The sequence below is a fragment of the Euleptes europaea genome, chromosome 1 (genome assembly GCF_029931775.1).
Source record: "Euleptes europaea isolate rEulEur1 chromosome 1, rEulEur1.hap1, whole genome shotgun sequence".
Lineage (NCBI taxonomy): Eukaryota > Metazoa > Chordata > Lepidosauria > Squamata > Sphaerodactylidae > Euleptes > Euleptes europaea.
Genome location: NC_079312.1, coordinates 8,488,020 through 8,559,062, shown reverse-complemented (window position 1 = coordinate 8,559,062; position 71,043 = coordinate 8,488,020). Strand labels below are relative to the sequence as shown.

The 71,043-nt window shown below is 44.6% G+C and overlaps 3 protein-coding genes and 1 pseudogene across 3 annotated transcripts; all 4 read right to left on the bottom strand.

The window, feature by feature from the left end:
* Window positions 1–15,031: 15,031 nt before the first annotated feature.
* LOC130482793 (zinc finger protein 665-like) lies at window positions 15,032–29,502 on the bottom strand. Its single transcript, XM_056855688.1, has 7 exons — window positions 29,440–29,502; window positions 27,699–27,825; window positions 27,028–27,120; window positions 26,129–26,214; window positions 24,093–24,219; window positions 23,582–23,674; window positions 15,032–17,130 (listed from the first exon to the last, which is right to left on the bottom strand). Exons 1-7 carry the CDS (start codon window positions 29,500–29,502, stop codon window positions 15,032–15,034), a joined length of 2,688 nt encoding a protein of 895 aa, XP_056711666.1.
* LOC130493611 (U1 spliceosomal RNA) lies at window positions 18,766–18,896 on the bottom strand (annotated as a pseudogene).
* Window positions 29,503–31,432: 1,930 nt separating the features above from the next.
* On the bottom strand, window positions 31,433–41,153 carry LOC130482704 (zinc finger protein 501-like). The gene is made up of 4 exons (XM_056855568.1): window positions 41,069–41,153; window positions 36,867–37,023; window positions 35,223–36,110; window positions 31,433–31,517 (listed from the first exon to the last, which is right to left on the bottom strand). The coding sequence occupies exons 1-4, from the start codon at window positions 41,151–41,153 to the stop codon at window positions 31,433–31,435; spliced, it is 1,215 nt and encodes a 404-aa protein (XP_056711546.1).
* A 393-nt stretch (window positions 41,154–41,546) lies between these two features.
* Window positions 41,547–67,436, bottom strand: LOC130482617 (zinc finger protein 883-like). Its single transcript, XM_056855447.1, has 8 exons — window positions 67,370–67,436; window positions 66,162–66,231; window positions 62,296–62,558; window positions 60,858–61,962; window positions 60,723–60,809; window positions 44,478–44,562; window positions 43,257–43,486; window positions 41,547–41,553 (listed from the first exon to the last, which is right to left on the bottom strand). Exons 1-8 carry the CDS (start codon window positions 67,434–67,436, stop codon window positions 41,547–41,549), a joined length of 1,914 nt encoding a protein of 637 aa, XP_056711425.1.
* Window positions 67,437–71,043: the final 3,607 nt, after the last annotated feature.

The following is a 71,043-nucleotide window of genomic DNA, read 5'->3' as shown; positions in this document are numbered from 1 at the left end:
AAGAAAAGGCAAGACAGAAGAGCCCCACGGGGATGTCACATGTTCATGATTTTAATAATATGTATCCATGTTAATCTCTGTATTCTTATGTAGTTTATCAGAACCATAACAAAAGCAGCAATATGGGGAAAAACAGTTATGCTGGAGTTCCTGGGAGGGGCCAGGAAAGAGGCAAGTCTAACACCCACTTTTGATTTCTCCTCACTTGGGGTCTGAGCAGAATGAGAAAAGGCTGAGACAGCTCTGTGAGTGAGTTATCACCGTTAAGCAGGGGTGGGGAAAGTCAGGCCCGGGGGCTGTTTAAGGCCTGTGAAATCATTTGGTCCGGCCCTTTGTGGGTCCTGGCAGATCTCTAGCTCAGAAGGATCTATGACTGGCGATCTGTCCCCTCCCGCGGACAGGAACAGCCTCTATTCAAGGTGGATGTGAGTTTGTTTTGCTGAGAAAGGGAACCTTTTCCCCCCTTGCAGAAGATTCGTTAGCTATGGAGCTGCTAGGACCGCCGAAGAAACTGTGTTAACCCTTTCCCACCCAGGCCGTGGAGAAACGTATTCCCTCTGTACTACAATAGGGCTGGTGGCGGAAGTGGTGATAATGGAAGGGTTAAAGGAACAAGGCCAGAATGCGCGTGGGGGGAAAGACGAGTTCTTAGCCAATGTGTCCTCATTTCATCCCTGCATGCGGAGGTAGCAGGAGCCGGCTGTAGAATCTGGCCCCAACCATGCGGAACAGGAGCAACCCTGGCGTGCGGCTGGACGGCTACGCCCAGATGGTGCAACAGACTATCCTGTACCACCAGGTGGGCGATTGCGCCACCGGTTGGATTCTGCCTGCTTGCCTGTGCAGGGAGGTCATCCCCTGCTGCCTGCTTGGGGATTGGTCGGCTAATTTTTAAGTTGATAATTTTGTATGGTCTGTGAATGATGTTATAAATATCCAAATGGCCCTTGGTGGAAAAATTGTTCCCCACCCCTGCTGTAAAGTCTGAAAGTGTGCTCGGAGACTGAGAGCATTTTAATGTAAAGACAGAAATAACACACTTTAAAACAATACAGGTATACTTGTCTCAGGTGCACAAAGCTGTGTGTGCTGTGTGTGTGTCAAGTGCCATCTCAAGTCGCTTCCAACTCATGGCGACCCTATGAATTAATGACCTCCCAAAAGTCCTGTCGTTAACAGCCACATTCCCAAAATTCTCCGGCATAACATCCTTGATAATTTGTTAAAGCACACAGCTGAAGGGCACAAAATGTAAAATACGCACCTACTATCTTCCCAAGGCATCAGGCCATGAGGAAAGGGTGCATTTCTATACATTCAAGCTGAGCCAACCAAGCAGGGGTGGCTGCTCAGTTAGGACAAAAGGAGTCAGCAGGACAATGAAATAAATCTCTTTCAGAGAGTTTGCCCTGAGGTGGTTGTGTGGCTCAGTTCACTTCTTCGAGAGCTGAGTTCGTTGCAGCTTCCTAGAGTGACTACGAATCAGATAATTTTTCATAGGGACATTTGCCCCTCCCTCACAGCCCACCTTGGGGGTATTTTGGGGCCAGAAGGGCTGTCCTCAGGCACCAGGGGCCAAGCAGCCTTGGCGGGAAGAGGCCAGAAATATCCATATGGTAAAGGACAACATAGTTTTCTGTGAGATATTCATGCTCCATGATTCTTTCAGGGGCTCTGCTTGATCATCTCAGCACATGCCATCCTAGGCGGGGGGGGGGGACATTTTCTTACCTCCCCAGGGGAAGCCCCAAATCTTCCAGTGCCAGAACCAAGGAAAAGGAACTCGATCCTCTGAGCCTTGCAACACAGAAGGAAGCCTCACTGCCATCCTCCACACACCTCCCCAGTGGACCCCGCCTTTCCCATGTACCTGAGCTAGCTTCATGGCGCCACTTTTCCCTTCACCACAAGGAGGAGATGGCAGAAAAGGCATCAGGGATGTCTTTCCACTGTTGCCTGTGAGGGAGAGAAAGGGTGGGAAAATCTTTTCTAGTATGCACATTTTCTGTTGATCAGAGGTTGTCAACATCCCAATAGTGCCTGGAGATCTCCTATACTTACAACTATTCTCTAGGTTTTGAAGGTCGGTTCCCTTGGGCTGGCAGAGGCTTCTTTGGAGGGTGAACGCTGTGGCATTATGCCCCGCTAAGCTCCACTGGAGGTCTGCAGTCGAAGCCCGCACCCCCCGCCAAATCCCCTCCCAAACGTTTGTTGGAGTACTTAATCAGAGTCCCGACTGGCTGCTCCAGACAACAGGTAATCAACTGTTAATTGGAACATACAAATCCTGGCTAGGGTGGAAAATATGCTGAGAAAGTCTGGATTCCCTCTGCAAGGTGCTAGATTTCATATGGGCATATTGTATGCACCCGACCCTCCAGAATGGCTTACAACACTGCTGTGTGCTGAGGCGGCAAATGACTTCAGGTGAGAGCTGACTGGGGTTCTTTTGGGTCACTTCTCTACAGAAAAGAAAGAGCTTTGCTTTCCATCGACAGCATCCCAAGATCGAGGCCTGGTATCTCTAGTCAAAGGGAAATTGGGAGAAACAGTGTTGGCAAACAGCCCTCCCTCTGAAAGCCTCTGCCTCTCAGAGTGGACCATACTTGGAAGACACAATCTGACTTGGAAGAAGGAAGTCCCCAATTTTCACAAAGATCCAAAAGCACTATTTCAGCTTTCACAACGCATTTATCCTCTTGGGAGGAGAAGCAACTGTGAGAATAAACAAGGCCACGGAAATCTGCCCACTCTTGGAAGAAAGGGCAGACAACATGCAGTCCCACGACAGGTCTGAACAACTACCTGACAATCCCTTTTCTTCTTCAGAGATCAGGAGAAAAGGCTCTTCCTCCTCTTCCAGCCAGGTTATGAGGTCAGGTTTAGCCATCTCAGGTCCTTTTTTATAAAAAACAAAAACAAAACAAAATTATAACTCTTCTGTGAGCACATATATGTTCAACAATTCCCAGTGAGATCGACTGTCCTTTCCAAAACACACTACTAATAAGGTTGTTGACTGGCCAGATAACTACAGTCGAGTACATTACAGGGTCAACAACAACCCATCTGGCACTGGCAGTTGTGTGCCTACTGTATGGCCAGCTGATCTTGAAATGCCAGCTTGGAACTGAGTAAAGTGGCAGAGGAGCCAGCAGAGTTCACTCCACAACCACCTCTCAGCCCAGGAAAGGCAAGGCCCAGATAGGAGGGAAGCCCGTCCTTACACTGCCCCACCGTCTCCAGAAAAAGCATCACTTGGCACTTCTTCTGACACCCTCTCATGTGGTCCAGACACAGGACTGCCAGGTAGGGGCCCCCTCTCTGCAAGCCCAGAACCCCTCCCACATCAGAGGAAGGATCATGGAGGGTGGCACAGATCAGCCATTAGGCCCAGGCCAGGACTGCCTGACCACGTCCTTCCTCTTAAGGGACTTCCTCCCAGCAAGAGGGAGACAGCCCAGGAGAAAAGGATCCTCACCCAGAGAGGCCACGTTCCCAAAATTCTCCAGCATGACTTCCTTGTACAGGGCTCTTTGGGCTGGGTGCAGGAGAGTCCACTCCCTCTTCGTAAAATACACAGCCACCTCTTTAAAGGACACCCCACCCTGGAGGAAGAAGGACGAGGAAGCATTTCTTTACATCACTGGAAAAATGGTCCATGAGAAGAAAAGCCAAGAAGCAAGAGACAGGAAATTAATACTGAAAGAGGAGCACAAAGTAGGGTTGCCAACTCCCACTTGGGAAATACCTGGAGATTTTTGAGGTGGATCCGGGGGAGGGTGGGTTTAGGAGGGGAGAGAGAGCTCAAGAAGCTATAAAGCCATAGAGTCCTCTCTCCAAAGCAGCCATTTTCTCCAGGGAAACTAATCTTGGTTGTCTGGAGATCAACCGTAATAGTGGGAGTTCTCCAGGTACCACCTGGAGGTTGGCAACCCTACCACAAAGAGAAGGGGAGAAGAGTCCTGGGGGGACATTTGCCCCCCCACACACACACACACTCCCAGCCCTCCTTATGGCCATATTGGAGCCAGAGGAGCTGTTTTCATAGGCAGGGGGGCTAGCAGCCTTGCGGGGAAGAGGCCAGAGATGTCCATATTCATGGGCCAATACTGTTCCATAGGCTCTGCCTGGGCTTCTCTACACACACCATCCTAGTTGGGGGGGACCACTTTCCTGCCTCCCCAGTGAGCAGACTTGACATTGTGCTGTGCCAGAACACAGGGCCAAGAGCCTGATCCTCTGAGTCTTGCAACCGAGAAGGAGGCATCCCTGCCTTCCACTGTATGTCTCCCCAGTGATTCTTCCCCACTCCACGCCCCCTATACCTGAGCTTGCTGCATAGTGCTTCTTTTCCTTTCATCACAAACAGGAGAAAGAGGAGGAGGCATCAAGGGTATCTTTTCTCTGCTGCCTAGGAGGAAGAGAAAGAATGAGAGGGGGAAACCAGGAGTCAGCAGCTGCGGGGAGGAGAAAAATATAGAGAAACAGCATCGTTTCCAATTGGCAAAGGTATTAGACAAGGATGCATTTTGCCTCTTTGTCTCTTCAGTCCATATGCAGAACATATTATAAGGACAGATGGATTAGATTTAGATAAATGGGGATTGAAAATTGGTGGAAGGAACATTAAGAATTTGAGATATGTAGATGATACCACTTTACTGGCAGAAAAGAGTGAAGACTTGAAACAACTACTGATGACGATTAAAACACAAAGTGCCAAAGCAGGATTACACTGGAACATTGAGAAGACAAAAGTAATGACAGACGGGGAATTATCCAACTTTAAGATTGACCATGAAGAAATGGAAATTGTTCCAAGATTTTCTATTCGTTGGCTTCATCATTAACCAAAAAGGAGACTACAGCCAAGAAATCTGAAGGAGCCTGAGCCTGGGAAGGGCTGCCATGAAGGAGCTAGAAAATATCCATGAATGTAAGATTCTGTTGCTGGCAACCAAGATCAGGTTAGCATTCCTTATTACTATGTATGGGTGTGAAAGAAAGCTGACCATGAAGAAAGCTGATGGGAAGAAGTAGATTTCTTTGAAAAGTGGTGATGGAGGAGAGTTTATGGATATTACAGAGAAATGAGTAGCTAGTTGTGATCATTTAAAGAATATTAGATTGTCCACTTCTATATTAATCTACTCAACCTGGAGTTGAGCTGAAAATTTTTTTTTTCATCTGGGCATCTTTGATATTATGTTTTAACTATCATGTTTTTCTCTTCCTTCCTCTGCCTCCCCGAGTCCCCCCCCCCTATATTTATTTACTTTCTAGCCTTCAAACAAATATTACCATGACTTCTCCCCTCCCTTTAATTTCTTTTAATCTGTCATTATGGGAATTGGTCCATATACACCTATATAATTAAGTGGATGGGAATGGGTGGTGCTGTAGAGAACTCTGGCATCTTACCCTGAAGCAAAAAAAAAAATTGGTCCTTGTTTAATTTGCTTTTTAAAGTTTGTTTTCTCCCCCCCCTTCTCTACATGATACTTTTCTGTGATTAGAGAATTGGGCATTGTAGATCTGATATATTATTTTAAAGTGCTATGTATATATATATTAGTTGAATGAAATGTTTAATACGGTCCCAGACCAAGCGTCTCTCTCTAATGCGGACTCTCTCTCTCTCTCGCCCACTCCTCCCTTCTTTCTGCTTTGGGAATTGTATTGCAGCCCCCCCCCCATATCTCCCCCCTACAAAGCCCCTTTGCGCTTCCCAGATCCCTCCTAGCCATTCAAGCAGCAGACTCTGAAATTCAAAGGTGACTTCTACAAAGGAAGGAGGGCAGGAAATGGCTCCCCCCCCCCCAAATCATAGAGGTCTCTTTACAAATAGCATGGGGGTGGTGCTCTGGCCACAACCTGGGCCAAGATGATCCCAGTTCCCTTCATTTTTGGCACTGCACTTCCCATCCTGAACCAGCTGGACAATTCTGAGACTCTGCGCTTCGTTTTCAGAGGAGAGATGCCTGCCTCAGAGGGACAGACATAGGGATGGAAGGACACATCCACAGGGGCTTGGGTCGGTCTCTTCGCCTCCATTTCATCCTCACAACAACCCTGTGAACTGGGTTAGACCGGGAGGGTGTGGCTGGCCCAAGGCCACCCTGTAAGCTTCTATAGCAGAGGTGGGGTTTGAACCTGGGTCTCCCTGCCCCTAGTCTGGCATTCTTACCACTACATCACACTGGGTAGGATAGCTCAGAGATGCTGTTAACTCCCCCCCCCTTTGCCCAATACTCTGCATCTCTGCTGTCTTCCTGGAGGTGGACTGCCTGCCGCCCAGGGCATTCGATCTCCACCAGAGAGAATCTAACAGGTGGTGGGGTGGTGGTGGGGGGTGGCGTGGCTCAGGGGTAGAGCATCTGCTTCATAGGCAGAAGGTCCCAGGTCCCTGGACAGCCACTGCCAGTCAGAGCAGACAATACTGGCTTTGGTGGACCGATGGTCTGATGCAGTAGAAAGCAGCTTCATCTCGGTCTGCACCCACGCCACTCTGTATAGTCGGAGGTCTGACCTTCCTTATACATCCATCCCCCACTCCTCCTTGAAATGCTTCTCCCCATCCTCTGCTGGTCCATGGGGGAGGGGGGTGATTTCCCCCCTGACCCCAGGGCAGGAAAAGGGGAAATGGCTGCCATTTGAGCAGGTCCAGGGGGGTTTGAAGGGGGCAGAGCCACCCAAGCGTGGTGGAGAGCTTGAGGTTCACCGCAAAGCAGGTCTAGGGGGGTTACCGCACTTGTATTCCCAGCGATGCATTAAGAGTTTGAAAATGTTATAAAAAATACTGTTCGCACTTTCTGTTTATTCCCACTGATGTATTAAGAGTTTGAAAACGGTATAAAAAATACTGTTCGCACTGTGTTTGGCCCCTTGAGCTGTGAAGACGTCTTCCAACCATTTATAAGCCGTTGTATCCAAAAATCCTTTTAAAGTGATGTTTTTTTATAACATTTTCAAACTCTTAATACCTCGCTGGGAATGCAAAGTGTGGTAAACAAACAAACAAACCCAGAGATCAGATTACAGATGGAGACACCTCCCAAATGCTCCGTGATGGTGCAGGAAAGAGGGGGGGGGAGAGACCCTGTCCTTCAGTGTGACTCCTCTGAAGATGCCTGCCACAGCTGCTGGCGAAACGTCAGGAAGGAAAATACCAAGACCACGGTCACACAGCCCGGATAACCTACAAGAACCAAGGGGGGGGGGAACTGCTTCCCCAAAGCCTCACACCTGCAGCACCCAATCCCCTGCATGGAAAAGGCCTGACACACCTGTCTCCCCTGCTCAGGGACAAAACAGCACCGCGCTGATATGGAGGAGGTGGAAAGTTTCCTCCAAGACGCTCCCTTGCTGCGCCTTGGGTGACTCATCCCAGACCCAAGAAGAGACACAGTCCGGGTTCCCCACCCAAAGCCCCTCTTCTTCCCAGCCCCCTTAGATCTCCCTGCAGCACCCCCGGCTCTGCCCCCCTCCCTCCGCCTCTCCTTCGTCGACCTGCCTCTGCAACCTGCAGCCCCGACCAGCCTCCAAAGGCGCAGCTGGGTCCGGACGCGGCGCTGCACAAAGGGGCCACCAGGCTCCTCCTGGGGCGGGATGGGGCGGGGAAAAGGTGTGTGGGGGGGAGGTCTTTTCCACCCCCACCCCTGCTCCGCCTCCTCCCCTTTCTCTCCGCCTGGGGTCTTGCATTGCAGCCCCCGGCCCCTATTTCCCCTCCTCCGCCCCATATTCCCCTTTTGCTCACCAGGTTCCCTCCCAGCCATTCAAGCAGAAGTCCGGGAAAATGCGAGGCGTCTGCAGCCAGGCGAGAGTATTAAACCCACCTCCCACCCCCCATTTGCCTCTCTAGGACTGACTCCCCCTGGCTCTCTCAATGTAACCCTAGAGAGCCTTTCAGCCTTTCAAGGGACTCAGCGCAGAAAATGCAAACCCAGCATCTCAGGAAAGGGCGTTATCCAGCAGCAAATAAACATCTCCCACAGCCAAGGGTCGGGCTATACTGTGCCTATTTTAATGGGATGACCTAAAGTTAGAAATGTAAAAATCTCCCTGATAATCATGGGTGGTGGTTGTTGTTTGCCTCAATGTAAATAGACTGCTGAAAGTTAAAAGAGAAAGTGCCAAAGCAGGACTACAGCTGAACATCAAGAAAAAACAGTAATGACTACAGGAGAATTACACAACGTTAAGGTTGACAATGAGGAAATTGAAATTGTTCAAGACTTTCTATTCCTTGGCTCCACCATCAACCAAAAGGGAGACTGCAGCCAAGAAATCAGAGGGAGATTGAGACTGGGAAGGGCAGTCATGAAGGAGCTAGAAAATATTTTGAAGTGTAAGGATGTGTCACTGGCCACCAAGACTAGATTAATTCATGCCATTGTATTCCCTGTTACCTGTATGGGTGTGAAAGCTGGATAGTGAAGAAAGCTGATAGGAAGAAAATAGAGTCCTTTGAAATGTGGTGTTGGAGGAGAGAGTTACAAATACTGTGGACTGCCAAACAAACAAATCAGTGGGTTATAGATCAAATCAGGCCTGAACTGACCCTAGAAGCTAAAATGACTAAACTGAAGCTGTCGTATTTTAGTCACGTCATGAGACGACAAGAGTCACTGGAAAAGACCGTCATGATAGGAAAAGTTGAGGGCAGCAGGAAAAGAGGAAGACCCAACAAGAGATGGATTGACTCAATAAAGGAAACCACAGCCTTCGATTTGCAAGATCTGAGCAAGGCTGTCAAAGATAGGACATTTTGGAGGACTTTCATTCATAGGGTCGCCATGAGTCGGAAGTGACTTGACGGCACTTAACACACACACACACAAATAGACTTTAAGCTTTGAGTTTTGGAGCGTGTGACCTGCCTTGGTGATCGCTTTAGCAAAGAAGACAGGACTTCGCTTTCTCTTTTTCTGCATTTTGAACGTTGGCTTTGCTTTTCCATTCGTAGGCTGTTACCGTATTCCCAGAGATGTATTAAGAGTTTGAAACTGTTATAAAAAATACTGTTTGCACTTTGTTTGGCCCTGTTAGCTGTGAAGACATCTTCCAACCATTTTTTAGCCGTGGCATCCAAAAACCCTTTTAAAGCGATGTTTTTTATAACATTTTCAAACTCTTAATACATCGCTGGGAATACCTACTGCGGTAAATACATGCTCTTGCTAATTCATTCAGATATGTGGGTGAGGTCTTACATGGCTACAGATGACCCAAGGAAAAGAAAGACAAGCAGCAGCAGCACAAAATCTGGGGAGCAGAGGTTCTGCTAACTCCAAGTGGAAGACTCATCCCCAGAGGGTGGGCAGGGAGGAGATTCGGGGTACAGAATACAGGGCAAGACTGTTAGTTGGACCCTTCATGGCCTGGGCTCCACAGATTTGAGAGGCCTTCTATTACCTGCAGGCAGGAACATAAAAACAACAAGATGGATCCACCAAATTATCAACCAGTCTCTTGGCAGTCATTGGTAAGTTATATGCAACTTTTTTGGAAAAGGAACTGCTCCAATGGATGGAGGAGGAAAAATAGGTGACGGATGAGCAGGCAGGCTTTAGAAGAAGCCACTCAAGCACAGAGCATTGCTATACGCAGGCTTCGTTGATTTGGAAATACTCGCTAGACACCCCTGGACATTGGTAAGCAGCAGTTATTGATTTAAGAGCTGCCTTTGAATCTGTCTCTGGCATGTTTATGGAACAGATATTAATCATGAGATTAATTCCGAACTTGGGCTCCTTATCTAGTCAAATCCCTGTCCAGACAGGAGTAGGGCAGGGCTGTGTTCTTGCACCCCATCTCTTTAATTTATACCTCCATGATTTTGTACTGGGGCTGCAGGGTACCTCTATCCATGTGCTGTCATCCAGTTCCTGTATTATTATATGCTGATGGCCTGGTCTTGCTCTCTAGAATACAGATTGGCTAAAGTGAGCTATAAAGCCCTTTACAACTTATCACAGCAATAGACATGTGCTTGGTACAGCCAGAGTCCCCAAGTGGCTGTTGCTAAGAAACCACAGATTCTAGGCTTGGTTCTGCCAGTAAAAGTCGCTAGGTTTGGGGAACTCCTGGAGATTTGGCTGTGGAGTCTGAGGAGGGCAGGCTTTGGGGAGAGAAAAGGCTTCAGCAGGGTATAATGCCACAGAGTCCACCCTCCAAAGGGTGAGTTTATCATTTCACCACCTGTGCTCACACTAATGAAGACCTTCGCTTCTGGGTTGTGGAACAAGTATCAGCTGCGACCTCTCAACAACAGAGACTTTTAAAGAGGAGGGAAACATTTTGAATCTACACTCTGGGAACTCTTGCACCAAAGGGTTTGAATGGGGAAATTGATCGGCTTTGTCTGCAACGATTTTTGGTTTTCGGTATTAACTCAGCATATCATGGGTGCATTGCTGTTGTTTAAAAAAAATTTTTTTTCCAGGTAAAGAGCATAGTAGCTTTTCCCTCACTCTGCCCCACATTTTCTCTCTCTCTCTCTAACCTCTCTTCTAATTAGGAAGTGTCATAGCAGATTACATCATACAGGCTCTATTTAAGGAAGGCTGTGATCACCTTTTAGTACTATCTCTTTTATACTATCTCTTTTGGGTTGACAATGAGGAGCACACTCTGTAATGCCAGCCCGGTTTGGTATGTATATTATCAGGAAATATAGAAGTTTGGGTAATATGCAATTGCTTAGATTCATTTAATAGCTACATTTGATTTTTTTTTTAACAGAAAGAATTATTGTACCTACACACCCTGGATGTATGTGTGACAGGCCCTGACATAATCATGTGAACATGTGCAGAATTACTTCCATATAGAGCTTAAACACATCATGCAAACTGAGCCACTGCAGAGGTTTGTGTAATGAAAAGCCTGTCAGATTACAAAAGGCTGACAGAATGCTCTCAAGGTCAGCTCTATCAAAAGCTAACTAAAGTTACTCTGGCTTTGTCCTTGAAGGGGCAGCACAGAGTACCTTCCAGGGTTGATAAAAATCACCTTTCTGACTCAGCTACCAGATGTCAGAATCTCAAAGGAAGAACACTTGTCCTTTTCAAGGTCTCAAGATCTCTTAATGTACTAAGAGTGCATTAATACTGAAACTGTGCTTATTATAGCTTAAAGGCATTAAAGTTCTCTCAAAGATATGAGTAATGCTTTCTTGCTCTTCTGTAATCTCGCTCAAGGCTATACAGCTGACCAAATGTAAACAATGTCACTTTGCAAATGACAATGTAAACCATAATTGTGTTTTATGAGTTATATAGTTAAATGTTGTGCTACAGATTTCTAAGTAGTCTCATTTAATGCATATTGTCCTAACGAAGAGGATGGTGTACAAATAATGTATATACCATAATCATATAACTCAGAAATGAGTGTTTATATTTTAAGTAAAGTGGACTGAAAGGGAAGGAAGTCCATATAAGGACACAAGACGGGAGCAGCTGCTCACCAAACCATTGCTGCACTGCTCCTGACATCTGATAAGAGGGAATAAAGGCATCCCTCTCGATGGATAAGAAAGAGGGGATAAAGGAGCCTTTTTCACTCTTAATGAGTCTGGAAACAGTATAAATATAGCTATAAGTACAGCCAGTACTTCAGAGTGTTATAGCTGGCAGACTGCAGCTGTCTGAAGTAACATGTCTCCATCTCAAAAAGGCTTGAGATGTAAAACATTGAAACTCTGATCCTTGCGTGGACGGCAGTTCTCTGAGGTATCTTGAAGTATCAAGATCTGGACATTTCAACATATCTTACTTACAGTCTTCTTGTGGGACTGCTCTATTCCTAGAAGGGAATGGAGACCCTTAGAATTCCTATTCTTTGAATGGGAATCTAAGTGCAGTGATCTTTCCATATATTGGAACACTGAGAGTCCATTGGATTTATGGATTCTTACCAACTAAACCTATTTGGCTTACCAATGCTAAAGAGCATCCTGAGCACAGAGCTAATAGCTAGACCTCTGAGATTGTGTCAGAATGTCCTCTACTTAACACAGGGACTTCTGAACCTCCTCAGAGCAAGAGACCAGAGATGTTCCTGAAGGGAAAGGAGACTCTCTGTACTCTGTGAGATATGCACAATGTTGATACATTGTACAGTGCATACACAGATTGGCACAGTCAAAAAGACTGTAAACAGCTTTAAGCTAACACATAGTATTTATATATTCATATATTATATATTCAGCATTGCTGTCTAAAACTAGAAAGAGCGTGCATAGCATGTACATACACAATGCCTGATCTTAAAGATGATCAGTTAAGAACATTAATATTAGTCTTTAAAGGATTCAAGACTTAGCAAATACAGATACTCTGGGATAACTTCATATGTTCTCATAGAGCTTAGATTCTTAGAGGACTCCAGATGACACAGATGACACAGCAAGGTATATCACAGTGGGTAGCCGTGTTAGTCTGTCTTCAGTAGTCAAAAAGGGCAAGAGTCCAGTAGCATCTTAAAGACTAACAAAAATATTTTCTGGTAGGGTATGAGCTGTGGCTCACGAAAGCTCATACCCTACCAGAAAATATTTTTGTTAGTCTTTAAGGTGCTACTGGACTCTTGCCCTTTTTGACTACAGCAAGGTATAGGGTGTCTTCTGTACAGAAATGTTATGATGTTTTGAATGATTTAAGTTAGGATGTTTCTAACCAAATCTTTCTCCAAAGAATTAACCATATTTTGACAGGATTTCTGTAACCTTATATTCTGAATGAAAGTGCATTGCACTAAGGATACTTTATGAGTATATTCTGACTAAGATACTCCTTTATGGAGGCATAGAGAATGTGAATGATTACTTGCTACATGAACATGTTTAAGACTAATGATGTCTATCCTTATATGATATTTTATGGCTTTGCAACTAAAAAGCATATATTATATAACGTAAATAAATGTGTTTCTTATATACTTCTACTCTTGTCCATTATTATAAATTTATTGGCGTGTTCAAGAGACGTTCTAGGAGCAATAACAAGTTTCTAGGAACCGTTGATTCCGGTCTAGTAGTGTCTCGCTGAATAAGATAACATATCCCTTCTCAGGAAGGGGTCCTTTCTAAGAGTGTAGGCACTTAACGGCCCGAACCGTGACATTCCTTATACATTCCTAAATATATTTTTTCATGAAATGTGTTTATTTTCCATTTACTTACAACTCAAAACAAAACCATACAAACATGTCAAACATGACAATACAGGAAAAAGTAAAAAAAAAAAAAAAGGTAAAGGTCCCCTGTACAAGCGCTGGGTCATTCCTGACCCATGGGGTGACGTCACATCCCGACATTTAGTAGGCAGAATTTTTTTATGGGGTGGTTTGCCAGTGCCTTCCCAAGTCATCTTCCCTTTACCCCCAGCAAGCCGGGTACTCATTTTACTGACCTCGGAAGGATGGAAGGCTGTGTCAACCTTGAGCCGGCTAACAGAAACTGACTTCCGTCAGGATAGAACTCAGGTCGTGAGCAGAGCTTGGACTGCAGTACTGCAGCTTACCATTCTGCGCTACGGGGCTCCTATGTACAATACAGTACACAACAATAAACTTCCCTATTCTAACATATAACAAAACAACACTATTCCGGGTGAACAAATACCATTTTACTACATTCTATCTTCCTCTTACTTTCAATTAATAAAAAATTAACTTCATTTTATTATTTTTACTAGTGAATTGCTTATTAGTCTATTCAAACATTCTTTTTGTATTCTAGATAATGCATACTATTATAACCAACTTTAACTATTGTTTATTCATCTTGAATACTATATATTCCAGTTAATAAAAGACAAAGAACTTAATTGAATTCCCTAGATTCTAGTCTTCATCTACCAGATACATTGATAAGATTAATTATATTACTCAGCAACTTATCTTACAGATTTAAAAAGCAGTTTAAGACACATATTCATTATACAATTTCCAGCTTTTCTTAAATACGTCCATGGGTCTTTTGTTCACATCATTATGTACATTCCTAAATATAGCGTGGCAACACCAAACTGGATTGTAAGTAAAAAACCGGCATTTTTGACAGGAAAATGAAAGATTTTAGAGTATCTCGTTTACTTTTACCATGGATTTTTGAATAGTCTAAGGGGGGGAAAGCATAATGATCTTCGGCAGGAAATTTGTTTCGCTTTACTGAAGAAAATTGTGTGTATAATTTTAGTACCGTTAGGCAGCACAGATCTGTGAATTGTGAATTTCAAAGGTGGATTATTAGAACAGGTGTGCTATTTCTTTGAGCTACCATCCCTGGCCTCCCGAGCAGTTCAGCTTTATGTGCCCTTTTGACACATGGGCACCCTTCCCTAAAGGAGTATGGGGGGAGGTGTGTTTAGGACTCAGTTGAGGGTGTTGTCATCTGTTCCCCCCAGTATATGCCACACCACTGCCTGATGGGCCCATGACTGAAACACTTATCCAGGCTTGCCGGTTCTGACTCCGGAAATTTTGAGAAATCTTGGAATTGAGCTTGGAGTGGGCCATGTGTGGGAAGGAAACGGAGATCAGTGGAGATGTGAAACCCTAGGGTCTTCTCTCTGAAGCTGCTATTTGTTCCAGGGGGACGGGACTGTGTGATCAGGTGTAATTCTCCGTGAATCCAAAACTCCATGTAGACAGTGACAATCCTCTGTGACTCATCTGTGGGGTACCCTGGAGTGTTGCTCACATCACAGTCCTATTATGGTTACACAGTTGCTCGGTTTTTCCTCCCAATGGGAGAGGGGGTCAAGGGGTGTGGCGGCATCGGTGGGTGGGGACTGGGTGTACCCTTTCTGTCCCTCAGTGGACTGACATCAGAAACCACTCTGTGACTGGTGGGTGTCACCAGGGTACTAGCTGTAAGTATGATCATTCATATGCTTTACCCACTGTGTGTGAAAATAAGCTTTCCTCACACTACTGACATATATATGGTTTTCCCCCTATGCCAATCGTATGATGGTAAGTAAGCTGATTATGGAGACGGAAGTTTTCCGACACTCGGCATTTATATGGTTCCTCCTGTGTGAATTCTTTGATGGGTACTAAGTTTTCCACTGTCACGGAAGCTTTTCCCACACTCCGGGCAGGAATATGGTTTCTCCCCTGTGTGAACTCTTTGATGGTAAGTAAGACCAGTATTCGAACTGAACCTTTTTCCACACTCCAGGCATTTATATGGTTTCTCCTCCATGTGAATTCTTTGATGGGAAGTAAGACTATCTCTCCGCCTGAAGTTTTTCCCACACTCCAGACATTTATATGGTTTCTCCCCTGTATGGATCATTTGATGGGAATAAAGTTTTGCATCATTACAGAAGCTTTTCCCACACTCCACACATTTACATAGGTCCTGCCCTGTGTGAATTCTTTGATGTCTAGTAAGATGGCCATTACAAATGAAACGTTTCCCACACTCCAGGCACTTATAAGGTTTCTCCCCTGTGTGAATTCTTTGATGGGAAGTAAGAATGTAATTCCGACTGAAGCTTTCCCCACACTCCAGGCATTCATATGGTTTCTCCCCGGTGTGAATCCTTTGATGGGAAGAAAGTTTTGCATTATTACTGAAGCTTTTCCCACACTCCAGACATTTATGTGGTTTCTCTGTGTGAATTCTTTGATGGTTAGTAAGAGTGCTATTACGACTGAAACTTTTCCCACACTGCAGGCACTTATAAGGTTTCTCCCCTGTGTGAACTCTTTGATGGTAAGTAAGACTCCCATTATCTCTGAAGCTTTTCCCACACTCCAGGCATGGATATGGTTTCTCCCCTGTGTGAATCCTTTGATGGAAAGTAAGACTCTTATTATGACTGAAGCTTTTCCCACACTCCAGGCATTGATATGGTTTCTCCCCTGTGTGAATCCTTTGATGGGAAGAAAGACTGTCATTCCAACTGAAGCTTTTCCCACACTCCAGGCATTGATATGGTTTCTCCCCTGTGTGAATCCTTTGATGGGAAGAAAGTTTTGCATTATTACTGAAGCTTTTCCCACACTCCAGACATTGATATGGTTTCTCCCCTGTGTGAATTTTATGATGGACAGTAAGTCTGCAATTATTTCTGAAGCTTTTCCCACATTCCAGGCATTGATATGGTTTCTCCCCCGTGTGAATCCTTTGATGGGAAGAAAGTTTTGCATTATTACTGAAGCTTTTCCCACACTCCAGACATTGATATGGTTTCTCCCCTGTGTGAATTTTATGATGGACAGTAAGTCTGCGATTATTTCTGAAGCTTTTCCCACACTCCGGGCATTGATATGGTTTCTCCCCTGTGTGAATCCTTTGATGGGAAGAAAGTTTTGCATTATTACAGAAGCTTTTCCCACACTCCAGACATTTATGTGGTTTCTCTGTGTGAATTCTTTGATGTCTACTAAGAGTGCCATTACGACTGAAACTTTTCCCACACTCCAGGCATGAATATGGTTTCTCCCCTGTGTGAATTCTTTGATGGACATTTAGGTATCCACTCTCCCTGTAGCTTTTCCCACACTCCATGCATTTATATGGTTTCTCCCCTGAGTGAATCCTTTGATGCACATTTAGGTATCCACTCTCCCTGTAGCTTTTCCCGCACTCCATGCATTTATATGGTTTCTCCCCTGAGTGAATCCTTTGATGGACAGTTAGGTATCCACTCTTCCTAAAGCTTTTCCCACACTCCAGGCATGTATATGGTTTCCCTCCACTGTGAATTATTTGATGGGAAGTAAGGTCTCCACTCCTACTGAAGCTTTTCCCACACTCTAGGCATTTATATGGTTCTTCCCTTGTGTGAATTCTTTGATGGGAAATTAGGTGTCCACTCCTTCCGAAGCTCTTCCCGCACTCCATGCATTTATATGGTTTCTCCCCTGTGTGAATTCTTTGATGGGAAATTAGGTGTCCACTCCTTCCGAAGCTCTTCTCGCACTCCATGCATTTATATGGTTTCTCCCCTGTATGAATTCTTTGATGGCGAATTAGGTTTCCACTCCTCCTGAAGCTCTTCCCACACTCCAGGCATGTGTATGGTTTCTCCCCAGTATGAATTAGTTGATGGATGGCAAGTTTTCCACTCAGTCGGAAGCTTTTCCCACACTCCAGGCATTTATATACTTTTTTTCTGGTACAGGTGTTTTGTTGAATTTTAATAACTGATTTTTCAGTAAAATTTCCTGTCCTTGCAATGCAATCACTCCTCTTGCCTCCTTGGTGTATTTTTTCCTGTAGAGAGTGGTCGCCCTGTAAAAGACTGGAATTATTCCTCCCTTTATGTGAATGTTTTCCCTCCTTCTTCCTCAGAGCATCATAATGTTCAACCTTCTCTTTCATGTCTGAATACATATCAGCTTTCTCCCTCAAGGGGTGATCTTTTCCTTTGCTCGCTGACTCCCAAACATCTCCTGCTGAAAGAAATGGGAACCTGGTGTCATGATATGACAGTTTCCACAAATATCTAATTCCAAATCCAGTAGCACCTTAGAAACCAACAAGAGTTTCTGGCTAGAAGCTTTCAAGAGTGAAGGCTCCTTTCATAGAATCATAGAGTTGGAAGGGACGACCAGGGTCATCTATTCCAACCCCCTGCACAATGCAGGAAATTCACAACTACCGCCCCCCACACATACACCCAATGACCCCTGCTCCATGCACAGAGGATGGCCAAGATGCCCTCCTTCTTATGAACTGTCTAAGGTCATAGAATCAGCATTGCTGACAGATGGCCATCCAGTCTCTGCTTAAAAACCTCTAGGGAAGGAGAGCTTATGTCAGTGAGGGCATCCAGTCGGGCCCCGGTTCTAACAAGATGGCTCCTCACTACAAAAAAATGGAGTCCAGACCAGTTCCGTTCCCCCCCCACACACTTCTAAGCCATCACACGCCCGGCATCTGCGTTTCTATGGGGAATCGCCCTGAGATTCACTGCTTTGATATCAGGGACCGAGGAACAATGCCTGAGAGCCTGGGAGATCGCCCAGCCATTTACGCATCAATTTCACATGTAGGTTTCTTAATGGGAGATCACCGGAGATCACTGTTCTTACTGTTACATTGTATCTGATCCGTTCAAGACAGCTCTGCTACACCATGTCCTTTTGTGTTCTGTTCCTAATGTAATCAATTCTATTGTATGTCCCTATAAATATGTCCGGTGTTCCCCCACATCTGTATCCAGGCCTTATGTTTGTATGGACCTTCTGAACCTATTGCTTTCTTAATAAAACTTTCAACTCGCTGCTACGTCTGGAGTGAAGTTCCCTATTAAAGAATCATAGAGGTACTGAAGTCTGACAGTTTACCACCTCAAGAGGAAACCTGTTCCACTGAGGAACCGCTCTGTTAGAAATTTCTTCCTAATGTCTAGATGGAAACTCTTTTATTTTCAACCCATTCATTCTGGTCCGACCATCTGGGGCAACAGAAAACAACTTGACACCCTCCTCTATATGACAGCCCTTCAAGTACTTGAAGATGGTTATTATGTCCTCTCTCAGTCTTCTCCTCTTCAGGTTAAACATACCCAGCTCCTTCAACCTTTCCTCACAGGACTTGGTCTCTAGACCCCTCACCATCTTTGCGGCTCTCCTCTGGACACGTTCCAGCGTGTCTACATCTTTCTGAAATTGTGGTGCCCAAAACTGAACACAATACTCTAGGTGAGGTCTAACCAGAGCAGAGTAAAGCGATACCATTGCTTCACGTGATCTGAAGTGATTTCATCATATACGAGTCAGAATGGAGATCTCTGAGTCCTTATATCAGTCGAGTTTCCCGCATTTGGGAAAATTGCAGGGGTCAGCCCACCCGCAGTGCAAGGGATGAGCCTCACCCTGGGAAAACCTCCTTCGTGATCAAGGTGTCTCCCCTGCCAGGTAAGTATGTGTCCTTATATCCTAGTCAGAAAGTGGGAAGGGTGCTGCAAAGAAAAAACTCAGGATGAAGAGGTACAGTGCACCTTGTAAGAAGATAGATTACAGCATAATAGAAATGCTTAGAAAATTAGCATTTAGCAGGAAATTAGCATTTGTAGTGCGACAAGAATATTAAAGTCATCAATGTTACATTGTAATATTTCCTTGAAGCTGCTTTGGATTAGGACTGCGACTCTCAGGTCAGCAAATGAATGATCTGGAAGATTAATATAATCTGCCACTGGCTTTCAAGTGGTAGTTATTGGATAAGGACTGCAACTCTCAGGTAAGCAAATGAATGATCTGGAAGATTAATATAATCTGCCACTGGCTTTCAAGTGGTCGTTTTTAATGTCAGATATATGTCCTTTTATTCTTTTGCATAGGAACTGACCTGTTTGTCTGTTTGCACAGAGCGGAAGGGCATTGCGGACTTTTGTTGACATATATATAACACTGAAAGAGGAACAAGTGAATGAACCTGAGATGATATGGCTGGTATTGTTAGATCCAGTGATTTTTTAAATTTTATTTCATTAGATTTATACCCCACTTTACAACAAAGACTGTTACCATATATGGAACGAGAAATGCCTGATGTTCAAGCTGGATTCAGAAGAGGAAGAGGCACTAGAGATCAGTGGAGCATACGAGAGAATTTCAGAAGAAAATCAGCTTGTGTTTCATAAATTACAGCAAAGCTTTTGACTGTGTGGATCATGAAAAGCTGTGGCTGGTTTTAAAGGAAATGGGAGTGCCACCACATCTGATCGTTTTGATGCGCAACCTGTATTCTGGACAAGAGGCCACGGTTAGGACAGAATATGGAGAAACAGAATGGTTTCTAATTGGCAAAGGTGTTAGACAAGGATGTATTTTATCCCCCTACCTCTTCTATCTGTAAGCAGAACATATCATTAGGAAAGCTGGATTAGATTTAGAGGAAGGTGGAGTGAAAATTGTGGAGAGGAACATTAACAATTTGAGGTATGCTGATGATACTACATTACTGGCAGAAAATAGCGAAGACTTGAAACGACTACTGCTGGAAGTTAAAAGAGAAAGTGCCAAAGCAGGACTGCAGCTGAACATCAAGAAGACAAAAGTAATGAATACAGAAGAATTACACAACTTTAAGGTTGACGATGAGGAAACTGAAATTGTTGAAGACTTTCTATTCCTTGGTTCCATCATCAACCAAAAGGGAGAGTGCAGCCAAGAAATCAGAAGGAGATTGAGACTGGGAAGGAGCTAGAAAAGATTCTGAAGTGTAAGGATGTGTCAATGGTAACCAAGTTCAGATTAATTCATGCCATCGTATTCCTTGTTACTATATATGGGTGTGAGAGCTGGACAATGAAGAAAGTTGATAGCAAGAAAGTACATTACTTTGAAATGTGGTGTTGGAGGAGAGTGTTACGGATATCCTGGACAGTGGGTTTTAGATCAAATCAAGCCTGAACTGACCCTGGAAGCCAAAATGACTAAACTGAGGCTGTCGTATTTAGGACATATTATGAGAAGACAAGAGTCACTGGAAAAGACAATCATGCTAGGTAAAGTTGAAGGCAGCAGGAAAAGGGGAAGACCCAACAAGAGATGGAATGATTCTATAAAGGAAGCCACGGCCCTCAATTTGCAAGATCTGAGCCAGGCTGTCAAAGATAGGACATTTTGGAGGACTGTGTGTGTTTGTGTGTGTATGTGTGTTAAGTGTCGTCAAGTCATTTCCGACTAATGGCGACCCTATGAATCAATGTCCTCCAAAATGTCCTGTCTTTGACAGCCTTGCTCAGATCTTGCGAATTGAGGGCCGTGGCTTCCTTTATAGAGTCTATCCATCTCTTGTTGGGTCTTCCTCTTTTCCTGCTGCCTTCAACTTTCCTTACTTGCTTCAACTTTCCTTACAAGCTGCCTTCAACTGAGAGCTGTATGTGACTACCAGTGGTGTTCTGTTGTTGTTTCGTTTAGGCCTATCTTGTAGCAGTTTATCCCTTGATATCATTCTGGCTTTGCTGATCTGTTTCCTTACATCAGGAGGGTACTGGAATCCCAAAAATATTTGTTGTAGATCTAGCAGGTGAGAACCTCTGTCTGAGGGATTGGAAGACACCTGTATCTGACAAAGGGAGCCCTGACCCTCAAAAGCATACATCTCAAAATTTAGTCTCTAAGGTGGTGCTGGACTGAAGTCTAGCTGTTCCATTGCAGACAAACATGGCTACCCTGTGAAACTATCCACAAATATCTATGTATTTTTGCTTTGTAAAAGCTGTGTTTGTACTCTGCTTAATGCTCAGGAGTTTAGCTCAAACGGTTTGTACAAGAACTGAGTTTGTAGACAGTTCTCCCACTCACCACCTCAATTCCTTTTCTTATCTGGGTAAATTTACAGGGGGTGAGTTTTGGAGAAGTTGTGGGGAGAACAAGGGCACTCTTTAAGAGAGGGACAGCCACTCATGCTTTAACACACATGGATTTGGCACAGAGGGTCTGAAGAGAGGAGCAGATGGAGAAGGAGGTAGTCTAATGAGAACAAGAAACAAAGTATGAAGTTCATTCTTAACATCACAGAAAACGGAATGAAGGGTGGTTCGGTAGGGGAGGGGTGGCAGAGCAGCGGTTGGGAGTGCAAGAGAGCTGACTGGCACCCCTCCACCACTGGTGCCTTAGGTAATCACTTAAGGCCACCTAATGGACAGGATGCCCCTGCATCCGCTGATTCTTTTGCCAAGTCTAGTTGCCAGGTTACAGACTGAAATTCTAATTCAAGGCAGATGGGGCAGCAGAGAGTAAACCCGCTTGTAAAAGGAAAGGTGCGGGAAAGAGCTAGCAAAGAAGTCAATCCCTCATTATGCTCTCGTAACTTAAGACCAGTATGAGCAGTGTTAGTCCCTCATTTTCCTTCTTTTTGCCATATTTTGCATGAGCACAGCGCAAAAAAAGTAGCCTGAACTTACATCAGGAACCAAATTAGCATCATGAACCAAATCCAAAGGCTTGGTATCTGGAAACGCTTTCAGTGTCTTGGTAGGGAGTCTGGTCCTGAGATGAACAAAGTCATGAATGCCAGCAGATCTGAGGGCCAGAAACAGGTAGTGTAATCAGATAGCAGTCTGAGGGTCAATATTGGGCTACTCTAGGTCTGGATCCAAAGTGTCAGTATCAAAAGGGAAGTTCAAATGTCAAGTCAAAGTCTGTTCCAAGGTCAAGGCCACAAGAGTTGCTGGAATGATCAGAGGACCAAGAGAACACAGGGTAGTAGTAACAAGTTGTTCCCACATCAGCCTGGATGCAAGCACCTACTTAAATAAGCCTAAGAAGAAACAGCTGTTGCTGGTTCCTCTGACTCAGCACTCTGCTGGAGAGAGCTCATTATTCTCATCGCTGTCAGCCAGTAGTGCTCTTCATAGTGCTTGTAACCTAGCACTCCTTCTATGCTCAAGTAGGAATGTTCTGCACCTTTGGCGGTGCTACTGTTGAACTCAGGTGAGTCCTGGGTGGTTGTAGACATGGGGGACATTCCACCATCTGTGTCTGATTAGCTTGCTGCTGTTCCTCTCTTCTACTGCGTAAAGGTCCTCTTCGTCTGAGGAAGCCTCAGCAGGCTGGCCCATGACAGACTAGATGGTATTAACTAATCTGTGGCCTGTGGTGATTATATGAACAGCCTTTCACAGGTACTGTGATTAGCTGAGAGACAAGGGAGAATTTGTATTCTGGCCTAATTGCTTAAGAAATCGCAGGCATTTCCTGCCTTGGGAGTTATAGGAAGGAGACATACAGGCTTTAACAAGGGGGGCAGCCATTCTTGTTTTTTTGGGGGGGATGTCTGGGGTAGCAATGTTATGACAAAGCAGTCAGAAGCAACCATCAACCAGCAGAGAAACATCGGTACTTGACTGGATGAAGTATGACCGGCTACCTGAAACAAGTAACTGGGATGATTTTAATCTGATTAACAAACCTGGATCTAATAAATCAAATTTGTCTCACTCTTTACACATCACAGAGGTAAGATAAGAGTGAGGAGATGAGATGCAGTTTTACATATTTTATTTTCCTATGCTCAGATCTTTTGGTCCATGGTGTTCAACTGTTGGTTTTTTGCACAAAAGGCCCTTGGCTGTTAATCAGAAGAGACAAATTCTGGATAGGGTTTAAAATATGCTGGGAAAGCCAGGATTAGTATACAGTTTACCCCGGACCCTTCCCAATCACAAGCAACACTGCTCTGGGCTGGAGTGGGGAGGTAAAGTGAGTTCATTGGACAGCTGTCTGGGGTTGCTTTGGATTGTGTCTCTGTGCTGAAGCACATCCTTTATTTTGCAGGCACAGTGTCTCTGCGTGAAGGCCTGTCCTGTCCAGCTAAAGGGAGCTCAGGAGAAACAGGGCTGTCAAACACCCTTGCCAGAGAGTGCCTCTCACAGAAGACAATACTTGGCTTGACTGTGCATAAGTGATCTGAGAATGGAGAAGAAGTCGCCGATTTTCATAGATTCAACGCCTACAGGCATCATTTCAGCCTTCACAGTTCATCCAAGGTCTTTGGAGGAGAAACTCTGTGCGGATAAATAAGGCCACAGAAATCCACCCACCCTTGGAAGGAAGCACAGGCAACACCCAGTCCCAGGACAGATATCTAAGCAGCTACCTGCCAGTCCCTCCTCTTCATCAGAGCTCAGGAGAAACAGCTCTTCCTCCTCTTCCAGCTGGGATATCAGGCCAGGTTTGACCATCTTGGTTCCTTTTTATCAGAAAAAAGCACACAATTAGGTGTGCTTTGTGCACATAGATTCAGTCATTCCAAACCAGATTAATTCTGTCCCTTCAAAAATATAGGTAACTAAGAGGGGTGGAGTACAGTACAGGGCCAAGAATCATCCATCTGGTACTGCAAGTTGTTTCCCTGCTCTGTGCTCAGGTCTGATTGAAATGCCAGCTGAGAACTAAGCAAGTGGCAGAGAAGCTAGCAAAGTTCCCTCCACAGCCACACCTCAGTCCTGGTGAGGCAACACCCAGACTGGAGGGGAGCCCCTCCTTACACCACCCCACCTTCTCCAGACCAGGCATCCCTTGGCACTGCTTCTGATGCCCTCTCATGTGGTCAGGGTTACAGTCACTCCCTGCAGCAAGGAGACAGCCCAGGGGGAAAAGATCCTCACCCAGAGACGCCACGTTCCCAAAATTCTCCAGCATGACTTCCTTGTACAGAACTCTTTGGGCTGGGTGCAGCAAGGCCCACTCCCCCTGGGTGAAATACACAGCCACCTCCTCAAAGGATACCCCGCCCTGCAAGAAGGAGGAGGAAGCATTTCTTTACATCATTGGAAAGTTGGCCCAGAGGGGAAAAGCAAAAAACAGAGATAATACATTTTTAGTGGAAGACCAGAAGAAAGGGAAAGACAGAAGAGCCCCACGGGGATGTCACATGTTCATGATTTTAATAATATGTATCCATGTTAATCTCTGTATTCTTATGTAGTTTGATCAGAACCATAACAAAAGCAGCAATATGGGGGAAAACAGTTATGTTGGAGTTCCTGGGAGAGGCCAGGAAAGAGGCAAGTCTAACACCCACTTTTGGTTTCTCCTCAGTTGGGGCCTGAGCAGAATGAGAAAAGGCTGAGACAGCTCTGTGAGTGAGTTAACACCGTTAAGCAGGGGTGGGGAAAGTCAGGCCCGGGGGCTCTTGAAGGCCCGCGAAATCATTTGGTCCGGCCCTTCGTGGGTCCTGGCAGATCTCTAGCGCAGAAAGATCTATGACTGGCGATCTGTCCCCTCCCGCGGACAGGAATAGCCTCTATTCAAGGTGGTTGTGAGTTTGCTTTGCTGAGAAAGGGAACCTTTTCCCCCCTTGCAGAAGAGTCGTTAGCTATGAAGCTGCTAGGACTGCCCAAGAAACTGTGTTAACCCTTTCCCACCCAGGCCGTGGAGAAATATATTCCCTCTGTACTACAATAGAGCTGGTGGCGGAAGTGGTGATAATGGAAGGGTTAAAGGAACAAGGCCAGAATGTGTGCGGGGGGGGGGGCAGTTCTTAGCCAGTGTGTCCTCATTTCATCCCTGCAGGCGGAGGTAGCAGGAGCCGGCTGTAGAATCCGCCCCCAACCATGCGGAGCAGGAGCAACTCCTGGTGCAAAACACCATCCTGTGCCACCAGGTGGGCGATTGTGCCAACGGTTGGATGTCTGCTTGCTTGCCTGTGCAGAGAGGTCATCTGGGGCAGCTGCCTGCTTGGGGATTGGTCGGCTAATTTGTTATAAATATCCAAATGTCCCTTGGCGGAAAAATTGTTCCCCACCCCTGCCGTAAAGTCTGAAAGTGTGCTCAGAGACTGAGAGCATTTTAATGTAAAGACAGAAATAACACACTTTGAAACAATACTGGTATAATTGCCTCAGGTGCACAAAGCTGTGTGTGCTGTGTGTGTGTCAAGTGCCATCTCAAGTCGCTTCCAACTCATGGCGACCCTATGAATTAATGACCTCCCAAAAGTCCTGTCGTTAACAGCCACATTCCCAAAATTCTCCTGCATGACATCCTTGATAATTTGTTAAAGCACACAGCTGAAGGGCACAAAATGTAAAATACGCACCTACTATCTTCCCAAGGCATCAGGCCATGAGGAAAGGGTGCATTTCTATACATTCAAGCTGAGCCAACCAAGCAGGGGTGGCTGCTCAGTTAGGACAAAAGGAGTCAGCAGGACAATGAAATAAATCTCTTTCAGAGAGTTTGCCCTGAGGTGGTTGTGTGGCTCAGTTCACTTCTTCGAGAGCTGAGTTCGTTGCAGCTTCCTAGAGTGACTACGAATCAGATAATTTTTCATAGGGACATTTGCCCCTCCCTCACAGCCCACCTTGGGGGTATTTTGGGGCCAGAAGGGCTGTCCTCAGGCATAGGGGGCTAGCAGCCTTGTGGGGAAGAGACCAGAAATAGCCATATGGTGAAGGACAATATAGTTTTCTGTGAGATATTCATGCTCCATGATTCTTTCAGGGGCTCTGCTTGATCTTCTCCGCACATGCCATCCTAGGCAGGGGGTGACCATTTTCTTAGCTCCCCAGGGGAAGCCCCAAATCTTCCAGTGCCAGAACCAAGGGAAAGGAACTCGATCCTCTGAGCCTTGCAACACAGAAGGAAGCCTCACTGCCATCCTCCACACACCTCCCCAGTGGACCCCGCCTTTCCCATGTACCTGAGCTAGCTTCATGGTGCCACTTTTCCCTTCACCACAAGGAGGAGATGGCAGAAAAGGCATCAAGGATGTCTTTCCACTGTTGCCTGTGAGGGAGAGAAAGGGCGGGAAAATCTTTTCTAGTATGCACATTTTCTGTTGAGCAGAGGTTGTCAACATCCCAATAGTGCCTGGAGATCTCCTATACTTACAATTGTTCTCTAGGTTTCGAAGGTCGGTTCCCTTGGCCGGGTGGAGGCTTCTTTGGAGGGTGAACGCTGTGGCATTATGCCCCGCTAAGCTCTACTGAAGGATCTGCAGTCGAAGCCCCCACCCCCCGCCAAATCCCCTCCCAAACATTTGTTGGAGTACTTAATCAGAGTCCCGACTGGCTGCTCCAGACAACAGGTAATCAACTGTTAATTGGAACATACAAATCCTGGCTAGGGTGGAAAATATGCTGAGAAAGTCTGGATTCCCTCTGCAAGGTGCTAGATTTTATATGGGCATATTGTATGCACCCGACCCTCCAGAATGGCTTACAACACTGCTGTGTGCTGAGGCGGCAAATTAATTCAGGTGAGAGCTGTCTGGGGTTCTTTTGGGTCACTTCTCTACAGTAAAAAAAAAGAGCTTTGCTTTCCATCGACCGCATCCCAAGATGGAGGCCTGGTATCTCTAGTCAAAGGGAACTTGGGAGAAACAGTGTTGGCAAACAGCCCTCCCTCTGAAAGCCTCTGCCTCCTAGAGTGGATCATACTTGGAAGACACAATCTGACTTGGAAGAAGGAAGTCGCCAATTTTCACAAAGATCCAAAAGCATTATTTCAGCTTTCACAACGCGTTCATCCTCTTTGGAGGAGAAGCAACTGTGGAAATGCGCCCGCTCATGCAGTCCCACGACAGGTCTGAACAACTACCTGACAATCCCTTTTCTTCTTCAGAGAACAGGAGAAAAGGCTCTTCCTCCTCTTCCAGCCAGGTTATGAGGTCAGGTTTAGCCATCTCAGGTCCTTTTTTATAAAAAAAACAAAAAACAAAATTATAACTCTTCTGTGAGCACATATATGTTCAACAATTCCCAGTGAGATCAACTGTCCTTTCCAAAACACACAACTAATAAGGTTGTTGACTGGCCAGATAACTACGGTCGAGTACATTACAGGGTCAACAACAACCCATCTGGCACTGGCAGTTCTGTGCCTACTGTATGGCCAGCTGTTCTTGAAATGCCAGCTGGGAACTAGGTAAAGTGGCAGAGGAGCCAGCAGAGTTCACTCCACAACCACCTCTCAGCCCAGGCAAGGTAAGGCCCAGATGGGAGGGAAGCCCGTCCTTACACTGCTCCATCTCCAGGCAAAGCATCACTTGGCGCTTCTTCTGACACCCTCTCATGTGGTCCAGACACAGGACTGCCAGGCAGGGGCCCCCTCTCTGCAAGCCCAGAACCCCTCCCACATCAGAGGAAGGATCATGGAGGGTGGCACAGATCAGCCATTAGGCCCAGGCCAGGACTGCCTGACCACGTCCTTCCTCTTAAGGGACTTCCTCCCAGCAAGAGGGAGACAGCCCAGGAGAAAAGGATCCTCACCCAGAGAGGCCACATTCCCAAAATTCTCCAGCATGACTTCCTTGTACAGGGCTCTTTGGGCTGGGTGCAGCAAGATCCACTCCCTCTTCGTAAAATACACAGCCACCTCTTTAAAGGACACCCCACCCTGGAGGAAGAAAAAGGAAGCATTTCTTTACATCACTGGAAAAATGGTCCATGGGAAGAAAAGCCAAGAAGCAAGAGAAAGGAAATTACTACTGGAAGAGGAGCACAAAGTAGTGTGGCCAACTCCCACTTGGGAAATGTGTGTGTGTTAAGTGCCGTCAAGTCGCTTCCGACTCATGGCGACCCTATGAATGAAAGTCCTCCAAAATGTCCTATCTTTGACAGCCTTGCTCAGATCTTGCAAATTGAAGGCTGTGGCTTCCTTTATTGAGTCAATCCATCTCTTGTTGGGTCTTCATCTTTTCCTGCTGCCCTCAACTTTTCCTATCTTGACGATCTTTTCCAGTGACTTTTGTCGTCTCATGACGTGACCAAAATACGATAGCCTCAGTTTAGTCATTTTAGCTTCTAGGGTCAGTTCAGGCTTGATTTGATCTATAACCCACTGATTTGTTTTTTTGGCAGTCCACGGAATCCGTAACACTCTCCTCCAACACCACATTTCAAAGGAATCTATTTTCTTCCTATCAGCTTTTTTCACTGTCCAGCTTTCACACCCATACATAGTAATAGGGAATACGATGGCATGAATTAATCTAGTCTTGGTGGCCAGAGTCACATCCTTACACTCCAAAATCTTTTCTAGCTCCTTCATGGCTGCCTTTCCCAGTCTCAATCTCCTTCTAATTTCTTGGCTGCAGTCTCCCTTTTGGTTGATGGTGGAGCCAACGAATAGAAAGTCTTGAACAATTTCAATTTCCTCATTGTCAACCTTAAAGCTGTGTAATTCTCCTGTAGTCATTACTTTTGTTTTCTTGATGTTCAGCTGTAGTCCTGGTTTGGCACTTTCTCTTTTAACTTTCAGCAGTAGTTGTTTCAAATCTTCACTATTTTCTGCCAATAATGTAGTGTCATCAGCATATCTCAACTATTAATGTTCCTCCCTCCAATTTTCACTCCACCTTCATCTAAATCTAATCCAGCTTTCCTAATTATATGTTCTGCATATAGATTGAAGAGATAGGGAGACTTGGGAAATACCTAGAGATTTTTGAGGTGGATCCGGGGGAGGGTGGGGTTTAGGAGGGGAGAGAGAGCTCAAGAGGCTATAATGCCATAGATTCCTCTCTCCAAAGCAGCCATTTTCGCCAGGGAAACTGATCTTGGTTGTCTGGAGATCAACCGTAATAGTGGGAGTTGTCCAGGTACCACCTGGAGGTTGGCAACCCTACCACAAAGAGAAGGAGAGAAGAGTCCTGGGGGGACATTTGGCCCCCCAACACACACACACTCCCAGCCCTCATGGCCATATTGGACCCAGAGGGGCTATTTTCATAGCCAGGGGGGCTAGCAGCCTTGCGGGGAAGAGGCCAGAGATGTCCATATTCATGGGTCAATACTGTTCCATAGGCTCTGCCTGGGCTTCTGTACACACACCATCCTAGTTGGGGGGGGCCACTTTCCTGCCTCCCCAGTGGGCAGACTTGACTTTGTGCTGTGCCAGAACACAGGGCCACAAGCCTGATGCTCTGAGTCTTGCAACCGAGAAGGAGGCATCCCTGCCCTCCACTGTATGTCTCCCCAGTGATTCTTCCACACTTCACGCCTCCCTTACCTGAGCTTGCTGCATAGTGCTTCTTTTCCTTTCATCAGAAACAGGAGAAAGAGGAGGAGGCATCAAGGGTATCTTTTCTCTGCTGCCTAGGAGGAAGAGAAAGAATGAGAGGAGGAAACCAGGAGTCAGCAGCTGCGGGGAGGAGAAAAATATAGAGAAACAGCATCGTTTCCAATTGGCAAAGGTATTAGACAAGGATGCATTTTGCTTCTCTGTCTCTTCAGTCCATATGCAGAACATATTACAAGGACAGATGGATTAGATTTAGATAAATGGGGATTGAAAATTGGTGGAAGGAACATTAAGAATTTGAGATATGTAGATGATACCACTTTACTGGCAGAAAAGAGTGAAGACTTGAAACAACTACTGAAGACGGTTAAAACACAAAGTGCCAAAGCAGGATTACACTGGAACATTGAGAAGACAAAAGTAATGACAGTCGGGGAATTATCCAATTTTAAGATTGACCATGAAGAAATGGAAATTGTTCCAAGATTTTCTATTCATTGGCTTCATCGTTAACCAAAAAGGAGACTACAGCCAAGAAATCTGAAGGAGCCTGAACCTGGGAAGGGCTGCCATGAAGGAGCTAGAAAATATCCATGAATGTAAGAGTCTGTTGCTGGCAACCAAGATCAGGTTAGCATTCCTTATTACTATGTATGGGTGTGAAAGAAAGCTGACCATGAAGAAAGCTGATGGGAAGAAAGTAGATTTCTTTGAAAAGTGGTGATGGAGGAGAGTTTATGGATATTACAGAGAAATGAGTAGCTAGTTGTGATCATTTAAAGAATATTAGATTGTCCACTTCTATATTAATCTACTCAGCCTGGAGTTGAGCTAAAAAAAATTGTTTTCATCTGGGCATCTTTGATATTATGTTTTAACTATCATGTTTTTCTCTTCCTTCCTCTCTCTCCCCAAGTCCCCCCCCCAATATTTTTATTTACTTTCTAGCCTTCAAACAAATATTACCGTGACTTCTCCCCTCCCTTTAATTTCTTTCAATCTGTCATTATGGGAATTGGTCCGTATACACCTATATAATTAAGTGGATGGGAATGGGTGGTGCTGTAGAGAACTCTGGCATCTTACCATGAAGCAAAAAAAAAAATTGGTCCTTGTTTAATTTGCTTTTTAAAGTTTGTTTTCTCCCCCCCTTCTCTACATGATACTTTTCGGTGATTAGAGAATTGGGCATTGTAGATCTGATATATTATTTTTAAGTGCTATGTATTTATATATTAGTTGAATGAAATGTTTAATACGGTCCCAGACCAACAATAAAAAACTTTTACATAATAAAAATAGTATACCTCAATACATGTATATGTGTGTATATATATATATAAGTTTTCCATAGACCAGATCTGGAAGAAACTCCTACCCCCTCTGCCTCTCCGCAGGCTTGCCCCCTCCCCTGTCCAAATCCTAAAGTAGGTCCCTTTCCTATTCCTGCCTCTAATCAGATTTTTATCAGGCGGCTCTTCTTTGGCTCTGCACAAAGCGTCTCTCTCTAATGCGGACTCTCTCTCTCGCCCACCCCTCCCTTCTCTCTGCTTTGGGAATTGTATTGCAAACCCCCCCCCCCCAATATCTCCCCCCTCCAAAGCCCCTTTGCGCTTCCCAGATCCCTCCTAGCCATTCAAGCAGCAGACTCTGAAATTCAGAGGTGAAGGGAACTGGGATCCTCTTGGCCCAGGTTGTGGCCAGAGGCACCCCCCCCCCAATGCTATTTGTAAAGAGAGCCCTATGATTTGGGGGTGGGGGCAGCAAGAAATGGCTGGAAAGTTTCCTCCAAAAGGAGGTGGAAAGTTTCCTCCAAGACGCTCCCTTGCTGCGCCTTGGGTGACTCATCCCAGACCCAAGAAGAGACACAGTCCGGGTTCCCCACCCAAAGCCCCTCTTCTTCCCAGCCCCCTTAGACCTCCCTGCAGCACCCCCGGCTCTGCCCCATCCGTCCCTCTCCCTCTCCTTCGCCGACGTGCCTCTAGGCAGCCTGCAGCCCCGTCCAGCCTCCCAAGGCGCAGCTGGGTCCGGACGCGGCGCTGCACAAAGGGGCCACCAGGCTCCTCCTGGGGCAGGATGGGGCGGGGAGAAGGTGTGGGGGAGAGGTCTTTTCCACCCCCCCTGCTCCGCCTCCCCTCTTTTCTCTTAGTTTCAGGTCTTGCATTGCAGCCCCCAGCCCCTATTTCCCCTCCTCCGCCCCATATTCCCCATTTGCTCACCAGCTTCCCTCCCAGCCCTTCAAGCAGAAGCCCGGGAAAATGCGAGGCGTCTGCAGCCAGGCGAGAGTATTAAACCCACCTCCCACCCCCCATTTGCCTCTCTAGGACTGACTCCCCCTGGCTCTCTCAATGTAACCCTAGAGAGCCTTTCAAGGGACTCAGCGCACAAAATGCAAACCCTGCATCTCAGGAAAAGGTGTTACCCAGCAGCAAATAAACATCTCCCACAGCCAAGGGTCGGGCTATACTGTGCCTATTTTAATGGGATGACCTAAAGTTAGAGTTGATTCGTAAACACTCGCTAGACACCCCTGGACATTGGTAAGCAGCAGTTATTAAGAGCTGCCTTTGAATCTGTCTCTGGCATGTTTATGGAACAGATATTAATTATGAGATTAATTCTGAACCTCTACTCTGGCAACTCATTATATGTCAAATGAAACAACTTGGGCTCCTTATCTAGTCAAATCCCTGTCCACACAGGAGTACGGCAGGGCTGTGTTCTTGCACCCCATCTCTTTAATTTATACCTCCATGATTTTGTACTGGGGCTGCAGGATACCCCTGTCCATGTGCTGTCATCCAGTTCCTGTATTATTCTATGCTGATGTCCTGGTCTTGCTCTCTAGAATACAGATCTGCTAAAGTGAGCTATAAAGCCCTTTACAACTTATCACAGCAATAGACATGTGCTTGGTACAGCCAGAGTCCCTCAGTGGCTGTTGCTAGGAAACCACAGATTCCAGGCTTGGTTCTGCCAGTAAAAGTCGCTAGGTTTGGGGAACTCCTGGAGATTTGGCTGTGGAGTCTGAGGAGGGCAGGGTTTGGGGAGAGAAGAGGCTTCAGCAGGGTATAATGCCACAGAGTCCACCCTCCAAAGGGTGAGTTTATCATTTCACCACCTGTGCTCACACTAATGAAGACCTTTGCTTCTGGGTTGTGGAACAAGTATCAGCTGCGACTTCTCAACCACAGAGACTTTTAAAGAGGAGGGAAACATTTTGAATCTACACTCTGGGAACTCTTGCACCAAAGGGTTTGAATGGGGAAATTGATTGGCTTTGTCTGCAATGATTTTTGGTTTTCGGTATTAACTCAGCATTTCATGGGTGCATTGGTGTTTTTTTAAAAAAAAACTTTTCCAGCTAAAGAGCATAGTAGCCTTTCTCTCACTTTGCCCCACATTTTCTCTCTCTCTCTAGCCTCTCTTCTAATTAGGAAAAGTCATAGCAGATTATATCATACAGGCTCTATTTAAGGAAGGCTGTGATCACCTTTTAGTACTATCTCTTTTGGGTTGACAATGAGGAGCACACTCTGTAATGCCAGCCCGGTTTGGTATGTATATTATAAGGAAATATAGAAGTTTGGGTAATATGCAATTGCTTAGATTAATTTAATAGCTACATTTGATTTTTTTAACAGAAAAAAATATTGTACCTACACACCCTGGATGTATGCTTATACATTCCTAAATATATTTTTTCATGAAATGTTTTTATTTTCCATTTACTTACAACCCAAAACAAAACCATACAAACATGTCAAACATTACAATACAGGAAAAAGTAAAAAAAAGGTAAAGGTTCCCTGTGCAAGCATCGGGTCATTCCTGACCCATGGGGTGACGTCACATCCCGACATTTACTAAGCATACTTTTTTTATGGGGTGGTTTGCCAGTGCCTTCCCCAGTCATCTTCCCTTTACCCCCAGCAAGCTGGGTATTCATTATAACGACCTCGGAAGGATGTAAGACTGAGTCAACCGTGAGCGGGCTACTGTCGGGATCAAACTCAGGTCGTGAGCAGAGCTTGGACTGCAGTACTGCAGCTTACCATTCTGCGCCACTGGGCTCCTATGTATAATACAGTACATAACAATAACCTTCCCTATTCTAACATATAACAAAACAACACTATTCCGGGTGTCATTTTTACTACATTCTGTCTTCCTCTTACTTTCAATTAATAAAAAAATAACTTCATTTTATTATTTTTACTAGTGAATTGCTTATTAGTCTATTCAAACATTCTTCTTGTATTCTAGATAATGCATACTATTATAACCAACTTTAACTATTGTTTATTCATCTTGAATACTATATATTCCAGTTAATAAAAGACAAAGAACTTAATTGAATTCCCTAGATTCTAGTCTTCATCTACCAGATACATTGATAAGATTAATTATATTACTCAGCAACGTATCTTACAGATTTAAAAAGCAGTTTAAGACACATATTCATGATACAATTTCCAGCTTTTCTTAAATACGTCCATGGGTCTTTTGTTCACATCTTTATGTACATTCCTAAATATAGCGTGGCAACACCAAACTGGCTTGTAAGTAAAAAAAACGGCATTTTTGACAGGAAAATGAAAGATTTTAGAGTATCTCGTTTACTTTTACCATGGATCTATGAATAGTCTACGGGGGGAAAGCATAATGATCTTCGGCAGGAAATTTGTTTCGCTTTACTGAAGAAAATTGTGTGCATAATTTTAGTACCTTTACGCAGCACAGATCTGTGAACTATGAATTTCAATGGTGGATTGCTAGAACAGGTATGCTATTTCTTTGAGCTACCATCCCTGCCCTCCCGAGCGGTTCAGCTTTATGTGCCCTTTTGACACATGGGCACCCTTCCCTAAAGTGTTTAGGACTCAGTTGAGGGTGTTGTCATCCGTTCCCCCCAGTATATGCCATACCACTGCCTGATGGGCCCATGACTGAAACACTCATCCAGGCTTGCCAGTTCTGACTCCGGAAATTCTGAGAAATCTTGGAATTGAGCTTGGAGTGGGCTCTGTGTGGGAAGGAAAAGGAGATCAGTGGAGATGTGAAACCCTAGGGTCTTCTCTCTGAAGCTGCTATTTGTTCCAGGGGGACAGGTCTGTGTGGTCTGGAGATAAGGTGTAATCCTCAGGGAATCCAAAGCTCTGTGTAGACAGTGACAATCCTCTGTGACTCATCTGTGGGGTACCCTGGAGTGTTGCTAACATCACAGTCCTATTATGGTTACACAGTTGCTCGGGTTTTTCCTCCAATGGGAGAGGGGGTCAAGGGGTGTGGCGGCATCGGTGGGTGGGGACTGGCTGTACCCTTTCTGTCCCTCAGTAGACTGACACCAGAAACTACTCTGTGACTGGTGGGTGTCACCAGGGTACTAGCTATAAGTAAGATCATTCATATGCTTTACCCACTGTGTGTGGAAATAAGCTTTCCTCACACTACTGACATTTATATGGCTTTACCCCTATGCAAATCGTATAATGGTAAGTAAGCTGATTACAAAGATGGAAGCTTTTTTGACACTCGACATCTATATGGTTCCTCCTGTGTGAATTCTTTGATGGGTACTAAGTTGTCCACTGTCACGGAAGCTTTTCCCACACTCTAGGCATGTATATGGTTTCTCTCCTGTGTGAATCCTTTGATGGGAAGAAAGTTTTACATTACTACTTAAGCTTTTCCCACACTCCAGGCAGGTATATGGTTTCTCCCCTGTGTGAACTCTTTGATGGTAAGTAAGACCATTATTCGAACTGAACCTTTTCCCACACTCCAGGCATTTATATGGTTTCTCCTCCATGTGAATTCTTTGATGGGAAGTAAGACTATCTCTCCGCCTGAAGTTTTTCCCACACTCCAGACATTTATATGGTTTCTCCCCTGTATGGATCATTTGATGGGAAGAAAGTCTTGCATCATTACAGAAGCTTTTCCCACACTCCACACATTTACATAGTTCCTGCCCTCTGTGAATTCTTCGATGGGTAGAAAGTTTTCCACTCTGAGAGAAGCTTTTCCCACAATCTAAGCATTCATATGGTTTCTCCCCTGTGTGAATCCTTTGATGGGAAGAAAGTTTTGAATTTTCACTGAAGCTTTTCCCACACTCGAGACATTTATATGGTTTCTCCCCTGTGTGAATCCTTTGATGGGAAGAAAGTTTTGAATTTTCACTGAAGCTTTTCCCACACTCCAGACATTTATATGGTTTCTCCCCTGTGTGAATCCATTGATGGATACTAAGGCTGTTATTACGACTGAAACTTTTCCCACACTCCAGGCACTTATAAGGTTTCTCCCCTGTGTGAATCCTTTGATGGATAGTAAGACTGCGATTATAACTGTAACTTTTCCCACACTCCAGGCATGTAAATGGTTTCTCCCCTGTGTGAATCCTTTGATGGGAAGTAAGACTGTAATTACGACTGAAACTTTTCCCACACTCCAGGCACTTATAAGGTTTCTCCCCTGTGTGAATCCTTTGATGGATAGTAAGACTGCGATTATAACTGTAACTTTTCCCACACTCCAGGCATTTATATGGTTTCTCCCCTGTGTGAATCCTTTGATGGGAAGAAAGATACCCATTATCACTGAAGCTTTTCCCACACTCCAGGCATTGATATGGTTTCTCCCCTGTGTGAATTCTTTGATGTACAGTAAGTCTGCGATTATTTCTGAAGCTTTTCCCACACTCCAGGCATTTATATGGTTTTCCCCCTGAGTGAATTCTTTGATGGAAAGTAAGACTCCCATTATGACTGAAGCTTTTCCCACACTCCAGGCATTGATATGGTTTCTCCCCTGTGTGAATCCTTTGATGGGAAGTAAGACTCCTATTGTGACTGAAGCTTTTCCCACACTCCAGGCACTGATATGGTTTCTCCCCTGTGTGAATCCTTTGATGGGAAGAAAGTTTTGCTTTATTACTGAAGCTTTTCCCACACTCCAGGCACTGATATGGTTTCTCCCCTGTGTGAATTCTTTGATGGACAGTAAGTCTGCGATTATTTCTGAAGCTTTTCCCACACTCCAGGCATTTATATGGTTTTTCCCCTGAGTGAATCCTTTGATGGGAAGTAAGACTCCCATTATGACTGAAGCTTTTCCCACACTCCAGGCATTGATATGGTTTCTCCCCTGTGTGAATCCTTTGATGGGAAGAAAGACTGTCATTCCGACTGAAGCTTTTCCCACACTCCAGGCATTGATATGGTTTCTCCCCTGTGTGAATCCTTTGATGGGAAGAAAGACTGTCATTCCGACTGAAGCTTTTCCCACACTCCAGGCACTTAGGAGGTTTCTTCCCTGTGTGAATCCTTTGATGGGAAGTAAAATTCCCAATATGACTGAAGCTTTTCCCACACTCCAGGCACTTATAAGATTTCTCCCCTGTGTGCAACCTTTGATGGGAAGTAAGATGCCCATTATAACGGAAGCTTTTCCCACACTCCAGGCACTTATAAGGTTTCTCCCCTGTGTGAATCCTTTGATGGGAAGTAAGACTTCCATTATGACTGAAGCTTTTCCCACACTCCAGGCACTGATATGGTTTCTTCTCTGTGTGAATACTTTGGTAGGAAGAAAGTTTTCCATGCTTTGCGAAGCTCTTCCCACACTCCAAGCATGGATATGGATTCTCCTCCCTGTTAATTCTTTGACTGAAGCTTTTCCCACACTCCAGACATTTATACGGTTTCTCCCCTGTATGGATCGTTTGATGGGAAGAAAGTCTTGCATTATTTCTGAAGCTTTTCCCACACTCCAGGCATTTATATGGTTTCTCCCTTGTGTGAATTCTTTGATGGGAAGTAAGACTGTCATTCCGACTGAAACTTTTCCCACACAGAACGCATTTATATGGTTTCTCCCCTGTGTGAATTCTTTGATGGATGGCAAGTTTTCCACTCAGTCGGAAGCTTTTCCCACACTCCAGGCATTTATATACTTTTTTTCTGGTACAGGTGTTTTGTTGAATTTTAACAACTGATTTTTCAGTAAAATTTCCTGTCCTTGCAATGCGCTCACTCCTCTTGCCTCTTTGGTATATTTTTTCCTGTAGAGAGTGGTCGCCCTGTAAAAGACTGGAATTATTCCTCCCTTTATGTGAATGTTTTCCCTCCTTCTTCCTCAGAGCATCATAATGTTCAACCTTCTCTTTCATGTCTGAATACATATCAGCTTTCTCCCTCAAGGGATGATCTTTTCCTTTGCTTGCTGACTCCCAAACATCTCCTGCTGAAAGAAATGGGAACCTGGTGTCATGATATGACAGTTTCCACAAATACCTAATTTCAAATCCAGTAGCACCTTAGAAACCAACAAGAGTTTCTGGCTAGAAGCTTTCAAGAGTGAAGGCTCCTTTCATAGAATCATAGAGTTGGAAGGGACCACCAGGGTCATCAAGTCCAACCCCCTGCACAATGCAGGAAATTCACAAGTATCTCCCCCCCCACACACACACCCAATGACCCCTATTCCATGCCCAGAAGATGGCCAAGATGCCCTCCCTCTTATGAACTGTCTAAGGTCATAGAATCAGCATTGCTGACAGATGGCCATCCAGTCTCTGCTTAAAAACCTCCAGGGAAGGAGAGCTTACCACTTCCAGAGGAAGCCTGTTCCACTGAGGAACCACTCTGTTAGAAATATCTTCCTAATGTCTAGAGGGAAACTCTTTTGATTTAATTTCAACCCATTCGTTCTGGTCCGATCATCTGGGACAACAGAACACAACTCAGCACCCTCCTCTAAATGACAGCCCTTCAAGTACAGACTTGGTCTCCAGATCCCTCACCATCTTTGTTGCTCTCCTCTGTACACGTTCCAGCTTGTCTACATCTTTCTGAAATTGTGGTGCCCAAAACTGAACACAATACTCTAGGTGAGGTCTAACCAGAGCGGAGTAAAGTGATACCATCACTTCGCGTGGTCTGAAGTGATTTCATCTTATACGAGTCAGAATGGAGATCTCTGTGTCCTTTTATCCTAGTCCGACAGTGGGAAGGGTGAAGCAAAGAAGAAACTGAGGATGCAGAGGTACAGTGCACCTTGTAAGAAGATAGATTACAGCGTAACAGAAATGCTTAGAAAATTAGCATTTAGCAGAAAATTAGCATTTGTAGTGCGACAAGGATATTAAAGTCATCAATCTTACATTGTAATCTCTCCTTGAAGCTGCATTGGATAAGGACTGCGACTCTCAGGTCAGCAAATGAATGATCTGGAAGATTAATATAATCTGCCACTGCCTTTCAAGTGGTCGTTTTTAATGTCAGATTTATGTCCATTTAATCTTTTGCTTAGGGACTGACCTGTTTGTCTGATGTACAGAGCAGAAGGGCATTGCAGACTTTTGTTGACATATATATAACACTGAAAGAGGAACAAGTGAATGAACCTGAAATGGTATGGCTGGTGTTGTTAGACCCAGTGCTTTTTAAAATTTTAAAATTTTATTTCATCAGATTCATACCCCACTCTACAACAAAGACTGTTACCATATATGGAACAAGAAATGCCTGATGTTCAAGCTGGATTCAGAAGAGGAAGAGGCACTAGAGATCAGTGGAGCATACGAGAGAATTTCAGAAGACTATCAGCTTGTGTTTCATAAATTACAGCAAAGCTTTTGACTGTGTGGATCATGAAAAGCTGTGGCTGGTTTTAAAGGAAATGGGAGTGCCACCACATCTGATCGTTTTGATGAGCAACCTGTATTCTGGACAAGAGGCCACGGTTAGGACAGAATATGGAGAAACAGAATGGTTTCCAATTGGCAAAGGTGCTAGACAAGTATGTATTTATCCCCCTACCTCTTCAATCTGTAAGCAGAACATATCGTTAGAAAAGCTGGATTAGATTTAGAGGAAGGTGGAGTGAAAATTGTGGAGAGGAACATTAACAATGAGATATGCTGATGATACTACATTACTGGCAGAAAATAGCAAAAACTTGAAATGACTACTGCTGGAAGTTAAAAGAGAAAGTGCCAATGCAGGACTGCAGCTGAACATCAAGAAAAAGGTAATGAAAACAGGAGAATTACACAACTTTCAGCTTGACGATGAGGAAATTGAAATTGTTGAAGACTTTCTATTCCTTGGTTCCATCATCAACCAAAAGGGAGAGTGCAGTCAAGAAATCGGAAGGAGATTGAGACTGGGAAGGGCAGCCATGAAGGAGCTAGAAAAGATTCTGAAGTGTAGGCATGTGTCACTGGCAACCAAGATCAAGTTAATTCATGCCATCGTATTCCCTATTACTATGTATGGGTGTGGGAGCTGGACAATGAAGAAAGTGGATAGGAAGAAAGTAGATTACTTTGAAATGTGGTGTTGGAGGAGAGTGTTACAGATACCCTGGACGGCCAAAAAAACAAATCAGTGGGTTTTAGATCAAATCAAGCCTGAACTGACCCTAGAAGCCAAAATGACTAAACTGAGGCTGTTGTACTTAGAGGACATATTATGAGAAGACAAAAGTCACTGGAAAAGACAATCATGCTAGGTAAAGCTGAAGGCAGCAGGAAAAGAGGAAGCCCCAACAAGTGATGGATTGACTCTATAAAGGAAGCCACGGCCCTCACTTTGCAAGATCTGTGCCAGGCAGTCAAAAACAGGACATTTTGGAGGACACTGTGTGTGTGTGTGTGTGTGTGTGTGTGTGTGTGTGTCATTTCCAACTAGAGGCAACCTTATGAATCAGTTTCCTCCAGATCTTGCAAATTGAGGGCCGTGGCTTCCTTTATAGAGTCTATCCATCTCTTGTTCGGTCTTCCTGTTTTCCTGCTGCCTTCAACTTTCCTTACAAGCTGCCTTCAACTTTCCCACTTGCCTTCAACTTTCCTTACATCAGGTGGGTACTGGAATCACAAAAATATTTGTTGTAGATCCAACAGATGAGAATCTCTGTCTGAGGGACTGGAAGAGACCTGTATCTGACAAAGGGAGCCTTGACTCTCAAAAGCGTACACCTCAAAAATGTCGTTGGTCTCTAAGGTGCTGCTGGACTGAAATCTAGCTGTTCCACTGCAGACGAACATGGCTACCCTCTAAAACTATCCACAAATATCTATGTATTTTTGCTTTGTAACAGCTGTGTTTGTACTCTGCTTAATGCTCAGGAGTTTAGCTCAAACAGTTTGTAGAAGAACTGCATTTGTAGACAGTTCTCCCACTCACCACTAGGAGTGGGGAGGTAAAATGAGTTCATAGGACAGCTGTCTGGGGTTGCTTTGGATCGTGTCTCTGTGCTGAAGCACATCCTTTATTTTGCAGGCACAATGTCTCTGCGTGAAGGCCTGTCCTGTCCAGCTAAAGGGAGCTCAGGAGAAACAGGGCTGTCAAACACCCTTGCCAGAGAATGCCTCACAGAGAAGACAATACTTGGATTGACTGTGCATAAGTGATCTGAGAATGGAGAAGAAGTCGCCGATTTTCATAGATTCAACACCTACAGGCATCATTTCAGCCTTCACAGTTCATCCAAGGTCTTTGGAGGAGAAACTCTAACTGTGAGGATAAATAAGGCCACAGAAATCCACCCACCCTTGGAACGAAGCACAGGCAACACCCAGTCCCAGGACAGATATCTAAGCAGCTACCTGCAAGTCCCTCCTCTTCATCAGAGCTCAGGAGAAACAGCTCTTCCTCCTCTTCCAGCTGGGATATCAGGCCAGGTTTCACCATCTTGGTTCCTTTTTATCAGAAAAAAGCACACAATTAGGTGTGCTTGTGCACATAGATTCAGTCATTCCTAACCAGATTAATTCTGTCCCTTCAAAAATACAGGTAACTAAGAGGGGTGGAGTACAGTACTGGGCCAAGAATCATCCATCTGGCACTGCAAGTTCTTTCCCTGCTCTGTGCTCTGTGCTCTCCCTGCTCTGTCTGATTGAAATGCCAGCTGAGAACTAAGCAAGTGGTAGAGAAGCTAGCAAAGTTCCCTCCACAGCCACATCTCAGTCCTGGCGAGGCAAGGCCTAGACTGGAGGGGAGCCCCTCCTTACACCACCCCTCCTTCTCCAGGCCAAGCACCTCTAGGCACTGCTTCTCATCCCTCTCATGCAGTCAAGGTTACAGTCACTCCCTGCAGCAAGAAGGGGACAGCCCAGGGGGAAAAGATCCTCACCCAGAGAGGCCACGACGTTCCCAAAATTCTCCAGCATGACTTCCTTGTACAGAACTCTTTGGGCTGGGTGCAGCAAGGCCCACTCCCCCTGGGTGAAATACACAGCCACCTCCTCAAAGGATACACCGCCCTGCAAGAAGGAGGAGGAAGCATTTCTTTACATCACTGGAAAGTTGGCCCATAGGGGAAAAGCAAAAAACAGACATAGTAAATTTATAGTAGAAGACCAGAAGAAAGGGCAAGACAGAAGAGCCCCATGGGGATGTCACACGTTCATGATTTTAATAATATGTATCCGTGTTAATCTCTGTATTCTTATGTAGTTTGATCAGAACCATAACAACAGCAGCAATATGGGGAAAAACAGTTATGTTGGAGTTCCTGGGAGGAACTCAGAAGGAAGCCTCACTGCCATCCTCCACACACCTCCCCAGTGGACCCCGCCTTTCCCATGTACCTGAGCTAGCTTCATGGTGCCACTCTTCCCTTCACCACAAGGAGGAAATGGCAGAAAAGGCATCAAGGATGTCTTTCCACTGTTGCCTGTGAGGGAGAGAAAGGGTGGGAAATCTTTTCTAGTATGCACATTTTCTGTTGAGCAGAGGTTGTCAACATCCCAATAGGGCCTGGAGATCTCCTACACTTACAACTATTCTCTAGGTTTCGAAGGTCCGTTCCCTTGGGCGGGCGGAGGCTTCTTTGGAGGGTGCACGCTGTAGCATTATGCCCCGCTAAGCTCCACTGGAGGATCTGCAGTTGAAGCCCCCCCCTCGCCAAATCCCCTCCCAAACATTTGTTGGAGTACTTAATCAGAGTCCCGACTGGCTGCTCCAGACAATAGGTAATCAACTGTTAATTGGAACATACAAATCCTGGCTGGGGTGGAAAATATGCTGAAAAAGTCTGGATTCCCTCTGCAAGGTGCTAGATTTTATATGGGCATATTGTATGCACCCGACCCTCCAGAATGGCTTACAACACTGCTGTGTGCTGAGGCGGCAATGAATTCAGGTGAGAGCTGACTGGGGTTCTTTTGGGTCACTTCTCTACAGAAAAGCAAGAGCTTTGCTTTCCATCGACAGCGCCCCAAGATCGAGGCCTAGCATCGCTAGTTAAAGGAAACTTGGGAGAAACAGTGTTGGCAAACAGCCCTCCATCTGAAAGCCTCGGCCTCCTAGAGTGTACCATACTTGGAAGACACAATCTGATTTGGAAGAAGGAACTCTCCAATTTTCACAAAGATCCAAAAGCACTATTTCAGCTTTCACAACGCATTTATCCTCTTTGGAGGAGAAGCAACTGTGAGCATAAAGAAGGCCATGGAAATCCGCCCACCCTTGGAAGAAAGAGCAGAAAACATGCAGTCCCACGACAGGTCTGAACAACTACCTGCCAATCCCTTTTCTTCTTCAGAGATCAGGAGAAAAGGCTCTTCCTCCTCTTCCAGCCAGGATATGAGGTCAGGTTTAGCCATCTCAGGTCCTTTTTTATACAAACGGAAAAAAACAAAATTATAACTCTTCTGTGAGCACATATATTCAGCAATTCCCAGTGAGATAGACTGTCCTTTCCAAAACACACAACTAATAAAGGTGCTGACTGACCAGATAACATTACTGGGTCAACAATCGTGCATCTGGCACTGGCAGTTCTGTGCCTACTGTATGCCCAGCTGATCTTGAAGTGCCAGCTGGGAACTAAGTAAAGTGGCAGAGGAGTCAGCAAACTTCACTCCACAACCACCTCTCAGCCCAGGCAAGGCAAGGCCCTGATGGGAGAGAAGCCTGTAGTTAGACTGCCCCACTGTCTCCAGACCAGGCATCCCTTGGTGCTTCTTCTCACACCCTCTCATGTGGTCCAGACACAGGACAGCCAGGCGGGGGCCCCCTCTCTGCAAGCCCAGAACAAAAAAACCCACATCAGAGGAAGCATCATGGAGGGTGGCACAGATCAGCCATTAGGCCCAGGCCAGGACTGCCTGACCACGTCCGTCCTCTCAAGGGACTTCCCCCCAGCAAGAGGGAGACAGCCCAGGAGAAAAGGATCCTCACCCAGAGAGGCCACGTTCCCAAAATTCTCCAGCATGACTTCCTTGTACAGGGCCCTTTGGGCTGGGTGCAGCAGGGTCCACTCCCACTTGGTAAAATACACAGCCACCTCTTTAAAGGACACCCCACCCTGGAGGGAGAAAAAGGAAGCATTTCTTACATCACTGGAAAAATGGTCCATGGGAAGAAAAGCCAAGAAGCCGGAGACAGGAAATTAATACTGGAAGAGGAGCACAAAGTAGGGTGGCCAACTCCCACTTGGGAAATACCTGGAGATTTTTGAGGTGGATCCGGGGGAGGGTGGGGTTTAGGAGGGGAGAGAGGGCTCAAGAGGCTATAATGCTATAGAGTCCTCTCTCCAAAGCAGCCATTTTTTCCAGGGAAACTGATCTTGGTTGTCAACCGTAATAGTGGGAGTTCTCCAGGTACCACCTGGAGGTTGGCAACCCTACCACAAAGAGAAGGGGAGAAGAGTCCTGGGGGGACATTTCCCCCACACACACACACTCCCAGCCCTCCTTATGGCCATATTGGAGCCACAGGGGCTATTTTTATAGGCAGGGGGGCTAGCAGCCTTGCGGGGAAGAGGCCAGAGATGTCCATATTCATGGGCCAATACTGTTCCATAGGCTCTGCCTGGGCTTCTGTACACACACCATCCTAGTTGGGGGGGACCACTTTCCTGCCTCCCCAGTGGGCAGACTTGACATTGTGCTGTGCCAGAACACAGGGCCAAGAGCCTGATCCTCTGAGTCTTGCAACCGAGAAGGAGGCATCCCTGCCTTCCACTGTATGTCTCCCCAGTGATTCTACCCCACTCCATGCCCCCCTTACCTGAGCTTGCTGCATAGTGCTTCTTTTCCTTTCATCACAATCAGGAGAAAGAGCAGGAGGCATCAAGGGTATCTTTCTCTGCTGCCTAGGAGGAAGAAAAAGAATAAGAGGGGGAAACCAGGAGTCAGCAACTGCGGGGAGGAGAAAAATATAGAGAAACAGCATCGTTTCCAATTGGCAAAGATATTAGACAAGGATGCATTTTGCCTCTCTGTCTCTTCAGTCCATATGCAGAACATATTATAAAGACAGATGGATTAGATTTAGATAAATGGGGATTGAAAATTGGTGGAAGGAACATTAAGAATTTGAGATATGTAGATGATACCACTTTACTGGCAGAAAAGAGTGAAGACTTGAAACAATTACTGATGACGGTTAAAACACAAAGTGCCAAAGCAGGATTACACTGGAACATTGAGAAGACAAAAGTAATGACAGTCGGGGAATTATACAACTTTAAGATTGACCATGAAGAAATGGAAATTGTTCAAGATTTTCTATTCATTGGCTTCATCGTTAACCGAAAAGGAAACTACAGCCAAGAAATCTGAAGGAGCCTGAGCCCGGGAAGGGCTGCCCTGAAGGAGCTAGAAAATATCCATGAATGTAAGATTCTGTTGCTGGCAACCAAGATCAGGTTAGCGTTCCTTATTTTACTATGTATGGGTGTGAAAGAAAGCTGACCATGAAGAAAGCTGATGGGAAGAAAGTAGATTTCTTTGAAATGTGGTGATGGAGGAGAGTTTATGGATATTACAGAGAAATGAGTAGCTACTTGTGATCATTTAAAGAATATTAGATTGTCCACTTCTATATTAATCTACTCAGCCTAGAGTTGAGCTAAAAAAAATTGTTTTCATCTGGGCATCTTTGATATTATGTTTAACTATCAGGGTATCTTGCCATGTTTTTCTCTTTCTTCCTCTCCCCCCCCCCCATATTTTTATTTACTTTCTAGCCTTTAAACAAATATTACCGTGACTTCTCCCCTCCCTTTAATTTCTTTTAATCTGTCATTATGGTAGCTGGTCCATATACACCTCTATAATTAAGTGGATGGGAATGGGTGGTGCTGTAGAGAACTCTGGCATCTTACCATGAAGCAAAAAAAATTTGGTTATTGTTTAATTTGCTTTTTAAAGTTTGTTTTCTCCCCCCCCCTTCTCTAGAGAATTGGACATTGTAGATCTGATATATTATTTTTAAGTGGTATGTGTGTGTGTGTGTATGTATATATATATATATATATATATATATATATATATATATATATATATATATATATATATATATATATATATATATATATATATATATATATATATATATATATAAGTTTTATATAGACCAGATGTGGAATAAACTCCTACCCCCCTGCCTCTCCGCAGCCTCGACCCATTGCCCCCTCCCCTGTCTAAATCCCAAAGAAGGTTTCTTTCCTATTCCTGCCTCTGGTCAGATTTTTATCAGGCGGCTCTTCTTTGGCTCTGCACAAAGCGTCTCTTTCGAATGCGGACTCTCTCTCTCGCCCACCCCTCCCTTCTATCTGCTTTGGGAATTTTATTGCAGCCCCCCCCCCATATCTCCCCCCTCCAAAGCCCCTTTGAGCTTCCCAGATCCCTCCTAGCCATTCAAGCAGCAGACTCTGAAATTCAGAGGTGACTTCTACAAAGGAAGGAGGGCAGGAAATGGCTGCCTCCACCCCCAAATCATAGGGCTCTCTTTGCAAATCGCATGGGGGTGGTGCCACAACCTGGGCCAAGATGTTCCCAGTTCCCTTCCTTTTTGGCACTGCACTTCCCGTCCTGAACCAGCTGGACAATTCTGAGGATCTGCGCTTCATTTTCGGAGGAGAGATGCCTGCCTCAGTGGGACAGACAAAGGGATGGAAGGACACATCCACAGGGGCTTGGGTCGGTCTCTTCTCCTCCATTTCGTCCTCACAACAACCCTGTGAACTGGGTTAGACCGGGAGGGTGTGGCTGGCCCAAGGCCACCCAGTAAGCTTCTATAGCAGAGGTGGGATTTGAACCTGGGTCTCCCTGCCCCTAGTCTGGCATTCTTACCACTACATCTCACTGGGTATGCTAGCTCAGAGATGCTGTTAACCCCCCCCCCATTACCCCATACTCTGCATCTCTGCTGTCTTCCTGGAGGTGGACTGCCTGCCGCCCAGGGCATTCGATCTCCACCAGCAGGGAGCAGAGAGAATCTAACAGGTGGAGGGGGTGGTGGGGTGGCTCAGGGGTAGAGCATCTGCTTCATAGGCAGAAGGTCCCAGGTCCCTGGACAGCCACTGCCAGTCAGAGCAGACAATACTGACTTTGGTGGACCGATGGTCTGATGCAGTAGAAAGCAGGAAGGGGGGGGGCTGCTTCCCAAAAGCCTCACACCTGGAGCACCCAGTCCCCTGCATGGAAAAGGCCTGGCACACCTGCCTCCACTTCCCAAGGGCAAAACGGCACCACGCTGATATGGAGGAGGTGGAAAGTTTCCTCCAAGACTCTCCCTTGCTGCGCCTTGGGTGACTCATCACAGACCCAAGAAGAGACACAGTCCGGGTTCCCCACCCAACGCCCCTCTTCTTCCCAGCCCCCTTCGACTTCCCTGCAGCACCCCCAGATCTGCCCCCCTCCCCTTCGTCGACCTGCCTCTAGGCAGCCTGCAGCCCCGACCAGCCTCCAAAGGCGCAGCTGCACAAAGGGGCCACGAGGCTCCTCCTGGGGCAGGATGGGGCGGGGAGAAGGTGTGGGGGGGGAGCTCTTTTTCACCCCCGGCTCCCCTCCTTTCTCTCCGCTTCGGGTCTTGCATCGCAGCCCCCGGCCCCTATTTCCCCTCCTCCGCCCCAGAACCCTTTTGCTCACCAGCTTCCCTCCCAGCCCTTCAAGCAGAAGCCCGGGAAAATGCGAGTCGCCTGCAGCCAGGGGAGAGTATTAAACCCCCCCTTCCCCACGCCCACCCACCCACCACTTGCCTCTCTAGGACTGACTCCCCCTGGCTCTCTCAATGTAACCCTAGAGAGCCTTTCAGCCTTTCAAGGGACTCAGCGCAGAAAATGCAAACCCAGCATCTCAGGAAAGGGTGTTACCAGCAGCAAATAAACATCTCCCACAGCCAAGGGTCGGGCTATGCTGTGCCTGTTTTAATGGGATGACCTAAAGTTAGAAATGTAAAAATCTCCCTGATAATCATGGGTGGTGGTTGTTTTTTGCCTCAATGTAAATAGACTTTCAGCCTTGAGTTTTGGAGCGTGGGACCTGCCTTGGTGATCGCTTTAGCAAAAAGAAACAGGACTCGGCTTTCTTTGTCTTTTCTGCATTTTGAACGTTGGCTGTGCTTTTCCATGCAAATGCTTCTGATACTAAGGAAAAACATCGTGTGAAAAAGATGCAGAACTTAAGAGCAAAGTAAAAAGCAAGTGTTGAAAAACCACACGTTGTCTGATGTAATGCCTTTAGTTTAAGGATTGCAGTGCAGAATTGCTAGATCTGAGTCCACTAGCACCTTAGAGGTCAAGAAATACCAGTACAAAGCTGGTCCTCTCTGGAGCACCCTCCTTTTACATCCCTTACAGCTTCTGGGGTTTTAGGAGGGTTGGTTAAGCATAGATTTAGAACCTTGATGAGGACTAGAAACTTAACAGAAAACCTTCCGATACATGCTCTTGCTAATTCATTCAGATATGTGGGTGACATCTTACATGGCTACAGACGACCCAAGGAAAAGAAAGACAGGCAGCAGCGCAAAATCTGGGGAGCAGAGGTTCCGCTAACTCCAAGTGGAAGACTCATCCCCAGAGCGTGGGCAGGGAGGAGATTCGGGGTATAGAATACAGGGCAGGACTGTTAGTTGGCCCTTCATGGCCTGGGCTCCACAGATCTGAGAGGCCTTCTATAACCGGCAGGCAGGAACTAAGGGCGAGTTTAAGAGCTAGGACTTCCTTTCTACTCACACACACTGGTTATCACACCAATAGATAAACACTGCAATAAGAATTATCCACAAGATTATCAACCAGTCAATCTCTTAGCAGTCATTGGAAAGTTATATGCAACTTTTTGGGAAAAGAAACTGCTCCAGTGGATGGAGGAGGAAAAAGTAATAGGTGACAGATGAGCAAGCAGGCTTTAGAAAAAGGCACAAGCACAGACCATTGCTATACGTAGGCTTCGTTGATTACTAAATACTCGCAAGACACGTCTGGACAGTTGTAAGCAGCAATTATTGATTCAACAGCTGCCTTTGACTCTGTCTCTAGTACGTGTATGGAACAAGATTTATGCCATACACTTGGCTGCCAGACTGCTGAGATTAATTATGAACCCCTACTCTGGAAACCCATTGTATGTCAAATTAAACAACTTGGGTTCCTTATCCAGTCAAATCCCTGTCCAGACAGGAGTATGACAGGGCACCCCATGCACTTCTTGCACCCCATCCATTTAATTTACACCTGAATGATTTTGTACTGGTGCTGCAGGATATCTCTGTCCATGCGCCTTGCTTAGAAGGTCATCCTGCATTAATATATATGCTGATGGGCTGGTCTTGCTCTCTAGGACACAGATTGGCTACAGTGAGCTATAAAGGCGGTGAAGACTGAGCCCCAGTCTTGTACCAGTGGAGTAACCAAACCACTGTATTAGGCCGGGAAACTCAACAACCTTAAAGCTCAAAAAAGGTTTATTAATAGAAAAAGATTCAAAAGTAGATTAAAACACAAGTTACATAGTCAAATGGGCAAACTGGCAAAGAAAACAATAAAGTCTAGCTGGCCACATTATACTTACTAAGTTGTTACATTGTTGCTGATCTTCATAGCTATAAGGATGTTGTTTCAAGCAACAGAGTGACATTCTGAAATTGAATAGCGGTTGCCAGGTCCTTCTTTGTCACCGGTGGGAGGTTTTTGGGGCAAAGCCTGAGGAGGGAGGAGTTTGGGGAGGGACTTCAATGCCATAGTCCAATGGCCAAAGCAGCCATTTTCTCCTGGTGAACTGATCTCTATTGTCTGGAGATCAGTTGTAATAGCAGGAAATCTCCAGCTAGTACCTGGAGGTCGGCAACCCTAGAAATTGAAGCTTAAAGAAAGAGTGACCACCATAAGGCATAGCCAGACTTGTGGAAATGTGGACCAGGGTCAGATGACCCACAACTCCCAATCAAGGTGGACCCGAAGGAGAAGTCTCTAGATTGTTTTAGCCCATTTGAGCTGGAATTATGTTCAGGAGAGAAGAGTGCTCTCATCCCCCTCCCATCTTCCCACACATGTGCTGGTTCAACTGATTCGGATGGTATGAGCTAGTGACCTTGACGGCTCTGCCCATTAGCGTAACAACCTGCAGGTGTTTGTGAGACTAGAGTGAGCTAGGCCTTATGGAAAATTATTGAGGTCGGGTTTTGAAGGCAAGAGACGTTCAGAGGTGGTTTCCCATTGCTGCCTCCATGTCACAACCCTGGAATTCATAAGAACATAAGAAAGGCCCTGCTGGATCAGACCAAGGCCCAGCAAGTCCAGCAGTCTGTTCACACAGGGGCCAACCAGGTGCCTCTAGGAAGCCACTAACAAGACGAGTGCAGCAGCACCATCCTGCCTGTGTTCCACCGCACCCAAAATAATAGGCACGCTCCTCTGATACGAGAGAGAATAGGTATGCAGCATGACTAGAATCCATTCTGACTGATAGCCATGAATACCTTTCTCCTCCATGAATATGTCCACTCCCCTCTTAAAGCCCTCCAAGCTGGCAGCCATCACCACATCCTGGGGCAGGGAGTTCCACAATTTAACTATGCGTTGGGTGAAAAAATACTTCCTTTTATCTGTTTTGAATCTCTCGCCCTCCAGCTTTAGCAGATGACCCCGTGTTCTGGTATTATGGGAGGGAGAGAAAAGCCTCTCCCTGTCCACTCTCTCCAAACCATGCATAATTTTATAGACCTCTATCATGTCTCCCCTCCGCCGCCTTCTTTCCAAGCTAGGCCAGGGGTGGAGAATGTCCGATCCGCGTACCATTTAAGGCCCACATCTAGAGGCAAACATCTAGAGAGCAGCAAATGCAAGGCAAAACCTCCCATGCATAAACGGACGTTTCTCTGTAGCAACAGGAAATGAGTCAAACAGCTTTGCTCAGGTTGCTTCTTGCGCTCTCAGCCCACTTCCCCTCTTAAGGTGGCCCGGCTGCTGGCCACCCAGTCCGCCTGCCGTCCTCCGGCAGGTCGGCATTAAAGAAACCTCCTTACCTCTTTCCACACCGAGCAGCTTTGTAAGGGAGCTCCTGAAATCTCTTGCGCTCCAGGCAGGGGGAGAGGTTGTAAAGAAAGCGCTGGGGAAACAGCCGCTGCCACTGGGGGACACTTGCTGCACCTGCAGCCAGCAAACCTGTATCCTAAAACTGGATGGACGACTGCCTCCCCTTCCCATGCAGAGGGGAACCACTGTCTGCTCACTGGCAGGTCTCCCGCCCGGATACTACAGCAATTTGATTCAATAGATCAAAACTTCCGCTCTCAGGAATTCTCTTGCATCAACTAACGTGGTCTCATCTTCCTGTTTTGAGAGGCATACTTAGTCCTAGAGGTCTACATCTGCTAATTACTGCCACGTCTATGCATACTGCAATTACTTGCCTGCTGTAAATAAATATAGTAAATATAGCAGGCTAATTTTTAAGTTGATCATTTTTATGGCCCTCAAATGATGTTATAAATATCCAAATGGCCCTTGGCAGAAAAAAAGGTTCCCCACCCCTGCTCTAGGCTAAACCTGCATTGAGCAAGGGGTTGGATTAGATGGCCTATATGGCCCCTTACGATGAGGATTTGTGAGCACAGGAGCTTTATTAGAACTAGGAAGATGACATCACTGTTCATCATTTCACCACCTGCGCTAATACTGATAAAGACCTTCGCTTCTAGATTGTGGAATAATCTCAACAACAGAAACTTTAAAGAGGAGGGAAATTTTGGATCTACACTCTTGGTACTCTTGCACCAAAGGGTTTGAATGAGGGAACTGATTGGCTTTTCATTGATTTTTTTTTTTGTTTTCTGTGTTAACTCAGTAATTCAAGGGTGCACTGCTGTTTGTGTTCCTCCCGAAACACCCCCGGGGACACCATAATGCCCCCCAGAATGCCAGAATGAGCCTTTACGCCGATGGGAGGCTGGTGGAAGGCCTCACTGGTGTCCTGGGATGGTGATTCCACAGAAGCAGCCAGAGACCAGGGTGCGGCTCTCCCCACCAGCGTTGGGGCACTTAAGGTGGTGTAAGTAGCCCAGATGCTGGTATGGAGGGCCACAACGCTGGCGCAGTGCCTTCCTGGCCTCCTGAGGATTTTCTCTCACTTTGCTCCACATTTTCTCTCTCTTTCTAGCTTCTCTCCTAATTAGGAAAAGTTATGATAGATTACAGTGATCACCTTTTAGCACTGTCTCTTTTGGGTTGATAATGAGGAGCACACTCTGAATGTAATGCCAGCCTGGTCTAGATATGCATATTATAATGAAATTCTATGAGTTGGTTTGGCTAATATGCAATTGCTTAGATTAATTTAATAGCTACATTTGATTTTTTTAACAGAAATATTTTAACGACACTCCCAGGGTGTATGCTTATACATTCCTAAATCTAGCATAACAACAACAATTTGGATTGTAAGTAGCCATAAAATTCTTAATGAATGAAAAATGTTTTAAGAGTTAAAATGCTTTTAACTTATTTCTGTATTTTTTTAAAAAAAAATTCAGACGTCATATACTGCATATCTAGGCTCACACTAAATAAGGCCAGTATGACGAACTGCTATAGTTAAAATGTATAAAAGCTGAGGGAACAGCTCAGGGATTGAAACTTTAGTCCAGACTGATACAGTGAAACAGAGCTCTGCATTTGGACTGGAGAGAGGCCCCATCCTCTGTCATTCTTCAGGGTTCCGACAACTGAAGAGATGTAAGTATATTATTCTCTTGCACTGACTCTTCTGTAGGTATTATTTTCTTGTGCAAATTACTTTGATGGTGAAAAGTGCCGTCAAGCTACAGCTGACTTATGGCAACCCCGTAAGAGGTTCAAGAGAAGAGACATCCAGAGGCAGTTTGCCATTGAGTGGCTCTGCAAAGCAATTCTAGACTTCCTGAGTGGTCTCCCATCCAAATACTAACCAGGGCTGACATTGCTTGGCTTCCAAGATCTGACAAGACTCAGCCAGCCTAGGGCATCCAGGTCAGGATATTACTTTAGTGTGTTCATTGTTTCCCTACTCATTTTAAACAAAAAACCACTGCCTCTTGGCAATGCACTATATTAAAACATGCTTAAAGAATTAATAGATGTTTTCCCATTCTTAGGGTCATAATTTCCCTGCTATTTTTCTACAACAAACTGGCCTTTTTGACAGGAAAATGAAAGATTTTAGATATCTCGTTTACTTTTACCATGGATCTATGACTAGTCTAAGGGAGGAAAGCATAATGATCTTTGGCAGGAAATTTGTTTCGCTTTACTGAAGAAAATTGTGCGTATAATTTTAGTACCTTTAGGCAGCAAAGATCTGTGAGTCAACAAATGAATCAATTAACTGTTACGTTGAACACTTTAAGTCAATCTATTAACCAAAAACTGGAGACTGTAACAGATGAGATCAAAGATATGAAAGCCCAAGGTACGACAATGCAAACAGATATGAAGACAATGTACTCTTCAGTCAAGAAGGTGATTGAAGAACAGAAAGAGGCTAAGAAAAGAATGGATAACCATGACCAACAATTTGATGCAATGCATTCTCAAGAAGAGACAGTAAAGGACCAACTGGCCATTATGGATATGAAAGTACCTGCCTGAAGAATCAGGTGATACTAGAGAGACCATTATAAAAACATTGGCTGACCTAACTCAAATAGATGAACAAGAGTTAAATCATACAATAAACAGAATATACAGGATCCCTCTACCGACCAGATTGAAGAAATCGAAGGCTAGAGATATCATCTCTTTCTATGACATTAGGATGAAGGATGCTATTATGCAAGTTCATTATGAGAATCCTTTGTCTGTGGAAGGGACCCCGTTAATAATCCTCAAAGACATCCCTAGACATTTAATGACAAAGAGAAACATATACAAGGATTTCACCATGGCGCTGAGGAAGAATGGAATAAAATATCACTGGATATTGCCACAAGGACTTACTTTCAGTTACAAAGAGGTCAGATTTACTGTCACTTCACTGGAAGATGTTGGAAAATTTCTGAGAAGATATAAAAAAGAATGGGCCTCATTCCAGAAGAGCAGGAACAAGAAGAAGAAGAATCTTTGAAAGGAGCAGTTGGTGGATCATCGTCTTAAAATTCATTTCTATATAAATCAATCACCATGGCTAAAGTAATTTCATGGAATGTAAATGGACTGAATGAAAAAGTTAAAAGAGGAAGAATTTTTAAGTTCTTACAAAAACAAAAATACTCTTTAATTTGCCTACAAGAAACTCATATCTCGAAAAAGGATAGAAAGTACTTGGAAAGGAAGACATTAGGACAAGTGTTTATCTCCTCCTCTAAAACAAAGACTAACGGGGTAGCTTTTTATGTACAACACAATTTAAACCCTGAACTTATCTATAAGGATGAAGAAGGCAGAATATTGATAATTAGAACAAAAATATTAGGTCAAAAAACATTAGTAGTTGGGATCTATGTGCCAAATGAAGGGAAAGCTAAGTTCTAAAAATAACTACATGACAAAATATTGTCGAAGGCTTTCACGGTCAGAGTTCATTGGTTCTTGTAGGTTATCGGGGCTGTGTAACCGTGGTCTTGGTATTTTCTTTCCTGACGTTTCGCCAGCAGCTGTGGCAGGCATCTTCAGAGGAGTAACACTGAAGGACAGTGTCTCTGTGTTTCAGCGAGACACTGTCCTTCAGTGTTACTCCTCTGAAGATGCCTGCCACAGCTGCTGGCGAAACGTCAGGAAAGAAAATACCAAGACCATGGTTACACAGCCCGGATAACCTACAAGAACCAACTACATGACATTTTGCTTCAATATGCTGAAGAACAAATCCTGCTGATGGGAGATTTCAATGGAGTTACCTCTTCTGTTTTGGATAAGAAGACTAAAGCTATAAATGACAAAGAAGGATGCCTTCCGAAAACTTTTTTTCAAATGATGGAGGAATTTGCATTGCAGGACATTTGGGGGACAATGAACACAACAGCTAAAGAATATACCTTCTATTCAGCAAGACATGATTCACACTCCAGAATAGACATGATTTGGGCAAGTAAATCAATTTTCACACAGTTACGTAAAGTGCATATTGTACCAAGAACATTCTCAGACCATAATCCAGTCTCATTTGAACGGAATAACAGACAAGCATTTAGATGGAGACTAAATGACAAGACTCTTGAGAGATGAGAAAATAAAGACTGAACTATGTACCCTTATTAAAGATTTTTTTGAAATCAACATGAATGGAGAAACCACTTTAAAAAGTTTGGGATGCCTTTAAAGCAGTAATTAGAGGCTTTATGATTAAAAAAAATACGGCATGGAAGGCAGTTACAGCTGACAAATAATATCCTGTGGGATTTACAAAACCTAGAACAGCACGTAACTATGGAATCTCAGGAGGATGAAAGAAATACTATTCTGTTGAAGATAAATGCTCTTAAACATCAATTAAACCTGGTAGTTACAGAAGAGATGAATAAAAATGTGAAATTTGCGAAGCAAAGGTATTTCAAACATGCAAATCGACCTGGTAAATTTTTGGCTACTCATTTAAGAGACTCGGTTCTAAAAAAAAAAAAATTATAGCCAAAATACAAACTACAAAAGGACCGGTTTATACAACAAGAGATATACAAAAAGAATTTACATCTTATTACCCTCAATTATATCAGAAAGACAATATTTCAGATAAGAAGATGAAAAAAAAAATTCTATAAATATCAAAAAATTGTCATCAGCCCAACAAAAAACTATTGATGCACCAATTTCTTTGGAAGAACTAGAAGAAGCAATCATTGAACAAAAAATAGACAAAACTCCTGGGCCCGATGAAATAACAGCTCTGTTTTATCGGACATTTAAATCAAATTTTCTGAACCCCTTTTTAATGGTCTGCAATACTATATTGGATACAGGTTTGTTACCTGAGACATGGTCACATGCATTTATCTCCTTGATTCATAAAACTGGAAGAGACCCTGAAAAAGTAGCTAATTATAGGCCTATTTCACTATTGAATGTGGATTACAAAATCTATGCCTCTGTATTGTCGAATAGAGTTAAAAAATTAATTAAAGACTTAATTCATGAAGATCAAGCAGGCTTTGTTCTGGGAAGACAAATTAAAGACAATCTTAGAATTCTTTTGGATGCATTGGAATACTATGAACATAACATTCAACATAAAGCAGCTTTTATTTTCCTGGATGCTGAAAAAGCTTTCGATATGGTTTCCTGGGACTTTATGAAGAAAGTTCTAGAGAAAATGAACTTTGGTGAAAGATTTCGAAGAGACATCACAGCTATTTATACTAAACAACAAGCAAAAATACTGGTAAATGAATCAATATCGGACATTTGTAAAATACAAAAAGGGACAAGACAAGGATGTCCGCTTTCCCCTTTACTTTTTATTTTGGTCTTGGAAACCTTGTGTTGTAAGATATGAGAAACTGAAGCTATTCATGGCCTAAAGATAAACAAACATGAATTTAAAATGAGGGTATTTGCAGATGATCTCTTATTAATCTTGAACTATCCGAATCAATCGGCAAATAGACTGTTGGAAATATTGAATTCATTTGGCCATGTTTCAGGTTTTAAAATAGGATGGGAGAAGACTAATAAAGTAAAGTACCTGGGGATTTGGATTTCTACTAAGAATAAAGATTTTGTTAATAATTATTATTATTTTAAATTATGGGAAGCAATTAAAAAAGATATGTCAAACTGGATGAACAAAAACCTTTCCTTTTTGGGACGTATCTCGACAACTCAAATGAACATATTACCGAGATTATTGTTTTTATTCCAAAATCTACCTGTAATCTCTCAAGCAAAATATTTTAACCTTTGGAGAAAAGATTTATTGAATTTCATCTGGCAAGGAAAAAAAACAAGAATTGCTTACAAGTATTTGGTGGATTCGAAAGAAAGGGGTGGCTTTGCACTTCCTAACTTTAAACTGTATGCTGAAGCATCTGCTTTAGTATGGCTAAAAGACTGGATGGAACTGACCAATTGTCATGGGCCCTGCCTTCGGAGCTGAGGACCCAGAGGACTCTGAAGCTGAAGTGGAGGAACAGGTTGCCTCTGGGCCTTCAGTACCTCCATTGCAGTCAGTAGTACAGGAGCCTGAAACAACTCAGCAGGAACCACAGCTAGGCAGAGAGATGGAACAACGGCAGACAGAAGCTACTCATCCCCCAACTCCTGCAGTGGAAGCTGAGAATGGCAGCCCTCCAAGCTCACCTGAACCTGATAGGCATATCAGGACTCGCCAGCGTATAGTTTTGCAGGGTAGGCGAAGGAGTGCTCGCCTGGAAAGCCTAAGCAGACAGAGAACTGGTGCTGAGTCGTTGCAGGATGAAGCCTAGCTTGGAAGTGCACTGACTGATAAAGGCAGTGCAGGCACACTTTCACTTTGCGGAAGCAACCGTGCAATTTCCCTGTCTTGTTGCTACTGCTATGATTGATCTTTCCGGCCGTTGACTCCTGCCTGTTTTGACGACGCCTCTGAATACTAACCTTGAGAGATAACAGAATCTTTGTTGCCTGCTCCGAAAGGGGCTAGATACCCCCCCGCACGTCTGAGGACTGCGGGCACCGCCCAGCCCTTGGCCTACGCCAGCACACCAATACACGACTACTGGATTTAAAAGGTTTTGACAATAGAAGTGGTTGGCACAGATATTTGTGGTATGATAAAATTAAGACACATACATCATTTCAACAACGTAAGGTAAAATCTTCTTTATTTAAAACCTGGCAAAAATATAAACATCTTTTAGAACCAAAGACACCATTGTGGATTTCATCGCAAGAGATGGTTACATTGAAGCGGGTCGTGCTGTTGAAGTGGCTGGGCTCTTAGAAAGGACCACTTCCTAAGAAGTGATATGTTATCTTATTCAGCCAGCCACCAAAGCAGGACTCAACGACTTTACCTACTTTATAAAAAGCAAGTCTTTTTATTGATATACTTCTAGTAAAAATGTGTAAATGCAAATTACAAAGTCTTAACACTCTGTTACAATGTATGCAGTGGCAATGTAGTCAGTTACAATGTATGCAGTAAAAGCAAGCATTACATACTATTCAGCTTTAAAATCCAACTTCAAAATATAATAGTCAAATAAATCTGATTCAGTTTAAAGTATCTAATTCACAATATCTAAAATAATGTCAAAACTATACATACCAGTATCTTCTGAGAGACTCTGATTGAGCTCTGAAAATCTAGTCTTACTGTGCCTGTATATATGCTGTTTCAAACTCCTTGAAAAGGAGGTAGAAAAGAACTGCACATCTATTATCTAGAAGGGTGCTATAACCCTGTAGCAGGCATATACTAAATTGCATCACTTAGTGTGCTAAGTAGCTCCACTTAGTGTGCTAAGTTGCTCCACTTGTATGACCATATTTGGACATCCATATCCTCTTTGCCATTTTACTTAACTATAAACTATTATTTTTGAGCTTTGTAATAACTCTATATTACTCAAATTTAACACCATTTTCCTTACTAGCACAAGACACATTTAATACATTCATTTGTAAATCAACAGTATAATGTTAACACATTTAAATCTTAAAACACAATTATACATTCATTTATAAATCAATAGTATAATGTTAACACATTTAAATCTTAATACACAATTATATGCTTACATTGCATTAGTTAGCCTTGGCTAGCCTTGTAGTTTGGAGTGTAAAAATCATGTCTTGTAACCTTGTAGGGTGAAAATATCCCCTATAGCCTTGTGAGGGAAGAGCATCCCTTATAGCCTGTGGGGGGAGAAAGACAATCTATAACTGATAAGATATGAAGACAGCTATTAAAGTAGTGGTGGTCTCCACCTAAGAGATTATCTTGAAGGGCATCCTTGAAAAGGGTAAAATCCCTCTACTGTAAGGAAAGGGGTAGAAAGTTCCGCACTGAAAGACCTTAAAAGTGTAAAGAAAGAATCCTCCTGACAGATGGCAGGAGTATTTTAGAAACCAGCTAAATGAAGCCAGAGGCTTTTGTTCTTCCTTTAGTTTGAAAATAGCTAAACCTTCAGTTACATAACTGTCTGTATATGTAGCGTTAGTTTTATAATGTTATAATGAATAATTCTGCACATGTACAACAAATGTATGTGCTGTAACATGTCAGACTATGACAACATTACGACCATTGAGACATCCAGAGGCAGTTTGCCATTGAGTGGCTCTGCAAAGCAATTCTAGACTTCCTGAGTGGTCTCCCATCATAATACTAACCAGGGCTGACATCGCTTGGCTTCCAAGATCTGACAAGACTCAGCCAGCCTAGGGCATCCAGGTCAGGACATAACTACTTTAGTGTGTTCACTGTTTCCATACTCATTTTAAACAAAAAACCACTGCCTCCTGGCAATGCACTATATTAAAACATGCTTAAAGAATTAATAGATGTTTTCCCATTCTAAGGGTCATATTTTTCTACAAAAAACCGGCCTTTTGACAGGAAAATGAAAGATTTTAGAGTATCTCGTTTACTTTTACCATGGATCTATGAATAGTCTAAGGGGGGAAAGCATAATGATCTTGGCCGGAAATTTGTTTCGCTTTACTGAAGAAAATTGTGTGTATAATTTTTAAGCAGTGTACCTTTAAGCAGCACAGTGTGTACCTTTAAGCAGCACAGATCTATGAACTGTGAATTTCAGAGGCGGATTGCTAGAACAGGTGTGCTATTTCTTTGAGCTACCATCCCTGCCCTCCCGAGCGGTTCAGCTTTATGTGCCCTTTTGACACATGGGCACCCTTCCCTAAAGGAGTATGAGGGGAGGTGTGTTTAGGACTCAGTTGAGGGTGTTGACATCTGTTCCCCCCCAGTATATGCCACACCACTGCCTGATGGGCCCATGACTGACTCACCCAGGCTTGCCTGTTCTGACTCCAGAAATTCTGAGACATCTTGGAATTGAGCTTGGAGTGGGCTCTGTGTGGGAAGGAAATGGAGATCAGTGGAGATGTGAAACCCTAGGGTCTTCTCTCTGAAGCTGCTATTTGTTCCAGGGGGACGGGTCTGTGTGGTCTGGAGATCAGATGTAATTCTCAGGGAATCCAAAGCTCCATGTAGACAGTGACAATCCTCTGTGACTCATCTGTTGGGTATCCTGGAGTGTTGCTAACATCACAGTCCTATTATGGTTACACAGTTGCTCGGTTTTTCCTCCCAATGGGAGAGGGGGTCAAGGGCTGTGGCGGCACCGGTGGGTGGGGACTGGCTGTACCCTTTCTGTCCCTCAGTAGACTGACATCAGAAACCACTCTGTGACTGGTGGGTGTCACCAGGGTACTAGCTGTAAGTAAGATCATTCATTTGCTTTACCCACTGGGTGTGAAAATAAGCTTTCCTCACACTACTGACATTCATATGGCTTCACCCCTATGCAAATCGTATGACGGTAAGTAAGCTAATTATGGAGACGGAAGCTTTTCCGACACTCGACTTTTATATGGTTCCTCCTGTGTGAATTTTTTGATGGGTACTAAGTTGTCCACTGTCACGGAAGCTTTTTCCACACTCCAGGCATTTATATGGTTTCTCCCCTGTGTGAATCCTTTGATGGGAAGAAAGTTTTACATTACTACTTAAGCTTTTCCCACACTCCAGGCAGGTATATGGTTTCTCCCCTGTATGAACTCTTTGATGGTAAGTAAGACCATTATTCGAACTGAACCTTTTCCCACACTCCAGGCATTTATATGGTTTCTCCTCCATGTGAATTCTTTGATGGGAAGTAAGACTATCTCTCCGCCTGAAGTTTTTCCCACACTCCAGACATTTATACGGTTTCTCCCCTGTATGGATCGTTTGATGGGAAGAAAGTCTTGCATTATTTCTGAAGCTTTTCCCACACTCCAGGCATTTATATGGTTTTTCCCCTGTATGAATTCTTTGATGGTAAGTAAGACTGTCATTCCGACTGAAGCTTTTCCCACACTCCAGGCACTTATAAGATTTCTCCCCTGTGTGAATCCTTTGATGGGAAGAAAGTGTTGCATTACTACTGAAGCTTTTCCCACACTCCAGACATTTATGTGGTTTCTCTGTGTGAATTCTTTGATGGATAGTAAGAGTGCTATTACGACTGAAACTTTTCCCACACTCCAGGCACTTATAGGGTTTTTCCCCTGTGTGAATGATTTGATGGGAAGTAAGACTGTCATTCCAACGGAAGCTTTTCCCACACTCCAGGCATTGATATGGTTTCTCCCCTGTGTGAATCCTTTGATGGGAAGAAAGTTTTGCATTACTACTGAAGCTTTTCCCACACTCCAGGCATTTATATGGTCCTTCCCTTGTGTGAATTCTTTGATGGATAGTAAGAGTGCCATTACGACTGAAACTTTTCCCACACTCCAGGCACTTATAGGGTTTCTCCCCTGTGTGAATGATTTGATGGGAAGTAAGACTGTCATTCCAACGGAAGCTTTCCCCACACTCCAGACATTGATATGGTTTCTCCCCTGTGTGAATCCTTTGATGGGAAGAAAGTTTTGAATTACTACTGAAGCTTTTCCCACACTCCAGGCATTTATATGGTCCTTCCCTTGTGTGAATTCTTTGATGGATAGTAAGAGTGCCATTACGACTGAAACTTTTCCCACACTCCAGGCACTTATAGGGTTTCTCCCCTGTGTGAATGATTTGATGGGAAGTAAGACTGTCATTCCAACGGAAGCTTTTCCCACACTCCAGGCATTGATATGGTTTCTCCCCTGTGTGAATTCTTTGATGGACAGTAAGTCTGCGATTATTTCTGAAGCTTTTCCCACACTCCAGGCATTTGTATGGTTTTTCCCCTGTATGAATTCTTTGATGGGAAATAAGACTGTCATTCCGACTGAAGCTTTTCCCACACTCCAGGCACTGATATAGTTTCTCCCCTGTGTGAATCCTTTGATGGGAAGTAAGTCTGCGATTATTTCTGAAGCTTTCCCCACACTCCAGGCATTTATATGGTTCTTCCCTTGTGTGAATTCTTTGATGGGAAGTAAGAGTATCATTCCGACTGAAGCTTTTCCCACACTCCATGCATTTATATGGTTTCTCCCCTGTGTGAATTCTTTGATGGCAAATTAGGTGTTCACTCCTTCTGAAGCTCGTCCCGCACTCCATGCATTTATAAGGTTTCTCCCCTGTATGAATTCTTTGATGGGAAGAAAATTTTGCATTATTACTGAAGCTTTTCCCACAATCCAGACATTTATGTGGTTTTTGTGTGTGAATTGTTTGATGGATATTAAGAGTGCCATTACGACTGAAACTTTTCCCACACTCCAGGCATGAATATGGTTTCTCCCCTGTGTGAATTCTTTGATGGACAGTAAGGCTTCGACGCTCACTGAAGCTCTTTCCACACACCAGGCATTTATATGGTTTCTCCCCTGTATGAATCCTTTGATGGACAGTTAGGTATCTACTCTTCCTAAAGCTTTTCTTACACTCCAAGCATGTATATGGTTTCCCCCCACTGTGAATTATTTGATGGGAAGTAAGGTCTGCACTCCTACTGAAGCTTTTCCCACACTCCAGGCATTTATATGGTTCTTCCCTTGTGTGAATTCTTTGATGGGAAGTAAGACTATAATTCCGACTGAAGCGTTTCCCACACTCGATGCATTTATATGGTTTCTCCCCTGTGTGAATTCTTTGGTGGGAAATTAGGTGTCCACTCCTTCTGAAGCTCTTCCCGCACTCCATGCATTTATATGGTTTCTCCCCTGTATGAATTCTTTGATGGATGGCAAATTTTCCTCTCAGTCGGAAGCTTTTCCCACACTCCAGGCATTTATATACTTTTTTTCTGGTACAGGTGTTTTGTTGAATTTTATTAGCTGATTTTTCAGTAAAATTTCCTGTCCTTGCAATGCGCTCACTCCTCTTGCCTCCTTGGTATATTTTTTCCTGTAGAGAGTGGTCGCCCTGTAAAAGACTGGAATTATTCCTCCCTTTATGTGAATGTTTTTCCTCCTTCTTCCTCAGAGCATCATAATGTTCAACCTTCTCTTTCATGTCTGAATACATATCAGCTTTCTCCCTCAAGGGGTGATGTTTTCCTTTGCTCTCTGACTCCAAAACATCTCCTGCTGAAAGAAATGGGAACCTGGTGTCATGATATGACAGTTTCCACAAATATCTAATTTCAAATCCAGTAGCACCTTAGAAACCAACAAGAGTTTCTGGCTATAAGCTTTCCAGACTGAAGGCTCCTTTCATAGAATCATAGAGTTGGAAGGGACTACCAGGGTCATCTATTCCAACCCCCTGCACAATGCAGGAAATTCACAAGTACCACCCCCCACAGATACACCCAATGACCCCTGCTCCATGTCCAGAGGATGGCCAAGATGCCCTCCCTCTTATGAACTGTCTAAGGTCATAGAATCAGCATTGCTGACAGATGGCCATCCAGTCTCTGCTTAAAAACCTCTAGGGAAGGAGAGCTTATGTCAGTGAGGGCATCCAGTCGGGCCCCGGTTCTAACAAGATGGCTCCTCACTACAACAAAATGGAGTCCAGACCAGTTCCGTTCCCCCCCCCCCCCGCTTCTAAGCCATCACATGCCCGGCATCTGCGTTTCTATGGGGACTTGCCCTGAGATTCGTTGCTGTGTTAACAGGGACTGCGGAACAATGCCTGAGAGCCCGGGAGATCGCCCAGCCATTTACGCGTCAATTTCACAAGTAGGTTTCTTAATGGGAGATCACCGGCGATCACTGTTCTGTTACCTTGTATCTGATCCGTTCACGACAGCTCTGCTACACCTTGTCCTTTTGTGTTCTGTTCCTAATGTAATCAATTTTATTGTATGTCCCCTATAAATATGTCCAGTGTTCTCCACATCTGTATTCTGGCCTTATGTTTGTATGGACCTGCTGAACCTATTGCTTTCTTAATAAAACATTCAACTCGCTGCTACGTCTGGAGTGAAGTTCCGTATTAAAGAATCATAGAGGTACTGAAATCTGACAGTTTACCACCTCAAGAGGAAGCCTGTTCCACTGAGGAACCGCTCTGTTAGAAATTTCTTCCTAATGTCTAGATGGAAACTCTTTTGATTTAATTTCAACCCATTCGTTCTGGTCCGACCATCTGGGGCAACAGAAAACAACTCGGCACCCTCTTCTATATGACAGCCTATCAAGTTCTTGAAGATGGTTATTATGTCCTCTCTCAGTCTTCTCCTCTTCAGATTAAACATACCCAGCTCCTCCAACCTTTCCTCACAGGACTTGGTCTCTAGACCCCTCACCATCTTTGTGGCTCTCCTCTGGACACGTTCCAGCTTGTCTACATCTTTCTGAAATTGTGGTGCCCAAAACTGAACACAATACTCTAGGTGAGGTCTAACCAGAGCAGAGTAAAGCGATACCATCGCTTCACGTGATCTGAAGTGATTTAATCATATACGAGTCAGAATGGAGATCTCTGAGTCCTTATATCCTAGTCAGAAAGTGGAAAGGGTGCTGCAAAGAAAAAATCAGGATGAAGAGGTACAGTGCACCTTGTAAGAAGATAGATTACAGCATAATAGAAATGCTTAGAAAATTAGAAATTAGCAGAAAATTAGCATTTGTAGTGCAACAAGAATATTAAAGTCATCAATCTTACATTGTAATCTCTCCTTGAAGCTTCTTTGGATAAGGACTGCAACTCTCAGGTCAGCAAATGAATGATCTGGAAGATTAATATAATCTGCCACTGGCTTTCAAGTGGTCGTTTTTAATGTCAGATTTATGTCCATTTATTCTTTTGCATAGGAACTGACCTGTTTGTCTGATGTACAGAGCGGAAGGGCATTGCGGACGTTTGTTGACATATATATAACACTGAAAGAGGAACAAGTGAATGAACCTGAAATGGTATGGCTGGTGTTGTTAGATCCAGTGATTTTTAAAATTTTATTTTATTAGATTTATACCCCACTGTACAACAAAAGACTGTTACCGTATATGGAACGAGAAATGCCTGATGTTCAAGCTGGATTCAGAAGAGGAAGAGGCACTAGAGATCAGTGGAGCATACGAGAGAATTTCAGAAGACTATCAGCTTGTGTTTCATAAATTACAGCAAAGCTTTTGACTGTGTGGATCATGAAAAGCTGTGGCTGGTTTTAAAGGAAATGGGAGTGCCACCACATCTGATCATTTTTAAGCGCAACCTGTATTCTGGACAAGAGGCCACGGTTAGGACAGAATATGGAGAAACAGAATGGTTTCTAATTGGCAAAGGTGTTAGACAAGGATGTATTTTATCCCCCTACCTCTTCAATCTGTACGCAGAACATATCGTTAGGAAAGCTGGATTAGATTTAGAGGAAGGTGGAGTGAAAATTGGGGGGAGGAACATTAACAATTTGAGATATGCCGATGATACTACATTACTGGCAGAAAATAGCGAAGACTTGAAACGACTACTGCTGGAAGTTAAAAGAGAAAGTGCCAAAGCAGGACTGCAGCTGAACATCAAGAAGACAAAAGTAATGAATACAGGAGAATTACACAACTTTAAGGTTGACGATGAGGAAACTGAAATTGTTGAGGACTTTCTATTCATCAACCAAAAGGGAGAGTGCAGCCAAGAAATCAGAAGGAGACTGAGACTGGGAAGGGCAACCATGAAGGAGCTAGAAAAGATTCTGAAGTGTAAGGATGTTTCACTGGCAACCAAGATCAGATGAATTCATGCCATTGTATTCCCTATTACTATATATGGGTGTGAGAGCTGCACAATGAGGAAAGTTGATAGCAAGAAAGTAGATTACTTTGAAATGTGGTGTTGGAGGAGAGTGTTACGGATACCCTGGACAGCCAAAAAAACAAATCAGTGGGTTTTAGATCAAATCAAGCCTGAACTGACCCTGGAAGCCACAATGACTAAACTGAGGCTGTCGTACTTAGGACATATTATGAGAAGACAAGAGTCTCTGGAAAAGACAATCATGCTAGGTAAAGTTGAAGGCAGCAGGAAAAGAAGACGCCCCAACAAGCGATGGATTGACTCTATAAAGGAAGCCACGGCGCTCAGTTTGCAAGATCTGAGCCAGGCTGTCAAAGATAGGACATTTTGGAGGACACTGTGTATGTGTGTGTGCGTTAAGTGTCGTCAAGTCTTTTCCAACTAATGGCGACCCTATGAATCAATGTCCTGTCTTTGACAGCCTTGCTCAGATCTTGCAAATTGAGGGCCGTGGCTTCCTTTATAGAGTTTATCCATCTCTTGTTGGGTCTTCCTCTTTTCCTGCTGCCTTCAACTTTCCTTACTTGCTTCAACTTTCCTTACAAGCTGCCTTCAACTGAGAGCTGTATGTGACTACCAGTGGGGTTCTGTTGTTGTTTCATTTGGGCCTATCTTGTAGCAGTTTATCCCTTGATATCATTCTGGCTTTGCTGATCTGTTTCCTTACATCAGGTGGGTACTGGAATCCCAAAAATATTTGTTGTAGATCCAGCAGGTGAGAATCTCTGTCTGAGGGACTGGAAGAGACGGGGAGAACAAGGGCACTCTTTAAGAGACGGACAGCCATTCACGCTTTAACACACATGGCTTTGGCACAGAGGGTCTGAAGAGAGGTGCAGATGGAGAAGGAGGTAGTCTAATGAGAACAAGAAACAAAGTATGAAGTTCATTCTTAACATCACAGAAAGAAGGGAATGAAGGGTGGTTCGGTAGGGGAGGGTGGCAGAGAGCAGGGGCTGGGAGGGCAAGAGAGCTGACTGGCGCCCCTCCACCATTGGCGCCTTAGGCAATCACTTAAGGGCACCTAATGGACAGGATGCCCCTGCATCCGCTGATTCTTTTGCCAAATCTAGTTGCCAGGTGACAGACTGTAATTCTAATTCAAGCCAGATGGGGCAGCAGAGAGTAAACCCGCTTGAAAAAGGAAAGGTGCGGGAAAGAGCTGGCAACGAGGTCAATTCCTCATTATGCTCTCGTAACTTAGTGTTAGTCCCTCATTTTCCTTCTTTTTGCCATATTTTGGATGAGCACATGGCAAAAAAAGTAGCCTGAAATTACATCATGAACCAAATTAGCATCATGAACCAAATTCAAAGGCTTGGTATCTGGAAACGCTTTCAGTGTCTTGGTAGGGAGTCTGGTCCTGAGATGAACAAAGTCCTGAATGCCACCAGATCTGAGGGCCAGAAACAGGTAGCGTAATCAGATAGCAGTCTGAGGGTCAATATTGGGCTATTCTAGGTCTGGATCCAAAGTGTCAGTATCAAAAGGGAAGTTCAAATGTCAAGTCAAAGTCTGTTCCAAGGTCAAGGCCACAAGAGTTGCAGGAATGATCAGAGGACCAAGAGAACACAGGGTAGTAGTAACAAGTTGTTCCCACATCAGCCTGGATGAAAGCACCTACATAAATAAGCCTAAGAAGAAACAGCTGTTGCTGGTTCCTCTGACTCAGCACTCTGCTGGAGGGAGCTCATTATTCTCATCGCTCTCAGCCAGTAGTGCTCTTCATAGTGCTTGTAACCTAGCACTCCTTCTATGCTCAAGCAGGAATGTTCTGCACCTTTGGCAATGCTACTGTTGAACACAGGTGAATCCTCTGCCCTGGGTGGTTGTACGCATGGGGGACATTCCACCATCTGTGTCTGATTAGCTTGCTTCTGTTCCTCTCTTCTACTGCGTAAAGATCCTCTTCGTCTGAAGAAGCCTCAGCAGGCTGCCCCATGACAGACTAGATGGTATTAACTAATCTGTGGCCTGTGGCGATTATATGAACAGCCTTTCACAGGTACTGTGATTAGCTGAGAGACAAGGGAGAATTTGCATTCTGGCCTAATTGCTTAAGAAATCGCAGGCATTTCCTGCCTTGGGAATTATAGGAAGGAGACACACAGGCTTTAACAAGGGGGGCAGCCTTTCTTGTTTTTTGGGGGGGAGGATGTTTGGGGTAGCAATGTTTTGACAAAGCTGTCAGAAGTAACCATCAACCAGTAGAGAGACAGCGGCACTTGACTGGATGAAGTATGCCAGGCTACCTGAAACAAGTAACTGGGATAATTTTAATCTGATTAACGAATCTGGATCCAATAAATCAAATTTGCCTCACTCTTTAAACATCACAGAGGTAAGATAAGTGTGAGGCGATGAGATGCAGTTTTACATATTTGATTTTCCTATGCTCAGATCTTTTGGTCCATGGTGTTCAACTGTTGGTTTTTGGCACAAAAGGCCCTTGGCTGTTAATCAGCAGAGACAAATTCTGGATAGGGTTTAAAATATACTGGGAAAGCCAGGATTACTATACAGTTTACCCCGGACCCTTCCCAATAACAAGCAGCACTGCTCTGGGCTGGAGGTAAAATGAGTTCACAGGACAGCTGTCTGGGGTTGCTTTGGATCGTGTCTCTGTGCTGAAGCACATCCTTTATTTTGCAGGCAAAGTGTCTCTGCGTGAAGGCCTGTCCAGCTAAAGGGAGCTCAGGAGAAACAGGGCTGCCAAACACCCTTGCCAGAGAGTGCCTCTCAGAGAAGACAATACTTGGCTTGACTGTGCATAAGTGAGCTGAGAATGGAGAAGTCGCCAATTTTCATAGATTCAATGCCTACAGGCATCATTTCAGCCTTCACAGTTCATCCAAGGTCTTTGGAGGAGAAACTCTAACTGCGAGGATAAATAAGGCCACAGAAATCCACCCACCCTTGGAAGGAAGCACAGGCAACACCCAGTCCCAGGACAGATATCTAAGCAGCTACCTGCAAGTCCCTCCTCTTCATCAGAGCTCAGAAGAAACAGCTCTTCCTCTTCTTCCAGCTGGGATATAAGGCTGGGTTTGACCGCCTTGGTTCCTTTTTTATCAGAAAAAAAGCACACAATTAGGTGTGCTTTGTGCACATAGATTCAGTCATTCCAAACCAGATTAATTCTGTCCCTTCAAAAATATAGGTAACTAAGAGGGGTGGAGTACAGTACAGGGCCAAGAATCATCCATCTGGTACTGCAAGTTGTTTCCCTGCTCGGTGCTCAGGTCTGATTGAAATGCCAGCTGAGAACTTAGCGAGTGGCAGAGAAGCTAGCAAAGTTCCCTCCACAGCCACATCTCAGTCCTGGTGAAGCAACACCCAGACTGGAGGGGAGCCCCTCCTTACACCACCCCACCTTCTCCAGACCAGGCATCCCTTGGCACTGCTTCTGATGCCCTCTCACATTGTCAAGGTTACAGTCACTCCCTGCAGCAAGAAGGGGACAGCCCAGGGGGAAAAGATCCTCACCCAGAGAGGCCACGTTCCCAAAATTCTCCAGCATGACTTCCTTGTACAGAACTCTTTGTGCTGGGTGCAGCAAGGCCCACTCCTCCTGGGTGAAATACACAGCCACCTCCTCAAAGGATACCCCGCCCTGCAAAAAGGAGGAGGAAGCATTTCTTTACATCACTGGAAAGTTGCCCCATAGGGGAAAAGCAAAAAACAGACATAGAAAATTTATAGTGGAAGACCAGAAGAAAAGGCAAGACAGAAGAGCCCCATGGGGATGTCACATTTTCATGATTTTAATAATATGTATCCATGTTAATCTCTGTATTCTTACGTACTTTGATCAGAACCATAACAAAGTTAGCAATAAGGGGGGAAAGCATTATGCTGGAGTTCCTGGGAGGGGCCAGGAAAGAGGCAAGTCTAACACCCACTTTTGGTTTCTCCTCACTTGGGGTCTGAGCAGAATGAGAGAAGGCTGAGACAGCTCTGTGAGTGAGTTATCACCATTAAGCAGGGGTGCGGAAAGTCAGGCCCGGGGGCTGTTGAAGGCCTGCAAAATCATTTGGTCTGGCCCTTCGAGGGTCCTGGCAGATCTCTAGCTCAGAAGGATCTATGACTGGGGATCTGCCCCCTCCCTCGGACAGGAACAGCCTCTATTCAAGGTGGATGTGAGTTTGTTTTGCTGAGAAAGGAAACCTTTTCCCCCCTTGCAGAAGAGTCGTTAGCTATGGAGCTGCTAGGACTGCCCAAGAAACTGTGTTAACCCTTTCCCACCCAGGCGGTGGAGAAACATATTCCCTCTGTACTACAAGAGGGCTGGCGGCGGAAGTGGCGATAATGGGTTAAAGGAACAAGGCCAGCATGAGCGCAGGGGGAGGGGCGAGTTCTTAGCCAGTGTGTCCTCATTTCATCCCTGCAGGCGGAGGTAGCAGGAGCTGGCTGTAGAATCCGGCCCTGACCATGCGGAGCAGGAGCAACTCCGGTGTGCGGCTGGTCGGCTATGCCCAGCTGGTGCAACAGACCATGCTGTGCCACCAGGTGGGCGATTGTGCCAACGGTTGGATGTCTGCTTGCTTGCCTGTGCAGAGAGGTCATCTGGGGCAGCTGCCTGCTTGGGGATTGGTCGGCTAATTTGTTATAAATATCCAAATGGCCCTTGGCGGAAAAACTGTTCCCCACCCCTGCCGTAAAGTCTGAAAGTGTGCTCAGAGACTGAGAGCATTTTAATGTAAAGACAGAAATAACACACTTTGAAACAATACGGGTATACTTGCCTCAGGTGCACAAAGCTGAGTGTGCTGTGTGTGTGTCAAGTGCCATCTCAAGTCGCTTCCAACTCATGGCGTCCCTATGAATTAATGACTTCCAAAAAGTCCTGTCATTAACAGCCACATTCCCAAAATTCTCCAGCATGACATCCTTGATAATTTGTTAAAGCACACAGGTGAAGGGCACAGAAAAAAATGTAAAATATGCACCTACTATCATCCCAAGACACCAGGCCATGAGGAAAAGAGGTGCATTTCTATACATTCAAGCTGAGCCAACCAAGCAGGGGTGGCTGTTCAGTTAGGACAAAAGGAGTCAGTAGCACAATGAAATAAATCTCTTTCAGAGAGTTTGCCCTGAGGTGGTTGTGTGGCTCAGTTCACTTCTTCAAGAGCTGAGTTTGTTGCAGATTCCTAGAGTGACTACAAATCAGATAATTTTTCATAGGGACATTGTCGAAGGCTTTCCTGGTCAGAGTTCATTGGTTCTTGTAGGTTATCTGGGCTGCGTGACCGTGGTCTTGGTATTTTCTTTCCTGACGTTTCGCCAGCAGCTGTGGCAGGCATCTTCAGAGGAGTAACACTGAAGAACAGTGTCTCTCCGTGTCAAGTGTGTAGGAAGAGTAATATATAGTCAGAAAGGGGTTGGGTTTGAGCTGAATCATTGTCCTGCAAAACGTATCAAAGGTAATGTGCTAATCATTGTCCTGTAAGTATCAAGATAATGTGCTAATGAGGGTGTGGTATGTTAATATGGAACCATTGTATCCTGAAGTGATTTGTTAACATGTGAAATCCAAAGCTAATCCG

Excerpts from the sequence above, each read along its gene's own strand:
- LOC130482793 (XM_056855688.1), bottom strand. The coding sequence starts at position 29,502 with ATGCCTCCTCCTCTTTCTCCTGTTTCTGATGAAAGGAAAAGAAGCACT. Across the intron at positions 26,215-27,027 it reads AGAAGAAAAGGGATTGTCAG|GCAACAGTGGAAAGACATCC; the intron begins GTAGTTGTTCAG and ends TCTCCCTCACAG. Across the intron at positions 23,675-24,092 it reads TGGGAACGTGGCGTCTCTGG|GAACCAAGATGGTCAAACCT; the intron begins GTGAGGATCTTT and ends TCTGATAAAAAG.
- LOC130482704 (XM_056855568.1), bottom strand. The coding sequence starts at position 41,153 with ATGGTGAAACCTGGCCTGATATCCCAGCTGGAAGAGGAGGAAGAGCTG. Across the intron at positions 36,111-36,866 it reads CATCTTACTTCCCATCAAAG|AATTCACACAGGGGAGAAAC; the intron begins GTTGCACACAGG and ends TGTACATCAAAG. Across the intron at positions 31,518-35,222 it reads TGCCTGGAGTGTGGGAAAAG|GAGGAGCCTGGTGGCCCCTT; the intron begins GTTCAGTTCGAA and ends ATCCTGCCCCAG.
- LOC130482617 (XM_056855447.1), bottom strand. The coding sequence starts at position 67,436 with ATGGGGCAGCCTGCTGAGGCTTCTTCAGACGAAGAGGATCTTTACGCA. Across the intron at positions 61,963-62,295 it reads TCACACAAGGGAAGAACCAT|ATAAATGTCTGGATTGTGGG; the intron begins ATAAATGCCTGG and ends CACAAAAACCAC. Across the intron at positions 44,563-60,722 it reads TCTTCCCATCAAAGGATTCA|GCAGCAGAGAAAGATACCCT; the intron begins CACAGGGGAGAA and ends TCTTCCTCCTAG.